Source organism: Cajanus cajan, chromosome 10 (assembly GCF_000230855.2).
Source record: "Cajanus cajan strain Asha chromosome 10, NIPB_CcT2T_4, whole genome shotgun sequence".
NCBI lineage: Eukaryota > Viridiplantae > Streptophyta > Magnoliopsida > Fabales > Fabaceae > Cajanus > Cajanus cajan.
In genome coordinates, this window is record NC_138526.1 from 25,393,502 (window position 1) to 25,465,590 (window position 72,089).

General features: G+C 37.7%; 2 protein-coding genes across 2 annotated transcripts; both read left to right on the top strand.

The window, feature by feature from the left end:
• The first annotated feature begins 31,477 nt into the window (after window positions 1–31,477).
• On the top strand, window positions 31,478–33,331 carry LOC145952393 (uncharacterized). The gene is made up of 4 exons (XM_083064751.1): window positions 31,478–31,941; window positions 32,025–32,283; window positions 32,591–32,788; window positions 32,846–33,331. Exons 1-4 carry the CDS (start codon window positions 31,478–31,480, stop codon window positions 33,329–33,331), a joined length of 1,407 nt encoding a protein of 468 aa, XP_082920877.1.
• A 12,055-nt stretch (window positions 33,332–45,386) lies between these two features.
• LOC109806633 (aspartic proteinase CDR1) lies at window positions 45,387–48,282 on the top strand. Its single transcript, XM_020369097.3, has 2 exons — window positions 45,387–46,089; window positions 47,232–48,282. The coding sequence occupies exons 1-2, from the start codon at window positions 45,483–45,485 to the stop codon at window positions 47,960–47,962; spliced, it is 1,338 nt and encodes a 445-aa protein (XP_020224686.2). The 5' UTR covers window positions 45,387–45,482; the 3' UTR covers window positions 47,963–48,282.
• Window positions 48,283–72,089: the final 23,807 nt, after the last annotated feature.

A 72,089-nucleotide genomic window follows, 5' to 3' on the forward strand; every position in this document is an offset into this window, starting at 1 on the left:
TTCTCAAATATTGGACATGGTCCATCTCATCTTTTGACTTTGCGATCATGTCATCCACATAAACTTCAATTTCTTTGTGGATCATATCATGGAATAACGTCACCATCGCTCGTTGATAGGTGGCACCCGCATTCTTGAGTCCAAAAGGCATTACCCTGTAGCAAAAAGTACCCCAGGGTGTAATGAAGGAAGTCTTCTCGCGGTCTTCCACATTCATCTTGATTTGGTTGTACCCAGAGTACCCATCCATGAAGGAATAGAGTGTGTTTGTGGCTGTATGATCCACCAATGTATCGATGTGTGGTAAGGGAAAATCGTCCTTTGGACTAGCACGATTAAGATCCCTGTAGTCAACACAAACTCTAACCTTTCCATTCTTCTTAATGACTGGCACAATGTTAGCTAGCCATTCGGGATACTGGGACACAACCAGGAACCCCGCGTCTAATTGTTTTTCTACCTCCTCCTTGATCTTTAAAGACCATTCGGGCTTGACTCGTTGGAGCTTTTGTTTGACGGGTCGAAACCCTTCTTTCAATGGTAATTTGTGCTCGACGATATTAGAGTCCAAATCGGGCATATCATGGTACGACCATGCAAATACATCTTTGTATTCCTTTAACAACTGGATCAATTGCTCCCTTATTTCATCACTGATATGGGTTCCAATATTGACCTCTTTTATTTCTTGGCCTTGCCCCAAATTTACGGTCTCCAATTTTTCTTGATGCGGTTGGAGTAGACGAGCCTCTTGATCTAGCAGTCTTTGCAAGTCCGGAGAAATGGTCTCCTCATCACTGTCCAACTCAACCCATTCATCCTCAACTTTCGGATCCCGGTCGGAGCGAACAATCACAGACATAATTGTTTTATTGGTTCTGTTTAGGTTTAGAATTTATTAATATTAATGAGAGAAAGAGAGAAAAGAACAAATGAGAGAATAATGTGTGAGAAATGCCTCTTTATTGATATGTATTAAAATTTGTACAAAGACCCTTATTTACATGAAAAGGTTCTCATGATCTCGGGTACTGATCATGAGTCCCAAAAAAGAAAAAGAAAATTAAGGAGGGGCCCTATCGTGGCTTGCCCTTCTTTCTACTCCTGCTTTGGCAGAGGGTTCTTGCTCACGTCGGGCGCTGTCGAATCGAAGGTGACCCACCCGGCATCAATAAGGTCTTGGACCTTGTATTTGAGAGCCTTACAGTTCTCCGTTGAGTGTCCTGGCGCCCCCGAGTGGTATAGGCATTTATCTTGTGGTTTGTACCACTCGGGATAAGGTGGATCCATCTTCCTTGGTGGAATGTAAGCTAGAAGATGAGCTTCCACTAACTTCGGCAGGAGGTCGCTATATGTGGTCGGAAGTTTATCAAACTTCTTCACAGAGTTATACTGCGGCTTTCCTGACTTCGAAGTGGAAGAAGATGAAGAAATGGTTATGGCATTGACTCCTCCCTCTTTCTTCTTCCCGAAGGCCTTCTTAGCTTCATATGATTGGGAAGGCTTAGCCAGCTTCCCACTTTTAAGTCCTTGTTCCACTCTCTCCCCAATGGTGATGATGTCCGAGAAGAGTGTCGTTGTGTTCCCTATCATTTTATCGTAATAGGGACCAGTCAACGAGTTGATGAATAAGGACACCGTCTCCTTATCCGACAGCGGGGGCTCTATCTGTGCCGCCAACTCCCTCCATCGTTGGGCGTATGCCTTGAAAGATTCATCATTCTTTTTACTCAAAGCTTGAAGATCTGACCTATCGGGTGTTAGGTCGATGTTGTATTTGTAGCGCTTGAGAAAGGCGTCGGCCAACTGCCTCCATGTGTGTACTAGATTTCCATCTAGCTGCATATACCAGTTGAGCGCGGTATCAGCCAAGCTCTCTTGGAAGCAGTGGATCAAGAGCTTTTCGTTTGTGGCATATGCAGCCATCTTTCGGCAGTACATGGTGAGATGACTCTTGGGGCAAGTCGATCCCACGTACTTTGGGAAATCCGGCACTTTAAATTTAGGAGGGAATTGGATGTCCCTCACTAAACACATGTCGGCGGCATCTTTAATGTCAAAATCATGCCCCTCCATAGCCCTCAACCGATCCTCTAGGGCGTGGAATTGGTCTTTTGAAATTTCAGGCTCTCTAATCGTAATCCCCGCCCCAAGGGGTACAGCTCGCGGAGGGTCTTCCTCGTGCTCTTCCTCCTCTCCATGATGGGAGTCATGGTCACTGTGGTGTGATCCATGGATATTGTGGTGATGCATGAGCTCCATCATTTGCGCCATCTGTTCTTTGAGCTGAGAGAGCTCGGTTATGAGCTTCTTATTTTGCTCTTCCAGCGCTTCCATTTTCTTGATTTTCTGCGCGCGTGTGAGGACAGAGAGATGACCAGCCACTTTCTAGAATGAATATTTTAATTAGTTTATTTATGGGATGAATACGCTCTTGACATGAGCTTGATAACCCTCCATTTTTAAGGCGCTGCCTTTTTAAAATGGAGTGTTACCACCCTCCTTGACTTATGATCCCTCCCCAACGGAGAATCTCGATAATTATGGGTCTCTTTTACTCATGTCAAGAGGTATTGGTGAACCTAGAATGCATGGTTTATGAGGATGCATGATATCTTATTGGTAATGATGCACATGCTCCTCACTTTTATTATATTTTCACACATTGGTTTTTCCTCTCATGTCATGACATTTTCATGCATGGGGATTATTCTTTAGACCTTATCGCGAGGTTATTTATTAATGCACAAACAATTTGCACATAAGCATTTACACAAACAATTCACTCATCCACGAACAGTCATGAGCGAATCACGAGGTAGGGGTTTCCTGCAGAAAGGTGCATATTCAAGGTGGTTCTAATTGTTCTCACCGGTCTGAGGCCCCCAAGGTGCCCCCATTATAGGGACCCAATTCCTCTCGTCGTAAGTCGATGGAAAGCTCCAACGCACTGTCGGACTCGAGTTCATGGTTATCACCTTGAGTGATGCTTTCCGACAACGGTCTACGGGCACCTATAGACCCATTCGACAACCGGCCATACTAACATCCACTCCCTATGGCTTACCACTCATGCCCCCGGGTATAGAGGGAACTGTTGTGTGCAAAGGTTTGTGTGCAGTTTTTATTTCAAACATTTGCGAAAATTTAAACATACAACAGTTATTAAAGCCATATAAATAAAGCATGTTATCATACAAACAAAGGGTAATAAAGTAATTTTATTTATTTGTTAAAAATAATCTGTCACTAAATGGGACTGACTCTCGAGGCTTCCCCAGCGGAGTCGCCATCTGTCGCCACCAGCCCGAAACGGGCTTTCGGCGTTCGCGAAGGATGGTTGGAATCTTTTATTTGTTTAAAAATATGGATTGCTAGAATGACTTATTCTCAAACTGAGACCTTGTCAAACGAGCAATTTTATTAAAAGGCTCACCAATCCATGTTAATCCCAAGCGAGACCCTCCATGGATTAGAGGTTTTCATAAAAAGGAAGGGTTCATGGAGTCGCCACCAATGTTTTACTCAAAACATTGGAAAAAGAGGTTTAAGGCAATCGATTCAAAAATCGACTTCGGCCATTACAACCAGAGTCGGGTAAGGGAGTCGGTTACGCGTGGGGAAGGTGTTAGCACCCCACAGCGCCCCTTTCAGGTTCCCTATGACAGATTATTTAAAAATAATAGTGCGAAATTACTAAATTACCCCTATTTATTCTAAGCAATTATAAATTAACTATCTACATGATGACAATTTAAATATGTACACACAGAAAGCGGTAAAAGAAGGGACTTTAAAGAGATAAACCTTTGAAGCGTGCTTTCTTATATATCTTGACAGAAATTGGGAAGCGTTTTGGCGTTCCCTCCCTCTACAAGACCGCTCGCTCCCTCCTATAAAATTTTAACTATGGAAATCCGGAGGATTTCTCTTCGACTAGGTTCGAGACTCAAGCAAATGGCTCGTGACTCAAGAACTTTGTCGGATCAACTCTCCGAGTGATTTCTAGGCAGAGCACTGCTCAAAAAACCCAGAATACTCAAGAAGAGGGTTAAAACTCAGTCCAAAAGTGTGGAATGACGTCCCATTGACGTCATATTTATAGGGATGAGGCTCAATACGGTCTCTGGGGGTCAATACGGTCCGTATTGAAGTTTTGAACTACAATACGGCCGTATTGAATTTAATACGGCCGTATTGAAGTTCAAAAACCTCAATACGGCCGTATTGAAGTTCAGTGCAGCCGTATTGAAGTTCAGTGCAACCGTATTGAATTCAATGCAGCCGTATTGAAGTTCAGTGCAGCCGTATTAAATTCAATGCAGCCGTATTGAAGTTCAGAAACTTCAATACGGCCGTATTGAGTTCAGTGCGGCCGTATTGTAGTTCAAAATGTGCAGTACGGCCGTACTGAACTCCAAGGAGGCCGTATTGAGCTCCAAACCTCCCACTTTCTTATTTTTGGCTATTCTAAGACCTCTAAACCTAAAGATAGTCATCCTATGGTCTTCTAGGAGTCCTTCTGGCTGACTTTCCTTCGATCTTTGAGAGTCTTCGAGTCTTATTTCCGACCCGGACAATTTTAGGGGTCTACAGCTACCGCTTCTGCTGCTACTAAAGATCGTGGCAAAGGGCCAAGCTCCGAGGTGCCGACACCCACCCCAATGACGTCGGCGCCGCCATCTGGCTCGTCAAGGGGGCCCCGTAAAAGTTAGTACCTTGCCCAGTGCTTCAAAATGGGGGATTCCGTGGTGAGGCTGGATCACCTGAGTGCTTCAGAAGACATTGAGTCGTGGTGGAGCGCAGGGGTGACCTCGGAGAAATTTTTTCCTAGAGGGTCGCTGAGCACGGCTGATCAGGCCATGATCGAGTCAGCCAGGCCCGTAGAGGGTCTAGATGCCGCTAAGGTCTTCCTGCAGAGAGTCATGGGCATTGTAGACTACTGGAAGCAGAAGTGGTCCAAGCAACAGGAGGAGCTGGCGAGGTTGAGGGGCCGAGTTCAGCCCTTGAGGGAGGAGGCCAAGGCTTTGAGGGACGAGAATAGGTCCTTGGCAGCTGCCCTTGAGGATGCCAAGCTGTAGAGTGAAGCTGAGCTCCAGGCCACCCGGAGGGAGCTAGACAGGGTCCAAAAGTCCTTGGAGATTGCTCTGAGGTCTAATGAGACCTATGCTGCCTAGGTGCGAGAGTTGTAGGATCTCGCCAAGTCTTCCCGGGCTCGGGTGCGCTCTTTGGAGGACGAGGTCACTGCGCAGAAGGCAGAGTTGGTGGCGGCGGCCGAGAAGCGTCTTTGCGACGAGGTGCTTCTCGGCAGCCAAGTAGAGGAGAATGCCGCTTTGAGGGTGGACCTCGCAAAGTTGAAGGAGGCAAAGGCGGGGGTGGAGAAGAAGCTCGAGGAGACCAAGCTGGCCCTTCTTTTCGAGCACAAGAGAGGCTTTCTCAAGGCAGCTCGCCAAGCCCGGCTCCTTGCGTCGGGGTTTGACTTCTCCGCCATGCACGTGGAAAAAGAGGTCCGCTTTGGGAAGCTGGTGAGGGAGGATGACCTCGAGGATAGCTCCAGTGAAAATGCCTCTACCTAGGTCGCCCTTGTAATAGTTCAGTTTATTTTTCTCTGCTTTATTTTTCTCTTTGAATTCAAGTATTGAACTCTGTAAACATTTGATGGAAGCACTTGGTGAAGATTGATGTTCATCCAAGCTTCCATGCAAGGACCGAAAATGCTCCATGAGGTTATCACGTTTTGACCTTGGAATTCTCCTTTGAAGAAGCTTCAATGGAGGAGAAGCACCTTTGAGGAGGTTCGGTTACCTCTTAGAGAGGTGAAGAAGCTTGAGAAACCAAGCTTCTAGGAGAAGGAACTTTGAGAGAGAACCTAGGAGAAGGTTCCTCACGAATTTGACTCTTGAAAATGAGAGAGAAATCTGATTTCTAATTCTCATAAATGTCCAAAAGTGATTACAAGAGAGGGTTTTACAAATATATAGGGGAGGTAGCTTCTAGGAGAAGCTAACCTTAACCATGGTTCACTAGGAACCATGGTAAGGTGTAGCTAACCATCCATGGTTTCTAAAACTTGTAGGAGAAGCTATCCTTGACCATGGTTCACTTAAGAACCATGGTAAGGTCAGCCTAACTTACAATGGTTTAGAAACTTGGAGTATAAGCTTCAAAAACTAGAAGGAAAACTAGTAATTTTTGGCCATGAACAAGAGAGAATGCTAGGCGGCCTTGGCTCCAAATTGCTCCAAGATTTATTTCAAAAATATTTGATTTGGTTTAGTTAGGTTCATCATATGATGATGAGACCTAGCTAAATCAAATCTATGAAAAATTAGGAGCAAAATGAGTCCAATATGCAAAATTTTGCCTAGGCCCAGTTCTGGCCCAATTACTAGTCACACCCTCAAGTATTGCTAAATGTCACCCCCTTTTCTCTACTGAAAAAATAAAAAATGAATGTATCAACTAGGGAGGTTAAATGGAGTTAAACTCTCCAAGTAGCCTACCTTAAAATCAATATACAAACACTAGAAAAAGCAAGTAAAGTGCCTCACAAATACAAAGGCAAAAATAACCTATACAAAAGAGCTACTATATGTACAAACATAAGAAAAAGGTCTTTAAGATCATCCCATTCCTCTTGGTTCTTTTAGTATATCACCTCTTGGATTCCTTGGCCTTGGCCATAGTCTATCATCATTGTTGTGTATATGTATTTTTTGGCTGTTTGCCTTTGTTCTTTTGATGGGTTTCTTTGGGTTTCCAATTTTTGCACTCGCGCTTGATTTTTTCCTTTTTGCGCATTTCGAGAAGCACGTTCAGTGTCTGTTGTGTATTTTTGTGCCTTGTGATGTTGAGACTTAGTTTTAGAGCAATAGTGAATTGTTCCAAGATTCAACCTTGGGCGAAGGCGAGATGTTTCGCCGCGAGGTTCACACTTGACCTCGAATGGATTAGATCGAGGTTCGAACTCGACCTTGAGAATGTCGTAAATTGTACCGAGGTTCGAACTCGACCTTAGCTTTTGGGAGAGATAGACCAAGTTAGGGTTCGAACTCGACCTCGATCTGTCGTAGGGTAACATTTATATTAAGGTTCGAACTCGACCTCGAGCTGATGATACCGAGGTTTGAACTCGACCTTTGGTTGCTCTTACCGAGGTTTGAATTTGACTTTGGGTTTTAGTGTGATATGAGTATCATTACTCATACCGAGGTTCGAATTCAACCTCGGGTTTTAGTGTGATATGAGTATCATTACTCGTACCGAGGTTCGAATTTGACCTCGGGTTTTAGTATAATATGAATAAAATCAAGGTTCGGACTCGACCTTGGGTTTTGGTGCAGCGTATTCAGGGTTCGTACTCGACCTTGATTAAAAATGAGATGAATTGTACTAAATTTCGAATTCGACCTTGGTGTGAAGTAAAATGAGTTGTGTCAAGGTTCGGACTCGACCTCTATTTAGCATAAAACATAAAATGATGCGAGACTAAGAAAATATGAATGGAACAGAATGAGTCATTTTATTGATTATTTGTATGTGCCTCGTTAAAAACCCTCTCAGCCAAAACCCATTTTTCTGTTTCTTGGGATAAAAGACTGAGGCGGGAAAAGAGTGCACAGCTCATTCGTACAAGACTAACTAAAGTAAAACTTTAGATGCGTGGCATTCCAAGTTCGCAGTATGGACTTTTCGCTGAGTTCCTCCAGTCGGTATGCTCCGTTTTCCAAGTCTTCTACAACTCGGAATAGGCCACCCCAGGTGGGTGCGAGCTTTCCATCTGATGTGTCTTTCCGGGCTTTACCTAGCAAACGCCACACCAGGTCGCCCACTCAGAAAGAGCGAGGTTGCACCCGCGTATTGTATCTTCTGGAAGCTTGGATTTTGCAAGCCTCTTCATGGATTTGAGCTTCGTCTCTGAGCTCGTCAATTAGGTCGAGGTCAGCTAGCTACTAACTCTTGAGCGTTCTGTTCGCTGTTGAAGGCTTGGCGTCGATGTGATGTCTCTCCGACTTCCACTGGGATCATTGCGTCAGCTTTGTAAGTTAGCCTGTAAGGCGTTTCTTGCATTGTTGACTGGGGGGTGCAATGATATGCCTAGAGGATGCTAGGAAGCTCGTCAGCCCACTGTCCTTTGGCGTTCCCTAGCCGCTTCTTAAGTTCCTGGAGGATGACCTTGTTGGCTGCTTCGGCTTGGCCATTGGTCTGTGGATGTTCCACCGAGGTTGGGAGATGCTTGATACCGAGCTCACGGAGGAAGTCCTCGAAGCCCTGTGCGATGAATTGCCGGCTGTTGTCAGTAACTAGGGTGTGAGGGATTCCGAATCTGTAGATAATATTCCTCCAGGTGAACCTTTGCACATTTTTGGTGGTGATTTTGGCAAGTGGGCATGCCTCGATCCACTTGGTGAAGTAGTCGATTGCCACTAGGAGGAACTTGAGTTTACCTTTCGTGGGGGGGAATGGCCTGAGGATGTCCATTCCCCACTAGGAGAAAGGCCATGCCGACATCATATGGTGAAGAGCTTCGGGCGGTGCTCGGTGTGTGTTGTCGAACTGCTGGCATTCTTTGCATTTTTGTGCGTAGTCTGGCAATTCGATTTTAGAGTGGGTTAGTAGTATCCTGCTCGGAGTACTCTGGTCGCCATTGAGCGTGCTCCAGAATGCATGCCACATATGCCCCGGTGAATCTCTTCGATGACATAGGTTGCTTGAGGTGCAGTTAAGCACTTGAGCAGTGGGGTGGAGATGCCACGTTTGAACAGCTCGTCGCGGATGATTACGAACTTGGCCGACCTCGCCCTTACTTTCCGAGCTTCGTCCTTGTCTTTGGGCAAAACTCCTTTTTTCAAATAGCTCCAGATGCCTGTCATCCATCCCTGGTCTTCGCTTTTGTTGGTATTGACGACTTTATCGTCTAGGCTAGGAGAGTGTAGAGTCTCCTGGATGATGGTCCAATGTTGTCCGGGTCGTTTGGTGTTGGCGAGCTTTTATAGGAGGTCAACTCGGGCATTTTGTTCTCGCGGCACATGCTATATGGTGAACTCGTCGAAGGACGAGATCTGGTGGGATGCGATGTGGAAGTACCGCTGTAGAAGAATATCCTTTACCTGGTACGTCCCACTGAGTTGTTCCACCATGAGCTTCTAGTCGCTGTTGTAACTCACTCTTCGGGCCCCGAGGTCGCGAGCCAGCCTCAGTCCTACGAGAAGTGCCTCATATTCTGCCTAGTTGTTGGTCACCTTGAAGCTGAATTTGAGGGATTGCTCCAAAGTGAATTGGTTTGGGCCTTCCAATATGATACTTGCACCACCACCCTTAGAGTTGGAGGACCCGTCAACGTGTAAAGTCCATACCTACGGTTCCTCGGCAGAAGGGGGCGTGAGCTCGGCTATGAAGTCGGCTAGGCATTGAGCTTTCAGGGCGCCACGACTTTCATACTGGATGCCGAACTCAGACAACTCGACCGACCATGTAATCATTCTTCTGGTGAGCTCTAGCTTTCTCAGGATTTGCTTTATGGGGTAGTCAATTTTGACTATCACCTGGTGGCTCTAGAAGTAAGGTCGAAGTCGCCGAGCTGCGGTGACGAGTGCTAATGCTAACTTTTCGATCATTTGGTACCGCTTCTCCGCATCTTGGAGGACTTGGCTGATGAAGTAGATTGGCGTCTGTACTTTCTGAAACGGGATAGTGAGACTAACCTTCCGGCTAGGCGTTGGACTTCTTTCACCGTTTGAGGACTCTGCATCTGGATGATGGCTTTGCACTTCTCAGGGTTGGCTTCGATTCCTCTGCTAGTGATCATAAAACCGAGGAACTTACCTCCCTGGATGCCGAAGACGCACTTCTCAGGGTTGAGACGCATGTTATGTCTCCTGATTTGGTTGAACACCTCGGCGAGGTTGGCAGCATGGTCTGCGGCTAAGGTGGTTTTGACCACCATATCATCAACGTAGACCTCCATATTCCGGCCAATTTGCTGGTGGAAAACCTTGTCCATCAGTCACTGGTAAGTGGCCCCCGCGTTCTTGAGACCGAAGGGCATCACTCGATAGCAGTAATTGGCGTGATCGGTGATGAATGACGTGTGCACCTCGTCTGGTGGGTACATCATTATTTGGTTGTACCCGGAGTAAGTGTCGAGGAAACTGAGGAGGGCGTGCCCGGATGCTCCATCGACCAGCCTGTCGATGCTTGGTAGGGGGTATGAGTCCTTGGGGCATGCCTTGTTCAAGTCGGTATAGTCGACGCACATTCGCCATTTCCCCGAGCTCTTTTTCACCAACACCACGTTTTCCAGCCATGTGGTGTACCTGACCTCTCGGATGAAGCCGGCGTTCAGCAACTTTTGTGTCTCGGTGATGATGGCCTCCCGCCTTTCACTGCCGACCTTCCTCTTCCTCTAGGCCACTGGCCTTGCCTCCTTGTGTATCGCTAACATGTGATAGATGAAGTCAGCGTCTATACCTGGCATGTCGGAACTGGACCATGCAAAGAGGTCGGTGTTCTTGAGGATTTCAGCTTCGAGCTGTTGCCGCAGCTCCAGGTTCAGTTGCTTGCTGATTTTCACGCACTGTCCAAGAACTTTTCCGATCTGGAGGTCATCGAGCTCGTCGATGGGAGTTGGTCGTTCATCATGGGAGTCAGACCTCAGATCGAGGTCGGTGATGTCCACGTGGGTGATGTGAGCCACTATGGGGGGATCACTCTGGCGACGCTCGTCGGGCGGGGAGACCTTCAACCTCTCGACGTAGCACTACCGAGCTGTCTTTTGGTTGGCCCTGACGGAGATGATCTTTCTGTCACTCCCTGGGAATTTCATGGTGAGATGCGGGGTAGACACCACTACTCCAAGTTGGTTCAACGTCGGCCTCCTGATGATTATGTTGTAGGAGGTGTTGGCTTCTACGAGGAGGTATCGGACCATAATCTGCCTCGTATCCAGGGAGGTTCCGAAGGTGGTCAGCAGATCCACGTACCCTCGAGTGTGAACTCGTTCTCTTGCGAATCCAACTAAAGGCTCTATGTGAGGATGGATGAGGGAATGAGTGATATCTAACCTGAGGAACGTTGGCCAATACAAGACGTCAGCCGAGCTCCCTTGGTCAATCAGCGTTTTGTGGACCTCCCAATTAGCTACTTCCACGGCGATGACCATGGGGTCATCTTGGTTGGGGGTGACGCCCGCATAGTCGTCGTTTGTGAAGGTGATGGGCGGCGAGCTTTGGTGCGAAGCCGAGGTAGTGGAGTGGACGCTGTTGATGTTGCGCAGGTGTCTCTTCCGGGCCGAGCTGCTAGCGCCTCCCCCTGCGAAACCACCTGCAATTGTGTTGATTACTCCCCGTAGGGGAGTTTCCCCCGTTTCCTGACTTACCTCGGCTTGCACTGCTCCACCGACATTTTGCTGAGAGCTAGAGGGTTGGTCCGTGCGAGCTCCCGAACCACGACCTTTACCTCGTCCTCGTCCACCATAGCCTCCTCAGTGACCCTGTTGTTGCTGGACATACTGGCCGAGGTGGTCTGCATGTATGAGTTCTTCAATACGGTCTTGGAGCGTGCGACACTCTTTAGTGGTGTGACTGTGGTTTCTGTGATACCGACAGTGTTTGGACTTGTCCGCACTGTTGGGAGTGGGACCTGGTGGTGGCAGGGTGAGCAGGTTACTGTTACTGGCCTCCTCTAGGATGTGAACTCGGGGCGTATTCAGGGGAGGGTAGAAGTCGTATCTCCCCCCCTTGCCTGTCTAAGCAGTTTTCTTGAACTGGCTGTCGTTGGTGACCTTCACCTTGTCTTTGTGGCCACTGTTAGGTTTCGCGTGTGATTTTCCGCGAACCTGGTCACGGAAGGCAGAATGTTCCTCCATCTGGATGTACCCAGCAGCACGGGCACGGAGCTCGTCCATATCGCGAGGAGCTTCACGACATAGACTGTCGACGAACGGTCCGGGCTTGAGTGCCATGAGCATGGCGTGTAGAGCGACCTTAGGGTTCAGATTTTGGATCTTTATCGAGATGGCGGTGAATCGTTCCATGAACGTCCGGAGTGGTTCATCGTCACCCTGTCGGAGACTGGCCAGGGCAGCTGATGTTATGTGATGAGGTCGGCAGGTAGCTGGGTGTATCAGTTGAGTGCGGCCCCTTTGAGCGAGGTCGGAAAAACCCTACACAGGATAGCATCGTTATTAGTGTAGAGGTTTACCTGCGTTGTATACAGGTCGATGTGCTCATCCGGGTCCGTCGTGCCATCGTAACGGTCGAGGTGGAGAGGTTTCCATCCGTGAGGGAGCAGCGTCTCCTTGATGCCATCCACGAAAGGGTGACGACGGAAGGTTGCCTGATCCCCCATGACATGAGTAGGGGCCTTGCTGAGTTCATGGGCCGACTTGTTCGTTGGTGCACGAGACCGATGCGTGGCAGGTCGTGGAGTCGATGCCCTAGTCGCAGTCCGGGGTTGAGAGACCGAATGCCCTTCTTCCTCGTGGAGGTTGCTCGCTTGAGGAGGATGATCAGAGGGGCGTCGAGGGAGCTGGGCGCGAATCCGCTCATTTTCAGCGCGTAGTGCCGCTAGATCAGCTTCATTAGCGATCTACATTGTGGCTAGGTCGGTTTCGTGCTTGGCACGCATGTTTTGCAGATCGGCATCGTGTTGTTGCCGCATCTGTTCGACCTGTTCGATCAGCCTTCTCAATGCTGCTTCGTTGTTCATGCTTGTCGTGCGATCTACGTCGTCTGTTGCGCGTCTACTATGGCTTCGGGTGAATACCATAAGCGTGGCCGATAAGAGCTGTCTTGATCGGCCCCACGGTGGGCGCCAAATGTTCTTACCGGGAATCCGAGGTAGGGATGATCCGCTGGGTAAGATCGGTGAGCCTCCTTCACGGGTACGTTGATGCTCCAAGATGGGGGTGATACCTGCAAAAGAGACTCCGATGCCAAAGTTAGGGTTTGTATGAGTATGAGTCTCGTATAAGTAATGCACGTACCTTGGTGTGAATTAGGGTTTCGTTGGGCCTTAGGCCTGAGATCAGTTATGATCTAATTAAGTGACGAGCTGACGTCACACGCGTATCCGAGATCGTCTTGCGCTGTGATGCCGAGCTGGGAGCTCGGCTTCGCAGTACGGATAGTACAATTATGGTTTGAGTTATATTTAACAATATTTCAATAAAGAAGTGGTGTTGTAGAATAGGTCCTTGATAATACTTTTAAAAATAAGTGTTCTCCACATTTTTTAAATAATAATAGACAGCACCTTCAATAAAAAATGGTGTTATATAATGATCTTTGATAACACTTTTTAAAATAAGTATTGTCTACTTTTTTAAAATAATAATAAACAACACCTTCAATAAAAAAAATGGTGTTATAGAATGAGTATTTGATAGTACTTTTAAAAACAAGTGATGTCCACTTTTTTAAAATAATAATAGGTAGCACCTTCAATAAAAAGTGATGTTATAAAACTGATATTTGATAACACTTTTAATAACAAGTTGTCCACCTTTTTTTAAAATAATAATAAACATCAATAAATAAATAAAAAAGTGGTGATATAGTAAGTCTTTTATATTATTTTTAATAATATGTAGTATCCAATTTTCAAAAAGGTTTAATTACATTTTTGTTACCTTAAATATTGCGATTATTCGATTTTAATAACAAAAGTTTTAATTGAGCAATTTTAGTTCTTCAAGTATTATAGTTGTATGATTTGGGTTCCCTAAATTTTAATTAATCAAATATTGTTATTGTAAGATTTAAGTCTCCAGGTCCGATTAAAATTTTAATAATTTAAAAATTATTACATATATAAATATATAATATTTTGAAATTATTCAATTGTTGACATATTTATATTACATATATTATAATTTTCATTCATGTCAAATTATATATAATTTTTATTACTAAATAAATAAAATTAATACATAATATTATTGTTATAGGCATATGTTATCCATAAATTAATATCAATATTATTATTAATATATTTATAGATAAATTAAATATTTCATAAATATAATTAGTTATATATTAATATATTTTTACAAATACAAAATATAATAAATAAGATAAATATATTAGAAAAAAGTTAATTAGAAATATTTATTTAGAGATTGTACAAGTATGAGATTTGTATAGTAGAGGATGACTTAAAAGAATTATTTTGTACTACGTATATCAACAAGATACATCTACCTTTTGGTAGCTTATTCCATAAGAACTCCACAGTTAAACATGCTTGATTTGGAGTAATTTAGGGATGAGTGACCTTCTGGAAAGTTTCCTAAAAGGTGTGCGAGTAAGGACAGCGCATGCTGAAAAATCTTGTGTTGAATTGTGGGGTCAATCGTTGATCTTAAAAGCGAATGGACATCTCAGAAAGGGCTAGTCACGGAGGGTTCTAGCCAGCAAGGGATTCTATGACAATATTTGTTTATTACAAGTGTTGTCTAAATGGGTCCGACGACAACATTTATTTAAAACAAGTGTTGTTTAAAAAGGGCTTATGATAACACTTTTGTAAAATAGGTTTTGTCTAAAAGGGTCGTACAATAGCACTTGTTTATTACAAACGTTATCTATTTGTGTCCTATAATAGCACTTTTATTGTGTTGTTAAAGGTTGAGCCCCTTTAATAGCACAAGTATTAACAACTCACAAAAGTGTTGTTAAAGACCTTATTTATTGTTGTGTGTGTTTGGGTTGATCTCTAATTTCAAGTTTAGATTAAGTACAAGAGAATGAGTTTGATAGAGGTGAAACTTGATACTTAATGGGTTATTTAGGAATCTTACTCCAATAGTGTGACATGCAGGTTAAAGAGTTTACGTTTCCTTAAGTTTAATAAAGTTAATCAATTTTTAGATTTTTGTATTATTGGAATTTCTTGTAATTGGGAAAGGAGGGGGTGTTGTAATATGGATAAAACCATTAGGCCTTGTTGGAATTCCATGGGAAGTGTGGTGGATGGTGCTATGTAGGAAATTAGATCTCGAGGTGTGCTGGGTAGATTGGAACGTATTAAACTTCTCAAGGAGACTGTTGAGGTTGCAAGTGATTGCTACAAAATGAGCATTCATGGTGGTTTGAAGCTAGTTATGGTGATTATCCTATTCTAGTTGAAGAGCAGAAAATTGATCTCCCATTGCCCACAAGTTTTGCTTTAATTCTTTATTGGATTTAAGAGGCATAATAAAAGCACCAATGATAGGAGTAGACCTATCTATGAATGCTAAAAGAAAGGCTCTAACGGTAACAAAAATACTATATATATCTATACTACTGAATAAACTTCATTTATCATATGGGGCAAGGAGAAACCTTAGCACCTTTTTAAAACAAGTTGGGCACTAAAGTGTCGTTACACCAGAGGTAAATAAAATAAAGAAACTCTTAAAATATTTAAATGAAATTATCAAACCATTTGGGCCTTTACTTGTTACGTTTGGACTTCTTTAATTTGCTTCCTTTGACTTTCCTTTTATCTAATAAGTAGGGTTATTAGACTTTCTGACTTATATACTATTCAATATATTTAACTTTAATTTATGTAAGACTCATTTTACACTTAAACTCTAATAATAATTTCGTGAAGAAGACTGTTCTTTAATCCCACTAGTTGCACCAAGATGTAATATTATAATGTATTGCTTGTACATTGAACAAAGTATTGTGTTGAATAATTGAATTTATATATATGCAAAATTAACTCTATTTATATTTGTATGCCAATGCATTAGTTTACTTTTATAATTTGGTGCCATTCCTAATTATTTGTCTCTAAGTCACGACATGACAAAAAATACTGATTTAAAAATAGGAGAATCAACATTATATAGTTTGTGGTAGAAATAAAAATAGAAGAAGTTAATATAATACAACACAATCAACAATAAAATAAAATAATAAAAACTAAATTAAAAAATAATAAGAAGAATGTCCTTAGGAAAAAACAACCACCTCGATACATTATTAAATTATTTTGTTCCTCTCTCAAAATATGCCATATCCACCATAATTGTTCACAAGGAGCCGAAGATCTCTTGACCAAATAACACCATTTCAAAATGACTTTTAATATTCACAAGAAAATTTAGTATGTTAATTTTTTTTTTATTTTCTCAACTGTCATATATATATATATATATATATAAAGAGGGTTTAAATGATATTGGTGTTACTTTTATTAATCATTATACTGTTAATTAACTTTCAATTAAATGTTAATTTTATCAATCCAATCATTAAATTATAATTTCATATCAACTTATATGTTTATATCAAATTTTGTTAAAATTGAATAACAATTTGAAGATAATCAAAGTATTCATATTTTATTATATTTTGAAATAAATATATTATGTCCATTTTGTTCTATAAAAATGAGAAATCAAATCATCTTAGATTAATATAAGATTATATATATAGATATGATCCAAGAATAAAAAACTTTTAATCTAATGATAAGTTTTAAAAAAAATTGAAATTTAATTAAAAGTTATTGAATAATATAATAGTTGGTAACAGTTATATATATTGATGTCCTTTATATGTATATATATATATATATATATATATATATTCATTTAATTAATTAAAATTTAAATATTTTTAATTCATTTAATAATTTTGTATCAACTTTTAAATTTTTTGACTATCTTTAACTTGGAACAGTTGCATACTTGGAAGTTAGCTTTTCTATAGGGATTTAGATTTTCTTTTATTGTTGTTATACTTTAGTTTCGTTGTTGCATGTTGCAAGTTTGTTTTCATTGAGAATCAATTGCATCAAATATTTCTCTCTATATATGGTTGTTTGTTGAGACATGCTATACAACACAAATAGATGTGATACAAATCGATAGTGAAAATTATCTCCCTCGCTTGGAGATTTGTTTTTATTATTATACTTTATTAAAAGTGCTTTGTGTTTGGAGCAGAGTTGGTTCGGAGGATGGATGGAACCACGTATATCCTAACATGGGCATTTGCCCCCTAAAATATTTCACTCACCTTTTATCTCCACTTAAAGAAACATACTAGCCCCTTATGCACAACCAATTAGCCACCCATGTAGGTCTATTAAATAAAAAGAAACATTAGTTAAAAAAGATGATTTTCTGACTCACTTTTTATGCCAGGTGTTGTTCACATGATATAGAAAGTGGCATGATGACATATTTGTAAATATATTAAAATATTTATGATGAATTTTGACTTACTTGTCATATATTATTTTTTCTATAACGGATTAGTCAACACTCGTCATAGAATATGTTGATCAATCCCAGACACCAACCATTCTATGATAGGTATTGACATACCCATCATAGAAAGTTTATATTTTATAACGGGTAAATGGTCACCTATCATATAATGTCTTGTTATTATACCATGTTCAAAGTGAGAACCTAGTTCGTGCTCCATTGTTTCATCTTTTTCTCTAGCAACAACGTCTGAGACGATTTTTGGCAAGCTCTTCGTGCACATTACCCATGCGATTCTAGCGACCAACATGAGCAAAACGCTCTGACAACCAAGGCGACCCATTCTCCTTCAGTTCAACGAACTTCGGGTTGAGTTGTCCTTCGTGCGCGTACTCCCATGTTCAAAGGTTGTCTTCTTCTTCTTCTTCTTCCATATATATGGATATTACGGATTGTAGTGGAATGTATTTTTGTTATGCAAGTTTCAAAAAATTCATAAAAAAATATGAATATTAAAAAATGAACCCATATTCTATGAAGGGAGTGACGTTACCTGTCAAAGAATGTGCACATTCTATGATAGGTGTGTTGCACATTTTTAAACAATAAGGTGTGACCATACCCATCAAAGAATGTGCACATTCTATGATGGGTAACGCATGTCTGTCATAGAATGCGGGAGTCAATATATCAAATCACCATATTTTGTGCTCCCAATCATGATGAGCATTGACCACTCGACATAGAAAGTGAGCTTATGTCTCCTGTATTGACTTGTCATAGAATGTGTGAACATTCTATATCGCTAGGATCTATGATGCATTCCTAGTTGACATAGAATGTCCAAAATAAGCACCATAAAATGTCCCTAACACATTGGTGAAAATTAAAAACCTGATTCATCGATGTACAACAAATTTCTCCACCCTTAATCCCATGCACAACTAAATTAATCCTCATTTCCCTTTTTCTTGCATAAATACTAGGAGTAATTGTAGTTACTTAATTTTTTTAACAATTTTTTTTAGTTTAAACATTGTGTGTTTTTTTAGTTTTAAAAGAATATTTATTTGTAAATTAATTTTTTTTTAATTTTTAAAACTCTGTAGAAAATTACTTTACAAATTACAAAAAGAAATATTTAAATCATCGATTTATTATTTGGTTAATAGCATAAATTTCATCTTGTATTGACTATATGTATTTTAACTATTTTCACATAGCGTGCCTTTTCAACAATAAAACTTGTAAAAATAAGACTTTGCAATACAATAGAAGATTTTTTCATATAAAATCTTTAACTATTTATATTGAAAAGGAGATTGCAAAGACAATCACTACAAAAGACATCATAGAAGAGTTTTTATTAAATTAAGAATAAAAAGTATCCTAATCATGATATTTAGTAGTTTTTTTAATATGTATTTACTTAGCATCATAAGTAGTTATATTTATATATAATATTTTATTTTTAAAATTAATATTTTATTTGTATTTGTTAGTATTATTTATTACGTGATGATTGTTTGTCCCACCTAATGCTTTTTTCAAGTTGTCCCTTATTCGAAGATTCTTTGTTGTACATGATTGATCTAATGAGTTTTCATATTTTGGGAGATGTGTACATTACAAATTAATCTACCAATGTAAGGAGAGATTTTCTCTCAAAGGATAGTGTTTGACATGCTTTAACCTAAACTTTTTAAAACTTATTTCTTATTTTAGTTTATTCTTTGTTATTTTAATTTTTCATTTAACAATATTCATCTTGATGTAATTTATTGATAAATATTATATCTTTAATTTCTTACTTCTATTTCCCAACACCTTTTAGTTGTAATAGTTATAATAATAAATTAATATTATCTTAGTGGGAGATGACGGTGATAGTAATTGTGTTGATGAAGACAAGTGATAATAGTGATGACAATAGCAACTATTGGTATTTCATGATAATATATAGTTTTGCCCTTATTCATATTGGAAATTAAAATCAGATTCTTTAGTCTTGTAATAAGTGTTGTGTTAAGTTTTTTGTTTTACAAGGAGAATAATAGTTTTGCAAAATTAATTTATTATCAATCTACTTTCCTAAACAATATGTAATCATGTTATTTGTATGAAATATTCATGAATTTTTCTAATGACTAATCTTCATCCCGACACTTGACCCTGGCTGGTCATCATTTAATAGGGTATCTCTTTCTAACAATATTTTGTTTTTCATTCACAAGTATTGTTTAAATCAATGATTTGTTGGTCTACTTTTCAAAAAATATGCAACACAATAATAATTTTCTAAAAAGATATTATTAGGATTATAAATAAAAAAGTAATTAATTAATGTACTATCCGTACCACTAAGTCGAGCTCAAGCTCGACATCACAGCGCGGATTGACATCGGAGACGTGTCGCGCGACATCGGCCAAAACAAGGCCCACTATCTAAACAGGTTATAACCGATCTCAGGCCTAAGGCCCAGAAAAATCCTAATTCACACTAAGGTACGTGCATTACTTATACGAGACCCATACATCCACAAACACTAACTTTAACATCGGAGTCTCTTTTGCAGGTACCACCCCCATCTTAGAACAACAAGCATACCCAGCGAAAGAGGCTCACCAATCTTGCCCAGCAGATCGTCCCTACGACCGATCTCCGATATGAACATTTGGCACCCACCGTGGGGCCGATCAAGACAGCTCTTATCGGCCACGCTTATGGTCTTCACCCGAAGCCATAACAGACAAGCAACGGACGACTCAGATCGCACAACGAGAATAGATAGCGAAGCCGCACTGAGAAGACTGGTCGAGCAGGTCGATAAAATGCGGCAACAACTCGTCGTCGACCTGCAAAGCATTCGTGCCAACCACGAAACTAACCTAGCAGCGCTGCGCGCTGCGAATGAAACTGACCTAGCGGCACTACGTGCCGAGAACGAGCGTATTCGCGCCCAACTTCCTCGACGCCCTTCTGATCAACCCCCTCAACCGAGCAATCAACACGAGGAAGAGGGGCACTCGATTTTCCAACCACCGACTGCACCTAAGGCACCGACCTACAGGTCCGCCACACATCGGTCACATGCACCAACGAACAGGTCGGCCCATGACATTAGCAACGCGCCTGCCCAAGATTCAGGACATAGGGCGAACATCCTTCGCCACCCCTTTATCGATGGCATTATGGAGACGCCCCTCCCTTTCGGATGGAAACCTCTCAACATCGACCGTTATGACGACACTGCTGACCCGGACGAGCACATTGACCTATACGTCACACAGGTAAACCTATACACTAATGAAGATGCTATTCTGTGTAGGGTTTTTCTGACCTCGCTCAAGGGGGAAGCACTCGGCTGGTATACCTAACTGACGGCGGGATCAATTGACAGCTTTGACACCCTGGTCAGACGGTTCACGACACAGTATGCAACGAGCCAACCTTATCACGTTACATCCGCCACTCTAGCCAGTCTCAGACAGAGTGACGACGAATTGTTGAGGACGTTCATGGAGTGCTTTGCCAGCATCTCGGTTAAGATTGAAAATTTGAATCCTGAGGTTGCCCTACATGCCATGCTCATGGCACTCAAGCCAGGACCGTTCATCGACAACCTATGTCGGCGACCTCCTGTTGACATGGACGAACTCCGTGCCCTAGCTGCAGGGTACGCCCAGATGGAAGAACACTCTGCCTTTCGTGACCAGGTTCGCGAAAAATCACAGGTCAAGTCGGATCACGGTCACAAAGACAAGATGAAGGTCACCAATGATAGTCAGTTTAAGAAGGCTGCTCGGACAAATAAAGGGGGGAGGTACGAATTCTACACCCCCCCTGAATGCTCCTCAAGTACACATCCTGGAGGAAGCCAACAACAGTAACCTGCTCACCCTGCTACCCCCTAGACACAGTCCCAACAACACGGACAAATCCAAGCATTGCCGGTACCATAGGAACCATGGTCACACAATCGAGGAATGTCGCACACTCAGAGATCATATAGAGGGACTTGTCCAGGCGGGACACCTTGGGCAATACGTCCAGCGGCAGCAAGGTCATCGAGGAGGCTACAACGGACGAGGACGAGGGCGAGGTTGCGGTTCAGGCACTCGCACAGACCAACCCTTCGGATCTCAACAAAACGCTGGTGGCACAGTGCAGGCTGAGGTAAGTCAAGAAACGAGGTCAGCTCCCCTGCGGGGAGTTATCAACACAATTGCAGGTGGTTTCACAGGGGGAGGCTCTAGTAGCTTGGTGCGGAAAAGACACCTGGGTGGCATCAACAATGTTCACTCCGCTACCTCGGCCTCGCACCAAAGCTCACCACCAATCACCTTCACCGACGATAACTACACTGGCGTCTGTCCAAATCAAGATGACCCAATGGTCATCGCTATGGAGGTCGCCAACTGGGAGGTCCACAAGATGCTGATCGACCAAGGCAGCTCGGTTGACGTCCTATATTGGCCGACGTTCCTTAGGTTAGACATCCCTCACTCCCTCATCCAACCTCACACAGAACCCCTAGTTGGCTTTGCAGGAGAGCGAGTTCACACTCGAGGATCATGGTCCGTTACCTCCTCTTTGAGGCCAACACATCCTACAATATAATCATCGGAAGGCCGACGTTGAACCAACTCAGAGCAATGGTATCTACCCCACACCTCACGATGAAATTCCCAGGAAGTGGTGGCAAGATCATTTCTGTCAGAGAAAACTAGAAGACAGCTTGGCAATGTTATGCCGAAAGTTTGAAGGTCTCGCCATCCGAGGAGTGCCGCAAAAGTGACCCTCCTACAGTGGCTCATATCACCCAGATTGATAGACCATGGGCCAAGGGCCCAGTCACCAGAGCTATGGCTAGAAGAATCCAAGAAGAGTTGGACCTTGTAAAGACTAGTGGACTTGCCAAGCCCAAGGTAGTCTTCACTTGGAATGCTCTATCATAAAGAGAAGGCATAGTTCTATTTGTATATATTGTATAGTTTTCAAATAGTCTCTTGTATAGGTTATTTTGGCCTTTGTATTTGTGAGGCACTTTACTTGCTTTTTCCTAGTGTTTGTATATTGATTTTGAGGTAGGTTACTTGGAGAGTTTAACTCCATATAACCTCCCTAGTTGATACATTCATTTTGTATTTTTTCAATAGGGAAAACGGGGTGACATTTAGCAATGCTTGAGGGTGTAACAAGTAATTGGGCCAGAACTGGGCCTAGGCAAAATTTTGCATATTGGACTCATTTTGCTCCTAATTTTTCATAGATTTGATTTAGCTAGGTCTCATCATCATATGATGAACCTAACTAAACCAAATCAAACATTTTTGAATTAATTCAAGGAGCAAACATGAACCAAGGCCGCCTAGCTCTTCTCCTTGTTCTTGGCCGAAATTAGCTTGTTTCCTCTTCAAGGTTTGAAGCTTGCCTTGCAAGCTTCTAAACCTTGGAAGGTTAAGACAACCTTACCATGGTTCTTAAGTGAACCATGGTCAAGGTTGGCTTCTCCTACAAGCTACCTAAACCGTGGGAGTTAAAGCTTACTCTACCATGGTTCCTAGTGAACCATGGTTAAAGATAGCTTCTCCTACAAGCTACCTTTCCCTATATATTTCTAATTACTTCATTTGTAATCACTTTTGACAAATTTGAGAAATAAACTTCAGAATTTCTCTCATCAAGAGTCTCTTAGAAACCGTGGAGAATTTCTTCACTAAGAATTCACCAAAGGTTTCAAACCTTACCTAGGTTCCTTAAGCTTCTACACTACACTAGAAGTGACCGAACCTTCTCCAAGGCTTCTCCTCCATGGAAGCTTATGCTCATGGAGTTTCAAGCTTCTCTTGAAGTCAACCTCAAGGCATATTCGGTCCTAAGCATGGAGTCATTGAAGAACATCAATCTTCTTCAACTTATCTCCATCATTTTTGGTATCTAGAGCCTAGTGCTCTTGAGGTTTTGTTTCCAAACTTTTTCTATTTGAATCCGTGTTGTATCTTCCTTGTCTATGTCTAAATTTGTGTTTGCTGCAAGGATCTAGTTCTAATATGATTTTTGATGGATCCTATATGTCTAATATGAAGTGATTGATTCATGTTTGCTTGTTCTTATTCTTCTTGAATCAATTGTTGTTTGGTGCTTTAGGTACTCTTCAACTTGTGCGTTTTTATTTTTTTTGCTTGAGTATCTCCATTCATTCACATGTGTCCGTGATTGGACAACATGCATTGAGTATAGATTTTGTTTCTTAATCAATTGTTTTGTCTTAGAAAGTCATGTGTAGTTCTTGTATGTTGAAACTTCCTAGATTAGCTTGTTTGACCTAATTTTTGTTTAGCATTTTTGTGTTCGAATTTGTTGTGTCTTTTCTTATTAAATCTGTACCTTACTATATGTGCTTTTGTTTTACATGATTGAGTTGCTAATTTGCTATTAGTTCTAGCAAATTTCCTAGAGTTAGGTTTCTATTATGTCTTATTAAAAGTTTTGTCAAAGAAAAGTTCATAAACACTTTCCTATTAGGTCTTCTTGTGTCTTGTGTTGTGGCTGAAAATTTGTGCAATTTTTTTAGCCTTAAAACAGAGCCAAAACATAGGTGTGAGTGTCTTAAATGCATGAGAAAAAACAAAAAAATGAGTGCTTAAAAATTTGACCTAAAAACAATACAAAATAGTGAAGCACTAGTTATAACATGCATGAAAACACCTCTTGTTTTGTGTGAAAATTTGCTGCAGTATTTTTACATTAAATCCGAGACTTCTAAGTGTTTAAAAGGCATTGAAACTCCTGAACATCAAAAGAAAAATAAGAGAAAAATATTTTGCAAAAGAAAAAGAAAAGAAATAGTCAAAGAAAAAGCCAAAAAGGAGTGAAAATTGGTGAAGTGTTGCTCTCGGATTTGGTGTATTTTTGTTACATCTTTGCATTGGTCCAGCCACATCTTTGTGTCTTGTTTGGTTTATAATCTTAGTTTTTTATTTTTGTAATCCAATTCTAGTGCCATTCATAGGTTATTCTTGTGAGTGCTAGCTTTCAAAATTAACCTTAATTGTTGCTTGTCATTTGTGAAACTCTTTCTAGTCTTGTCTCATTCTTTTCTACCATTTGGTGTAGCTATTCTAAATTGTTCCTTTTCAGTTTTAGCACTAATATTCTAGTCTTGAAGGTGGTTGAGTGCTTCTTAAAAGGTGTAGGAGGCCAAGGCAAAGGACATCCACTTGAAGGCTTTGGTGGTTGCTTAGGGAGTTTGTTCTCTCTTGGTGGCTAGGCTCTTGAAAACACCTAGAAGTGACTAAAATCAAAGTTGCTTCTAAAAAGAGGAGTGAAACACCTTGTGAGGCAGCAACTTGGTGGCTGGAGTGGAGCAAGAAGGAACTATACCATTTGTAAAATTTTTGTGAAAATTAGAGACTAATTTAGTGACGGAATTTTTGGTTCCAAAACTAGTTTTCCTCACAAATCCGTTACTAAATTTGTTTCTAAATTAGTGGCAATTTGTTTTCTTTGAAATTAAAGTGCAGCCACTAATTTCATTTGAATGTGAATTTACATTTCATTTGGAGTGTGAATTTACATTTCATTTGAAGAAAATTTGAATTTCATTTTCTTGTAATTTTTAATTTCCAAATTTTTGTACAAGGCCTTTATTAAGGAGTTTCTTGGAGTGCCTTTGGTGTATCTCCATCTCTCCTTAAGAGTTATCATAGTAAATTTCGTTTAGCACTTGTGAGAGGGCCCTTGAAGGTCTTTGGTACCTCTCAAGCTCTCACTTAGGTTTAAATTGCTTACCACACCTAGTTTATGTTTTCAGTCATTTAAGTTTTCAAGCAATTTATGTTTTAAGCAATTTATGTTTTCAGTCATTTAAGTTTTCAAGCAATTTATGTTTTCTTGCTCTTTATGTTTTCAAGCATCATATAAATTGAACACTTAGGCACTTGTTTGTTATTTTTCTTTAAGAAAAGATCTTTGTGAAAATTGATTTGTGCAAGGCAAAAGTACAAGGGGGTTTAGAGATTTTTACTTGAAGAGGCTTGGTTATTAAGTGGCTCTTTAGTAGCTCACCTCCCTCCAAAGTTCAATTTGTACTCTTAGACCTCCAAGTGCCAAGTCTAAAGCACTCCATAAAAATCTTATTTTCATAAAAACTATTTTTGTTTGGAAAAATCTTCTTGATTTAAAATGTCTCAAAATTCCTCCCATAGTGAAAGTGATGGCTCTCCAAAAAGTCTTTCTTATATTACTAAAGAGCATAAATCACTTAAGCTATGGAAAAAGCAAGAGTCCATTCAAAGAGAGAAGGAAAGAATTGAAAGAGAAGAACAACTTGCTTATCTTATCTTGAGGAAGAGTTGAGAATTTTAAGGCAAGAGGAAGAAAAATTGAAAGAAGATATGAAGAAACATAGGAAAAAGAGTAGGAGCTCACATTCCCACTATACATCCCCTAGTGAAAGCATGAATCAAGGGGATCACTACCAACCTCCACCTAGAAGGACCACAAAGCCTAGGGAAGTCAAAGTTGACCTCCCACAGTTTTATGGAAAGGATGATGTGGAGTCATATTTAGATTGGGAAATGAAGGTTAAGCAACTCTTTGCTTGCCACAGGGTAAGTGAAGAAAGAAAAGTCCCTTTGGCTGCCCTTAGCTTCCAAGGGCATGCCATGTATTGGTGGACAGCCCTAGAAAGAGAGAGACGCCTCCACAATGATCCTCCAATTCAATATTGGAATGATCTTAAAAGTGCAATGAGAAGGAGGCACATTCCCACCTACTATGGGAAGGAGCTTATGAACAAGCTCCAAAGGCTCCAACAAAGAGATATGTCTGTAGAACAGTACAGGTAACAAATGGAGCTTTTAATGATGAGGGCTTGTATTAGGGAAGAAGAAGCTACAACTGTAGCTAGATTCTTAAGTGGTCTTAATTTAGAAATAAGAGACCAAGTGGAGCTACTACCCTACAAGGACCTAAATGATTTGGTCCAACTTTGTGTAAGGGTAGAACAACAAAAGATGAGAAAATCTTACAAAAAGATAGCTCCCACTCTTCATTTCTAAAGAAAGATTCCAAGAAGGAAGGAAAAACCTTTGAGAAAAAGAAAACTTTTGAACCCTCCAAGAATCTAGCAACAGAAAAAGGAAAGGGAAAGGACACTACACACACTAGTTCTAGGACTAGTGATATTAAATGCTTTAAATGTTTAGGGAGGGTCACATTGCCTCCCAATGCCCCACAAAGAAGGTCATGATCATGAGAGGGCATGACATTTATAGTAGCCAAGATGAGGCTACTACTTCCTCTAGTAATAGTGAGGAAGAAGCAAGTGAGCAAGAGGAAGGTGTAGAGTCTACTTTTCCTTATGAAGGGGAGCCCTTAATGATTAGGAGACTCCTCAACAATCAACCTAGTGATACTCCATCACAAAGGGAGAACATCTTTCACACTAGATGCAAAGTTTCAAACAATGCATGTTCTCTCATTGTTGATAGTGGTTCATGGTGCAACTGTTGTAGCACTAGGCTGATTGAGAAGTTGGGATTAACTACTAGTCCACATCCTAAACCTTATCAACTCCATTGGATTAATGAGGATGGTGACCTAGCAGTTGACCAACAAGTAAAGGTCAAGCTTTCTATTGGGAACTATGAAGATGAGGTGCTATGTGATGTAGTACCAATGGAAGCTTGTCATATCTTATTAGGAAGGCCATGGCAATTTGATAAGAAAACCATGCACAATGGCCTTACTAACGAGATTACCTTTACTCATAGGGAAAAGAAATTTGTGCTTCATACTCTTTCTCCTCAACAGGTGGCTGAGGATCAAGCACAAATGAAACTCAAAAGAGATAGAGAAAAAAGATTTAAAAAAAAAGGAAAATAGAGAAAAAAAAAGTCCGTGAAAACTAAGGATAGAGAGGAATCTAGGGAGAAAGGAGTTCCCTCCCTAGAGGTTGTTACTCAAGAGAATGCAATTTCCAAACAAACCCTCTTGATTCAACAACCCTTTTATATCCTTCTCTATAAAGGAACTCTTTCTTGCACTACCACATCTAGTGGACATGAGACTTTACCTAAGGGGGTAAAAATACTTTTAAAAGAATTTGAAGATCTATTTCCTCCCGAGGGTCCAATGGGCCTTCCTCCTTCTAGAGGAATAGAACATCAAATTGATTTGGTGCCTGGGGCTAGCCTACCTAATAGGCCTGCCTATAGGACCAACCCCCAAGAAACAAAAGAAATTGAGTCTCAGGTCCAAGAGTTGTTGGAGAAGGCCTGGGTTCGAAAGAGCTTAAGTCCTTGTGTTGTTCCAGTGTTGTTGGTTCCAAAGAAAGATGGCAAGTGGAGAATGTGTTGTGATAGTAGAGCCATCAACAACATCACTGTGAAGTATAGACACCCCATCCCTAGGCTTGATGACATGTTAGATGAGATTCATGGAGCCATCATATTTTCTAAAGTTGATCTTAAAAGCGGATATAATCAAATTAGAAGCAAAGAAGGAGATGAATGGAAAACCGCTTTCAAGACCAAGTTTGGATTGTATGAATGGTTAGTGATGCCCTTTGGGCTCACCAATGCTCCTAGTACATTCATGCGTCTCATGAATCATGTCCTTAGGGATTGTATAGGTAAGTTTGTTGTAGTTTATTTTGATGACATTCTCATTTATAGTAGGTGCCTAAGCGATCACATAGGACACTTAAGGCAAGTTTTTGATATTCTTAGGAAAAACCAACTTTTTGGGAATTTAGAAAAATGTACTTTTTGTGTAGATAGTGTTGTTTTCTTAGGTTTTATCATTAGTAAAAATGGGGTTCATGTGGACCCTGAGAAAATCAAGGCCATCCAAGAATGGCCCACTCCTAAAAGTGTTGGAGATATTAGGAGCTTCCATGGTTTGGCAAGCTTCTATAGGAGGTTTGTTCCTAATTTCTCCACACTTGCCTCCCCATTAAATGATTTAGCCAAGAAAAATGTGGAATTTATATGGGGAGAGAAACAAGAAAATGCCTTCACAACCTTAAAGCATAAGCTTACCCATGCACCACTTCTAGCTCTACCAGATTTTTCAAAAACTTTTGAGTTAGAATGTGATGCCTCTGGAGTTGGCATAGGGACGGTTTTGTTACAGGGTGGGCACCCTATTGCATATTTCAGTGAAAAACTCAAAGGTGCCTCCCTTAACTATCCTATCTATGACAAAGAGCTTTATGCTTTGGTTAGGGCCCTTCAAACTTGGGAACACTACCTTATTCCCAAAGAGTTTGTCATTCATAGTGACCATGAGTCACTTAAATATTTGAGTGGCCAAGGCAAGTTAAATAAAAGGCATGCTAAGTGGGTAGAGTTCTTAGAACAATTCTCATATGTGATTAAATACAAGAAAGGGAAAAATAATGTGGTGGCTGATGCCCTTTCTAGGAGACATACTTTGTTAGTCTCCCTTGGATCTCAAATCTTGGGATTTAATCACATTAAGGAATTGTACACTAATGATCTCGAATTTAAAGAAAATTATACCCAATGCTTAGCAAAGCCTCAAGGAGGTTTCTATATTTATGAGGGGTATTTGTATAAAGAAGGAAGAATTTGTATTCCCCAAGGATCTATAAGAAAACTCCTTGTTAGAGAAAGTCATGGGGGTGGTCTCATGGGGCACTTTGGAGTTGAAAAGACTCTAAGCTTTTTAAAAGAAAAATTCTTTTGGCCCCATATGAGAAGGGATGTTGAGAGGTTTTGCTCTAGATGTATAGTTTGTTTACAAGCAAAGTCTAAAGTAATGCCTCATGGCATCTATACACCCTTGCCTGTTGCTAACTCTCCATGGGTTGATATCAGTATGGACTTTATTTTGGGCTTGCCCAAGACCCAGAGAGGCATGGATTCGATTTTTGTGGTAGTGGACAGATTTAGTAAAATGGCCCACTTTATACCCTGCCACAAAATAGATGATGCAAGCAACATAGCAAGACTCTTCTTCAAGGAGATGGTTAGACTTCATGGTCTTCCCAAAACCATTGTCTCAGATAGGGATACTAAGTTCCTTAGCCATTTCTGGAAAACTCTTTGGAGTAGGCTAGAAACTAAATTACTTTTCTCTACTACTTGTCACCCACAAACTGATGGGCAAACAGAAGTAGTTAATAGATCCCTATCTACAATGTTAAGGGCAGTCCTTAAGGGTAACCATAAATCTTGGGATGAGTACTTGCCCCACATTGAATTTGCTTACAATAGGGTAGTCCATAAGAGTACCAAAATCTCACCTTTTGAGGTTGTGTATGGTTTTAACCCTCTTACTCCTTTAGACCTAATACCCCTACCAGATTCTTCTCATTATTTTCATAAAGAAGGGGTATCTAGGGCTGAATTTGTTAAGAAACTGCATGAGAAGGTTAAAACTCATATACAACTACAAAATGAGAGAACTGCTTTAGAAAGAAGCAAAGGTAAGAAAACCCTCATTTTTGAGGAAGGGGATTGGGTTTGGCTTCATTTGAGAAAGGAAAGGTTTCCTTCTCAAAGGAAGTCTAAACTCAACCCAAGAGGAGATGGTCCCTTTCAAATCCTCCAAAGAATCAATGATAATGCCTACAGGTTAGATCTTCCTAGCGATTATGGAGTAAGCAACACTTTTAATGTGAGTGATCTTATTCCCTTTGCAGGATATGATGAGGAAGATGAACCTACAGATTTGAGGACAAATCCTTCTCAAGAAGGAGGGGATGATAGACCATGGGCCAAGGCCCCAGTCACCAGAGCTATGGCTAGAAGAATCCAAGAAGAGTTGGACCTTGTAAAGACTAGTGGACTTGCCAAGCCCAAGGTAGTCTTCACTTGGAATGCTCTATCATAAAGAGAAGGCATAGTTCTATTTGTATATATTGTATAGTTTTCAAATAGTCTCTTGTATAGGTTATTTTGGCCTTTGTATTTGTGAGGCACTTTACTTGCTTTTTCCTAGTGTTTGTATATTGATTTTGAGGTAAGTTACTTGGAGAGTTTAACTCCATTTAACCTTCCTAGTTGATACATTCATTTTGTATTTTTTCAGTAGGGAAAAGGGGGTGACATTTAGCAATACTTGAGGGTGTAACAAGTAATTGGGCCAGAACTGGGCCTAGGCAAAATTTTGCATATTGGACTCATTTTGCTCCTAATTTTTTATAGATTTGATTTAGCTAGGTCTCATCATCATTTGATGAACCTAACTAAACCAAATCAAACATTTTTGAATTAATTCAAGGAGCAAACATGAACCAAGGCTGCCTAGCTCTTCTCCTTGTTCTTGGCCGAAATTAGCTTGTTTCCTCTTCAAGGTTTGAAGCTTGCCTTGCAAGCTTCTAAACCTTGGAAGGTTAAGACAACCTTACCATGGTTCTTAAGTGAACCATGGTCAAGGTTGGCTTCTCCTACAAGCTACCTAAACCGTGGGAGTTAAAGCTTATTCTACCATGGTTCCTAGTGAACCATGGTTATAAGGATAGCTTCTCCTACAAGCTACCTTTCCCTATATATTTCTAATTACTTCATTTGTAATCACTTTTGACAAATTTGAGAAATAAACTTCAGAATTTCTCTCATCAAGAGTCTCTTAGAAACCGTGGAGAATTTCTTCACTAAGAATTCACCAAAGGTTTCAAACCTTACCTAGGTTCCTTAAGCTTCTACACTACACTAGAAGTGACCGAACCTTCTCCAAGGCTTCTCCTCCATGGAAGCTTATGCTCATGGAGTTTCAAGCTTCTCTTGAAGTCAACCTCAAGGCATATTCGGTCCTAAGCTTGGAGTCATTGAAGAACATCAATCTTCTTCAACTTATCTCCATCACAGATCGACATCACTGACCTGGATCCGAGGTTGGAATCTCATGATGAAAGGCCGAATCCCATTGACGAGCTTGATAATCTTTAGGTCGGCAAATTCCCTGGACAGTGCACAAAAATCAGCAGGCAGCTAAACCCGGAATTAAGACAACAACTTGAAGTCGAAATCTCCAAGAACGCCAACCTCTTTGCATGGTCAAGCGCCGATATGCCAGGTATAGAAGCTAACTTCATCTGTCACAGGTTGGCAATCCACAAGGAGGCAAAACAATTGGCCCAGAGGAAACGGAAGGTCGGCGGTGAGAGACGAGAAGCCATCATCACCGAGACATAAAAGCTACTGAGCGCAGGCTTCATTCGTGAGGTCAGATACACCACGTGGCTGGCAAACGTGGTACTGGTGAAGAAAAACTCGGGGAAGTGGCGTATGTGCATCGACTACACCGACCTGAACAAAGCATGCCCCAAGGACTCGTACCCCTTACCGAGCATCGATAAGCTGGTCGATGGGGCATCCGGGCACACCCTCCTCAACTTTCTAGATGCTTACTCCGGGTACAACCAGATCATGATGTACCCACCAGACGAAGTACACACGTCATTCATCACTGACCACGCCAATTTTTGCTACAAAATGATGGATAAGGTTTTCCACAAACAGATTGGGCGGAATATGGAGGTCTACGTTGACGACATGGTGGTCAAAACCACTTCCGCCGAAGGTCATGCTGCCGACCTAGCCGAGGTGTTCAGTCAGATCAGAAAACACAACATGCGCCTCAACCCAGAGAAGTGTGTCTTCGGTGTCCAGGGAGGTAAATTCCTTGGCTTCATGATCACCAGCAGGGGCATTGAGGCCAACCCAGAGAAATGCAAAGCCATCATCCAGATGTAGAGCCCCCAGACTGTGAAAGACGTCCAACGCCTATCAGGAAGGTTGGTTTCTCTTTCACTTTTTATCCCCAGGTTGGCAGAGAAGGCAGGGCCCATCTTCACCCTGCTGCGAAATTCGAAGAACTTCGAGTGGACGGACCAGTGCGAAGAGGCTTTCAAGAACTTCAAAGTCTTCCTCACGACTCTGCCAGTCCTCTAGAGGCCGGATCACCACGCCGACCTCCTCCTCTAACTGGTCGTGGCAGAAGGCGCAATCAGCGCAGTCATAGTACAAGAGCACCAGAAAGTGCAGACGCCGATCTACTTCATCAGCCGAGTTCTCTAAGACACGAAAAAATGGTATCAGATGATTGAGAAGCTCGCACTAGCCCTCGTCACCGTAGCTCGGCACCTCCGACCTTATTTTCAAAGCCACCAGGTGGTCGTCAAAACTGACTACCCAATCAAGCAAATCCTGAGAAAGCTAGAGCTCTCCGGACAGATGATAGCATCATCGGTAGAACTGTCCGAGTTGGACATCAAATATGAAAGTTGCGGCCCCCTGAAAGCTCAGTGCCTAGCAGACTTCGTGGTTGAACTGACGCCAACCTCGGCCGACGAACAACAGGTATGGACTTTACATGTTGATGGGTCCTCCAACTTTAAGGGTGGTGGTGCAGGCATTATCTTGGAAGGGCCGAATAAGGTCACCTTAGAGCAGTCTCTGAAGTTTGGCTTCAAAGTGACCAACAACCAAGCAGAGTATGAGGCGCTTCTAGCAGGGCTAAGGTTGGCTCACGACCTTGGAGCACGGAGAGTGAGTTGCAACAACGACTCAAAGCTCATGGTGGAGCAGCTCAACGAGGTATATCAGACCAAGGACACCTTATTGTAGAGGTATTTCCATGTAGCCTCCCAACAGATCTCCTCCTTCGAAGAGTTCACAATCCACCATGTACCCCGCGAGCAAAACGCAAGAGCCGACCTCCTGTCCAAACTCGCCAGCATGAAGTGCCCCTGGCAACATCAGACTATCATACAAGAAACACTAAACTCGCCTAGTCTGGATGACAAGGTCATCAACACTAGTGACAGCGCAGAACGAGGATGGATGATAGATATTTGGAACTACCTGAAGCAGGGAATTCTACTCGAAGATAAAGGTGAAGCTCGGATGATCAGGGTAAGGTCAGCCAAGTTCGTCATTGTCGGAGAAGAACTATTCAAACGCGGCATCTCTACCCCGTTGCTCAAATGCTTAACAGAGCCTCAAGCTACTTATGTCATCGAGGAGATCCATCGAGGGATATGTGGTATGCACTCCAGAGCACGCTCGATGGCGACCAGGGTACTCCGAGCTGGGTATTACTGGCCCACACTGAAGTCGGACTGCCAAGCCTACGTATAAAGATGCACGAAATTCCAACAGTTTGGTAATTCACATCGGCAACCGCCCGAAGCCCTCCACTAGATGATGTCATCATGCCCTTTCGCCCAGTGGGGAATGGACATCCTCGGACCATTTCCCCCGCGAAGGGTCAGCTCAAATTCCTCATAGTGACAATCGACTACTTTACCAACTGGATCGAGGCATGCCCACTCGCCAAGATCACCACCGAGAACGTACGGAAGTTCACCTAGAAGAGCATCGTATGCAGGTTTGGAATCCCACATTCCCTTGTTACCGATAATGGCCGACAGTTCATCGCGCAGAGTTTCGAGGACTTCCTCCGTCAACTCGGAATCAAGCACCTCCCGACCTCGGTGAAACATCCACAGACCAATGGCCAAGCCGAAGCTGCAAACAAGGTGATACTCTGAGAGCTCAAGAAGTGGCTAGGAAGTGCCAAAGGACAATGGGCCGACGAGCTTCCCAGCATCCTCTAGGCGTACCATTGTACCCCCCAATCGACAACGCAGGAAACACCATACAGGCTAACCTATGGAGCCGATGCCATGATCCCGGTGCAGGTTGGCGAGACGTCTCATCGACTTCATATCTTTGACAGCGAGCACAATGCCTAGGAGACAACGGTCAACCTCGACCTTATTGACGAACTTAGGGAAGAAGCCCGGATTCGTGAAGAGGCCTGCAAGCTTCAAGCCTCCAGAAGATACAACACGCGAGTTTGACCTCGATCTTTCTGGGTCAGAGACTTGGTGTGGCGACTACTAGGCGAAGCACGAAGAGACCCATCAGAGGGGAAACTTGCACCTAACTGGGATGGCCCGTTTCGAGTTATAGAAGACTTAGAAAATGGGGCATACCGGCTAGAAGAACTCAGTGGCAAAGCCATCCCGCGAACTTGGAATGCCACGCATCTCAAGTTCTATTTTAGTTAAATTTGTATGAATGAGTTGTGCACTCTTTTCTCGACTCAGTCTTTTGTCCCAAAAATCAGAAAAATGGGTTTTGGCTGAGAGGGTTTTTAACGAGGCACATGCACGACATTAATAAAATGACTCATTCTGTTCATAGCTTCTTAATTTTACATTGTTTTGTCAGAAAATGTTTTACGATAAACCGAGGTCGAGTTCGAACCTCGTACGATTTATTTTTACTTTAGGCCGAGGACGAGTTCGAACCTCGGTACAGATTATTTTATCTGACGCTGAGGTCGAGTTCGAACCTTAGCACAAATCATAAGCCAAGGTCGAGTCCGAACCACGATATCAAATCATACACTAGGGTCGAGTTTGAACCTTAATCCAAAATTATCTCGTCACACGAGGTTGAGTTCGAACCTTAGTACACATTATCCTATCTTAAACCGAGGTCGAGTTCGAACCTCGTACGATTTATTTTTACCTCAGGCCGAGGACGAGTTTGAACCTCGACGCGAATTCTTTTATCTGACGTTGAGGACGAGTTCGAACCTTAGCACAAATCATAAGCCAAGGTCGCGTCCAAACCTTTATACGAAATCTCAACCCGAGGTCGAATTCGAACCTTATTACGAATCATTTTACTTCACACTAAGGGCGAATTCGAACCTTAAGAACAAAAACTTAACTGGAGGTCGAGTTCGAACCTCGGTACATATTATTTTATTTTACTCTGAGGTCGAGTTCGAACCTTAGTACAAATTGTTCTATCTTACCCGAGGTCGAGTTCGAACCTTATTATGAATTGTTTCATCTTACGCCGAGGTCAAGTTCAAACCTTAGTGCAAATTATCCTATCCTATACTGAGGTTGAATTCGAATCCTGGTATAAATCACTTTAAACTAAGCCAAAGTTTAAACGTGTTTTCAAACCACAAAAAGCGGGCAAAAGCTAAGCCTAAAACACGAGCGTAAAACAAAAGATCACAATAACACCATTGAAAGCGCAAAATGAAAACTGCAAATGAACAAAGCAAATTATATACACAAGTTTGGAAAATACAAAATGTTAAAAAAAATGAGCAAAATAAGCTAAGTTATTACAAAATCAGCCTAGCTGGAGGCATTGTCGCTCAAGCTGTCCTGGATGTCGTCTTCCTTCACCAGCCGATCGGAAGCGCACCTCCTTCTCCACATGCATAGTCGAGATGTCGACTCTGGGTGCAAGCAACCTCGCCTGACGCGCTGCCTTAACGAATCCCTTTTTGTGCTCCAGCAGGACAGCTCGCTCGGTCTCAACAAGCTTCCTCTCCAGCTCTGCCTTGGCATCAACCATCCGATTAAGGTTTGCCTTCAGAGCCGCGACCTCCTCTTCCTTGCTGCTAAGAAGCACCTCGTCACAAAGACGCTTCTCAACAGCCTGCCCCAGCTCGGCCTTCAGCACCGACACCTCGTCTTCAAGGGAACGAGCTCTGCCCCGAGAAAAGGTGGAGAGCTCCTGAAGCTCGCCAACTTGGGCGGCGTAGACTTCATTAGCCCTCAAGGCGATCTCTAGGGACTTCTGGACCCTTGCAAGATCTCTCCTCGTGGCTTGAAGCTTGGCCTCGTTCTGCCTCTTAGCCTCACCCAGAGCGGCCCCCAACACCCAATTCTCCTCCTCTAGAGGCTGGACTCGGCCCTTCATCTTCTCAAAGTCCCCCTGCTGCTTGGACCACCTGTGCTTCCAGTGGTCCACAATAGCCATCGCCCTCTGCATAAAGACCTCAGCAGAGTCAAGGCCCTCCACTAGCCTGACCTTCTCGATCATAGCCTGATCAGCTGAGCACAGCGAACCCTTGGGGTAGAAGGTCTCAGCGGTCATCCCTGAACTCCACAATGAGTCTGTATCCGCCGATGCGCTCACATGATCCAACCGTATCAAAGGCCGATCCTTGTCAAAGCGTTGAGCAATGTATTTACCCTTAGGGGCCTCCTTCGACGGACGAGACGGCGGTGCCGAGGCTACAGGGGTAGGCATTGGGACCTCGGAGCTCGGCCCTTCTCTACGGACCTTGGTGGGAGTCGGGGCAGAGGCCACCTGTGCAGTAGCAGGGGTGTTCAGCCCTGGCGCCTCCGAGCTCGGCACCACCCAGACCTCGGCAGCATTTGGCTCAGGCCCTACCTACAAAAGACAAAAATTTTCTCCTAAGTCACAAAACAAGAAGACAGGAAGTATAAAAGTAAAATCTAAGGAATGGCACAAACCTCAGCGGCATGAGCAACCTCCTCCGTAGTAGCTCAGGACGATCCCTCTGGATGAGGGCTTCCTGTCAGGTCGACAGGGTCAGCATCGGCGGCCTTGGAGGTCACCTCTTCAGCATCACGAGGGGCGGAGGTCCCCCCGACCTCCTCCTATCCCCTCTTTCTTTTTCGGCGGGTCTCCAGGGGGGCAATCACCTCCTCTTGAGGCTCGGGAACTTCAATCTCGGCCACATTGTACCGAGACTTCAGCTCGCGCCACTTGCTTCTTCCCATTATGCCTGCAAACACAAGAGTCAGATATGTCAAAAAGAGAAAATTTTACAAACCCTGACAGCTAAAACTGACGAGGTAATCACTCTTTAGAGCCCTCTCCTTGTACGCCGAGTTAGTAAGCGACAAGACAAGCTTGCAATCCAGGGGACGAGGAAGCGCTTCTAGGTCTTTAATGGCAGCAGCATCCGAGGTCGTCAATTGAAGGTTGGCCGACCCGTTGAACCTGACCAGATTCTGCTGCCAGTAGAGTGGGAACCTCGATAACCCGTCGAAGTGGAACACCTCATCCTCCAGCGGGTTGACCTCCTTGGGCAGAACCTGAAAGAAATCTTGTTTGAAATTCTTGTAAGACTGGGAGTAAAGAGAAAATAGTCCCCCAGCCTTACTCCCATTCAAAGACAACCAACCATAGGGAGGCACACCCAATTTCAGTTGATAAAAGTGAAGAAAAATAACAAGAGACAACTCTATCCCTAGGGTCGACCACAGGACCTGAAAAGCCCTAAAAAAAACCCAACTATTGGGGTGCAACTGGCAAGGCGCCGAGTTGACGAAATTCAAAAAGTCACATTCAAATTGCGAAAAGGAAAGGCAAACGCCTAAATCCATAAAAAAGCACTGGTACATATAGAAGAAGGGGGGATTAGAAGTACCCCCATATATACGCGCTCGCCGGGCTGACAAGGCTCAAGCTGGATGAGCTTGGAAATAGACGCTTGGCAGATCTTGTGCGATCTCCACATCGCATTGATCTCCATAATCAACTTGAAAACGGTGTGGAACTCTCCGACGTCACCCCTGACCCATTCGTAGCCAGTGATGACGGGGAAAGGCTCCCTAGGGTGATTCCCACCTTTTTTCTTTTCGGCGATGGCCGTCTCGACGGCCACCGCCTTGCCATGCGCCTTGCCTTTACCCTTGGCCGGTGCGGACGGAGCAGCACCACTACCACTAGCCATCGAGAACAGGAAAGATTGGAGAAGAGGAGAAAGACGAAGAAAATTGGTAAGGGGGAAGAGCGGAAAGAGAAGACAGAGAAAACGAAGTACCTGATACTCCTTTGGAACTGACCCTAACCACAATGGAATTTATGGAAACGGCGGCAACAAAGGCAAACAGAGACGAGGAAAGGAGAAGTGCTAAGATCGACGTACGCAAGAAGCCACAAAAGAAAGAGAACAAAAGAGTAAAGTGAAAAGGGGAAGGGGCGTGAGAGAGAGAAAAGGGGTTCCCAAAATTCAAATGGTCGGGACAGGTGTCAGCAAGGAAGCGCAACTGACGACACATTTAATGAGACCCATCATGGCAAAGTGCACCATCATTGCATAACTGTCACCTCCCATTAACACGCCGCCCACACGTTATGGGAACGAGGTGACGGCTATGACACATGGCGTCATGACAGACAGGCGTACGCGAAAAGTCACGACCCCTGGACGAGCTCGACATCAGCTCCTCGACCCTCGGTCTTCGGAGCTCGGGGGGCTAGTATACTATCCGTACCACTAAGCCGAGCTCAAGCTCGGCATCACAGCGCGGATTGACATCAAAGACGTGCCGCGCGACATCGGCCAAAACAAGGCCCACTATCTAAACAGGTTATAACCGATCTCAGGCCCAAGGCCCAGAAAAACCCTAATTCATACTAAGGTACGTGCATTACTTATACGAGACCCATACATCCACAAACACTAACTTTAGCATCGGAGTCTCTTTTGCAGGTACCACCCCCATCTTGGAACAGCAAGCATACCCAGCGAAGGAGGCTCACCAATCTTGCCCAGCAGATCGTCCCTACGATCGATCTCTGGTAAGAAAAATTAATATTATATTAAGAAGATGAAATAATAATTATTTATAGACTTAGCTTTTCTTCCTTACACTACACTTATTATTAAATGAAGAGAGTAATAAATAAATAAAAATGACATATATAAATTCAAAATTTTAATAAAATATTTAATTATATTAATGTATTGTATTAAAAGAAACATAAGTAAACAAGTTTTTTCCTCATTAAATGTTAAGCATTAAATTTATTAAATATAATTAATAGTAATCTTTAATTATTATTATATATTATATTTTTTTTTGTAAAGATAGAAAATATTATAAAGATGGTTGCAATGAGGATTGAACCTAGATCCCCATGCTTCTAATAATAGTTTTTCCCTTATTCATATTGGAAATTGAAATCATATTCCTTTAGTCTTGTAATAAGTGTTGTCTTAAGTTTTTTGTCTTACAAGGAGAATAATAGTTTTGTAAAATTAATTTATTGTCAATCTACTTTCCTAAACAATATTTAATCATGTTATTTATATGAAATATTCATGAACTTTTCTAATGACTAATCTTCATCTAGGCACTTTACCATGGCTGGTCATCATTTAATAGGGTATCTCTTTCTAGCCATATTTGTTTTCCATTCACAAGAATTACTTAAATCAATGATTTGTTGATCTACTTTTCACAAAATGATGCAACACTAATAATTTTCTAAAAAGATATTATTAGGGTTATAAATAAAAAAGTAATTAATATTATATTAAAAAGATGAAATAATAATTATTTATAGACTTAGTTATTCTTCCTTACACTACACTTATTATTAAATGAAGAGAGTAATAAATAAATAAAAATGGCATATATAAATTTAAAATTTTAATAAAATATTTAATTATATTAATGTATTGTATTAAAAGAAACATAAGTAAACAAGTTTTTTCCTCATTAAATGTTAAGCATTAAATTTATTAAATATAATTAATAATAATATTTAATTATTATTAAATATTATATTTTTTTGTAAAAATAGAAAAGATTATAAAGATGGTCGCAACGAGGATTGAACATAAATCCACATACTTCTAACTACTCTAACCCTTCCCTACCTAATCATTAGGCTAACCTTAGTGGTTAAATATTATATTTATTTAATATAGTATATGATCGAAGTCGTATCCGATCAAATAAATACAAGTAAATGTAGTACTAGGAAGTGACTCCTAGGTCGTCTCCCAAGGACCGTCTTTTACTATTAAAGGCTTAAACACACAAAATGGGGGGTTTGGTTCAGAAATTCAGTTTGTAACACAATAAATGCAGATAACACAGTAAGTAAAATGGATTGGCTCCTTGTTCGGATTATAACTCTCTTATCCCTGGTTTCTCAAAAGATTACTCTATTAACCACTTAATCCTTGTTACATCCGAGTTAACCAACTAAGCGAAGATTAACTCAAGATTTCCCTACACGAATTAAGCAAACATATACAACATCAACCTCCTCTTCACAAATTAAGCAACTATGGCATTTATACAGAGGTTGACTGGAGAAGAACAAGCAGAACAGAGATGAACACACATACCCAACCTCAAACAGAGATTACAATCCACAACAAGAAGCCAACCCAGTGGTTTTTAGCCTTCCATTAAATCAAAACGCAGCACAGAAACGAAAATGCAAGGAGAAGAAGGAAAACGAAATTACAAGGCAGAGAAGAGAAACGAAAATGCAATGTATTCTTCAAATGTAAATATTCAAGTTCCACAACTAGAGAAGACAAAAGCAAAACGAAAAATGGCAGCTGAGCAAAACGTAAATTATCAAAGAAGGAAGCCAAAACGTGAAGAAACAACTCCAGAAAAAAAAAACGTAAAACCAAACACAAATGGAGGCTACTGTTCACATAGTCACCTCAGCCCCTTCATTTAATGGCTGTCAAGTCAGCCCTACCCCAGACCTATGACCTAAAAAATGAAATTGGGCCCAAATAAAAATACAAGTCTGACCCAATAAACTACAATAAAATAAAATATAAAATGAAAATAAATGTTGAGGTGGAAAATGGTGCTGAGGTGGAAAATGACGTGGCAGCTCCACTTGAAGTCCTAAATTAATTCCAAGCTCAAATAATTATTAAACTGCCCTGAAAATAAAATTTGGAATAATTATTCAGAAAATTCAAATTAGCTAAAATATGAATTACCGGTCCAATTACAGCCCAAATAGAAAACAATGCAGAATATAAGCAATTAGGCACAAATCAAAGATTAAAATAAGTACATAAAGGTAAGAAAATAGGGGAAAATATTGACTTAAAATATGAAATAATTCTTAAAATATGTTCAGAATAAAATTAAGATAAAACTTGCGACTCAAAATGTGTAATTTCTAAATACGCTATCTTAAAAAAAACAAAAAAAACTTGTATTGAATAATACTAAATTCTAATAATGTACTATTTTAGATTTATATGTAGGTGCATGTATATTTATTTGTTTACTTGTTTTTCGTTATTGTCAATAGCTTAGAATCTTCCATTTTCTTTTAGATCATCACCTACAATTTTGTTGAAACGAATATAATCTTACGGTTGACAAAAACCCCCGTTTTAAAATAAATCAAATTAAATTTTTATATTTCAGTTTTATAAAATAAATTATTAAAAATTAAAATTATTTTTTTTAACACAATATAAATTATTTTTAGTAAATTTAAAATATAATTTATTTATTAAAATATTATTATAAACAACATAAACAACATGAATTAACTTAACCACCTAAAACAACTTTCAACTTAATCAAATCACTTATTGTAAAATGACAATCTTCACTTAAAACAACACATATGAAGTTATATTACTCCTATCAAGCTTATCCTTATCTCATATGAAAGATAAGAATATTTCCTACAACTCTCATGAAGAGATCAAGTCTTAATTCCATCATCTATCTTGTTAAAAATTTTAAATAATCGCAACATTTAGCATAAATCCTGACAGTTTGACCTTTGCTCACTAAAAATGTACGTCATACCTTTCATGAAGACCTTAAGACCAAATTTGGTCATCTACTCTCACCGCAGCAGCGCTCAAATTAGCGCTTTAGTGCTGGATTTCTACCAGCTTCCCCATGGTTGCGGCCATGAACATGCAACCAACAACACTCTCCACATTTAGCAAATCTACTCAAGATTTAAACTATCCAGCTTCCCTTACCTCGAGTGGGATTTGAAAACCCGAGCTTCGACCTTCGAGCCTACGCGGAAGAAGAAGAATAGAAAAGAAGAATTCGTGCGACTCTAGTGCTCTAAGCTTTCAACTTCTCCTATTGCTCAACACCTTGGTGAATCAAAATGAGAGGAATGGGTTCAGCAACAAAGGAAACACCAAGAATGCAATGGTTTTCAGCACAATGAGTGAAGGCAAATGAATGAAGGAAAAGAGTGTGAAGAGAAAGAAAGAGTAGAAGAAATAAGGAGAAAAAAAGATTTCGGGTCTCACATACAATATAAATTAAAATGCGCAAAATTTCGGTATCGGAATTCTCATTCTTTTCTCTCTCAAATAGATATTAATAATTCATATCTTGTATCCTATGCAAGTACATTCCATATTCTACTCTAACAACTAGTCAATTTTTTTCTCAAGCATTTCGAACTACTTTCTTTAAATTTGATCTTATTTTATCTCTTTAAAGTTGATTGCATTTTTTTGTCTCTCTCTAAATTCATTTTTAATATTATTTGAGTAAATATACATATATAATAACTCACACAAGATATTGTTTATTATGTTTAATATTTTTTTTAACGTATCTCTTTATCATTAATAAATATAATAAATAATATAATAAAAAAATATACACACACAGATAAATGATGTCATAAAAATAGTTGTATAACTATCATTTTCTTGTACAACCATCATTTTTCTCAATAAAATCACACATTATCAATTTCATTATTAAAAGAAGGACAAATTGTTAGATAGTCCTAGATCTCATTTTCAAAAGGGGGTGAATTCTATATGACATATAATCAAATGGGTTAACACATTTTTTTTCCTATAGTTTTACTTTATGCTTTAGTCTCTATAATTTAAAATAAATTCTTTTAGTCTCTATACTTATCTTTTTCATTTTTTTTAATCCTTATAATTTAAGATAGATTTTTAAGTTTTTACACTTCTAATTTTTTTAATTATTTTAGTCATTGATGTTAATTTTTTTTTTTGTAACATTGTCTCTTTTGTGTTGATGTGATATGGGAGTATTAATTCAATTTTGTGTGTTTGATGTCAAATTTATTTTGTTGAGATTATTCTAAATTAGATCTCTTGACGTTTCATAATCTTTTGTACTGTCACCTAGCTACGATGTCCATTGTTGAGTTACCATTTTTTTTACTTTCACAAAATTAAAGACCTCTACTGTGACACCCTCTACCCCAACATACATATATAGTAATTGTATAAAATAAATAAAATAAAATACAATTCTTCAACATAAGACGATCAAATCTCCAACAACATAAGGGTAAAGAGTTCACATTTATAAACTTAATCCAAATAACATGTAGAGAAATTACAAGGAAATGAAACTGAGTTTTTTTCATAATGATTTAATAAAAATAACATTCCAATCTAATCCTATTTAAGCCCCGATGTCACATGTCCTATCAGAGCAAATCCCAACATAGAAGCCTAAGCTTCATCACCAACATCCTCAGCCTCATGCTGATAATAACTTGTATGACAGTTAGAGAAAACAACACAAGAGAAAAGGGAGTGAGAAACATCTCACTTTGACTCACAGTGTAGAAATATATGCCAAATAGCCAAACACAAACAAAAACAAGTATAACATAGATAAATTAATAATAACATCACACTCATCCAAGACATAAACCATCACTTTATCATATAACATTAAGAATGCATATGCATGGACACGGACTACATAGTATCATGCATGTGGCGCCAGTAAAACATCACATGGCATATTGCCGCTAGCAATACACGAAGAGTAGTCTAGGAGTACATGCCGGGTCACACCCTCTGCGCACTCTCACTAGAAGGATATACTACCATAGTCTCGTCGGGATAGCTAAGCCGCGCAAGATACATCCCATGCCCACAATGGGCGAGACTGGGACTTCCAAACCGAGCTATCCCCAAGGACTAATCCCCAAAGCTTTTACACTAGGGGGCCTTCTCTGGCGGTGTATTCCATATCGTACCCTTAAAACACTTATGCAAATGATGCATGTCAATCACGACTTTATGCATTCTCATATCACATTATCATTTTCCATGGTCATTTCACATCATCACATTTCGTCATCACATTTCATTATCACATTTCATATTATCTCATCAATTCACAAAGCCTCCACAAAGCACTTTAATTTATATCAAAACTCGTTTATTTATAAAATTAAATACATATTTACATTATACATCACACAAGGAACGTAACAGAACATTCAAAAAGCAAAACAGAAAACATTTATATTTTGCCTGTTTTCTATAGGGTTTCCCGTAGAAACCCACAGAGCACTCTAAATCATATCAAAACATATTTATTCTCAAAATTAATCACATACTTACACATTACATTCAACAAGGAATACAATAGAGCAGTCAGATAGCAAAACAGAAAATATTCATATTTTGCCTGTTTCTCATAGGGTTTCCCATAAGAACCCATAGAGATCTCAAATCATACAATTAATTGCATATAATTAAGAAAAATAATAAGCAAAACAGATACAATTGGGAGAAATCCCTCATATATGAGCATACAAAAATACAACAAACACAGGATTGGGGGTCAATCCCACTACCCAGCATACAATCCCACACCCAGAACGAGGTTTCTCACTCCCCCTTACCTGGATGAGAAGAAGACGGATGGTCTTGGTGTGATCTAAGATCGTTCCTGAGTACTCTTCCTTAGAGCTCTTTGTTTCTCCTCTCTTTTTTTTCCCTAACCCCTCAGAATGCAAATGAGGCAGATAGGGTTAACACTACCTGATTCCTTTCTTAAAATTAATCTATTGGGCTGGGTCAACCCAACCCATTTTCCTTCTCTTCTAACCCACTTCTCTTTCTCCTCAAAATAATTAAATAAAATAAATACATGTATATTATAAAATATTTTTCCTCTATAATAATAATATATTTCTGACCCAAAATATAATAATAAATTTCAATAACAAAATATCATATAAAATCAACCTTCTCTTAAAACATATAAATATTTATTTAAAAATACTAATAAAAATACTTATTTAATACGTACAAAATAATTGTCCAAAATAATAATTATTTAAAACGTACAAAATAATATTTCTATATAATTATTAAAATAATTATGATCAAATACCATATAATAATAATAATAACAATAACCTTTTTGAAAACTGAGATGTTACATCTACTATGTCAACACAAAATAAAAAAAAATATTAAAAAAAATAACGATGTGAACCAAAAAGATTTAAAATAACATAGAAACTAAAAATATTTATCTTAAAATATAGAGACTAAAATAGATTTGAAAAGATAAGTTTACAAAGTAAAAAATTTCATTTTAAACAATACAAACTAAAAGGTAAAATTAGTGAAATTATAGAAATTAAAAAATTATATTAACCAATCAAATATTATAACCTTTTCTCAAAAATTTAAAAAAAAAAAAAAAATATATATATATATATATATATATATATATATATGTCACATTAATTATTGATTAGGATCATACACACTTAATTATATAATATAAAGCAGATTTAACATTGAATGAAAAATAATTAATCACTCTTTAATTTTAATTACCAAAATTAACTCACTAGGTCCATCGCCTCTATATATAGTCCCATATGCACAACCCTCTTTCCATCCAATCCCTTTCATTCAACCCAAAACATGACTACTTATGTTAATGTTATCTTTGTTTTCTTAACACTCACATTATCAATCCTTTGTTTTTGTGGTTTAGTCCTCACAGATGAGGGACTCAAAGGTGGCTTCAGTGTGGAACTCATTCACAGAAACTCTCCACAGTCACCATTCTACGACCCCACCGAAACCCCTTTTCAGCAACTTCACAATGCTTTTCACCGCTCCATTAACCGTGTGAACAATTTCTACCCCAAATCCAAAGCTTCCCAAATGACACCACTGTCTGAGATAATCGCCAACAGTGGTGCTTACCTTATGAGGTACTCGATCGGAACGCCACCGTTTGAAGTGATGGGGTTTGTTGACACGGGTAGTGACCTTGTTTGGTTACAATGCAACCCTTGCAAAGGGTGTTCCAACCAAACCACCCCATTTTTCGACCCTTCCAAATCCTCAACATACAAACCCATCTCTTGCGATTCTAAGGAGTGTAAATCATTGTTAACATTGGAGGAAAACTCGTGCCACTCCAGGAATGATACCAATTGCAGGTACGGTATCTTATACGATGATGGCTCATCTTCAAAAGGAAATCTAGCATTTGAAACACTCACGTTCAGCTCTACTACAGGTTGGGAATCCATTTCATAGAAGATTCATTTTTTTTTTTAATTTCATGTCTTAAACTAATTTGACTCAATTGAAAAGTAGATAAAATTTAATAAAAAAATTGTTTTTATTAAACTATCAAATTTGAACATTAATCAAATAATTCATTCTCAAAATTAATACATTAGTCATTTATGTTTAACTCCTAAATTATGATACATCAATTTACATATATTTTTCAAGTTAACTATTTCTGAATTTAAATTTAAGAGGAAGCAACAAATATTTTAAGGCCTGGTTAAAGAAATATAAGTAGTTATTGTAAGACATATGTAATATATACAAGTATTTATTTCTATTTATTTAATTTATTAACTTTATATAAAAAATAATTATCAATTTATCTTTATTGTTTATTATCATTAAATCATCATGGGATCAAGAAAGATATAACTCTAATTTTATGTATAGTTACCAATAAAATGAAACTTCCTCCAACGCTGAATACAAGTTAAAAAAACACTTCATTTTTTTTTGTCTTAAATATAAACAAATCTCACTCTATTCAATATTGTTATTTCTAAAATATACCTTCATTTAATTAAGGCTGTATTTTCAATATTCCTGATACCAAATTTCAAGAAATGATAGTTTAAGAAACTAAGTTATTTTTTTATGAGAATAACAAAATTAAATAATATAAACAAACTAGTAAGAATTGATTTTTTTCCTTATATGCAAGACCAGAGGGAGTAAGTAAAAATAGGTGTTCAAAAGGTGAGAGATAGAACATTTAATTCTCTTATTATTCAATTACAAGTTCAAATTGTCAAAATCTTTAATACAAAAAAATAAAAATAAAATAAAATTAATATTTTAAAAAAGATTGTAAAATACTTTATAAAAAAGACTATGGTTTTCTTCTAAATTTTATAATAATGACACAAAAGATATATTTATATAATTTTCTACTTTTACTTTGCTAATTAATGTCTTTAAGCGATTAAAAATTTTAATTATTTTTATACGACTTCGTTTATTTAATAATACCTATAAATGTTATTCTTTATTAAGGTCTATGAATTTATTTCTTTTCATTATTTTTCATTCATACCAATTAATGTATTGGTTAATAAAAATGATTTATTTTATATTTCTTTTCAGGTTCCTCTGTTGCATTTCCCAAGCTTCCCATTGGTTGTGACCAAGCTCGTAAATTTCACTCTAATATGTTTGGTGTAGTTGGGCTAGGAAAGGGTGGTAATTCCCTTATCACACAAATGGGTCCTTCAATTGATTTCAAATTCTCCTATTGCTTACCATATTTTAAATCAAAAGGCACAAGTAAATTAAATTTTGGAATAAATGCTGTGGTGGCTGGTCCTGGAACAGTTTCTACTCCATTGAAACCAGGTCCATCAGATGTTCTTTATTTCCTTCAATTGGAGGGAATGAGTGTTGGGTCCAAACGAATAGAGTTTGTAGATAATTCAACCTCATATGATGCATACGGTAACACGTTAATCGACTCAGGAACAACATTGACCTTTATGGAAGAAAATTTTTACGCCAAATTGGAGCCAGAAGTGATGGCACAAATCAAACTAGAACGTGTTCAAAGCCCAGAAAAAACTTTCAGCCTTTGTTACAAGTCTCCAACAAATAATGAAACTGGGGTTCCATTTATCACAGTACATTTTGCTGGTGCGGACGTTGTGTTGAATCCTTCTAGCACTTTTATTGAAGCTAAAGATAATGTAATATGCTTTACTATTGTGCCTGTGCCACCACCCGGTAGCATCTTTGGAAACTTAGCGCAGATGAACTATTTGATTGGATATGATTTGGTGAAGAAGACTGTGTCCTTTAAGCCCACTGATTGCACCAAGATGTAATATCGTTATGTATTGCTTGTTTTTGAATTATGAGCTAAATTAACTATATTTATTGTTATGAATTGCATTGAGTGTACTTTTATAATTTTGTGTTATTTGTTATTAAGTGTCACAATTGGGCTCACAACTAGATGATGAAAAATACTAATCTTAAAATAGAGAGTCACCATTATAGTTTATGTTAAAAATAAAAATAGAAAAAGTTAATATATTATTTATCAATACAACAAAATCAACAATAAATTAAAATAAAAAGAATAAATCAAAATAATAAGAAGAATTTAGAAAAGTCTTGAATGAAATACGCATAGCACTAACTTTAAAAACAAATACTCCACTGCATTATTAAACTAACTTGACGTATTTGCCTTTTAAGGACATATCATCTTTAATAAGACTTTAGAACATAATGCATAATAAAAGTGTTTATTTGAGTTCTAATTAGTAATGTGTATTATGGTCTTATACATGTATTTTTCTTCGTTAGTGTTACTTAGAGACTTGTCAATATCTCACACTAACAATCTAATCACTACACCCTAAGTGAGCTTTTCAAAGGGTGGTTTTTGATCATCTATTGGGATAACAATTCAAATTTTCATTTTCAATTTATATATAAAATCAATATTTTATTTATGATATAGTCTAGAACTAAAAGTATTGTACTTATTTTAGGGATTTATTTTCTCTTTTAAAATTGGAATGTCAAGTCAATAGATAGAAATTCTTGAGAAAAGAATAACTATCCAACTTATAAAGGGGTTACCATCTTGATTGAGAGATGGGTTCATATGAAGAGAAGGTTTTACCAAGTTTCAATCCATAAAACATATAAGAAGGGTTTTTCCAAGTTTTGCACAAAACATGTAACAAGGTTTCTCAAGTTCCTCTAACAACTTGAAGGGAAGATTTCTCAGAAAACTTGAAGTATATTTTTTAGATAATGAACATGTTTTGGAAATAGGCATGAGGAACTGAACCATGTTAAATAAATTTTATGCGATCTTTCTTTGTTCGTTTATAATGTTTTTATTTGTTTGTTCTATCATTGTTGCATATAAAAGAGAGGGACTTTTTTGTCCTAACAGTAGTATTAGAGCTCTTTTATAGTATTGAAGTTTGATATACAATGGTTCAAAATACTAGTGGAGTGGAGGAAAAAAACACCCAAAACTTCGCAAAGAATGAGCATGATTGAAGAAGATTTTGATGAGAATTCATGAAAACAAAAGTTGAAGACAAAGTCTCGAACTTTTAATTAAGAGAGGAAATGTTAGAATAACAATACATATTTTTAAATTTCAAATATAAGATATTGTTTATATATAGAATGATATTATTTGTTATGGATGTTTTTTAGTCCATTAGTGGCTTAGTTTTTCAGATTGGATGTTGTTTTCTAAGTTGTGAAGTTGGAGTTTTCAAGTGCAAGCAAACTCATGACCTAAGGAAGTTGTTTTCGTGATGTTTTGATGTTCCATGATGAAATAGATATTGAATTCATGTTATATATGTTGTTTAAACTAGTTTTGATGATTTGCATGTGAAGGATTTAAGATGTGGTGGCTAGATTTGATGAGAAAAGATGAATCTCCATAAAGGAGATTCATTCATAAAGATTCATCTTCTTGCCCAACACAGATGGATGCTCACCTAATGTGCATCAATAACTGATGATCCCCTGCCAAAAATTTCTTTCTCACTCAATGACATGATTGTTGCATAGAAAGAAGGTGGCTTCAAGGTAGCTCTTATGAAAGCTTGCCCGACGACCATGGTATGCCCAATGAGAGAACCCACAAAAAGGGTTATACTCCCTTAGCGAGTTATAGTCACCCTGAGAGACAACCCACAAAATGTATTTTTTGCTTAGGAAGCTTTTGGCCTATAGGCAACTCATTCTACATGAGTTTGGTCATCTGATGAGCTAGAGCCCAGTCAGTGAGGAAAGCTAAAGAAGATTTTTCTTCTTGAACGAAAGTAGCTTTCTCAACAATGAACTCTAGATAGTTTTGGTCTTGCTTAGCAAGAATCCTATTTTCGTAAAACTTTTGTATTGTGCTTCTTTACATCTTTTTTGATATAGAATGTTGATGATTAAATCTTAATCTTGGAATATTGATATATGAAAATGATTTATGATAAGATTTCATAAGTTGAATATTATGTTGTTTAAGTTTAAAGTGGTTTGTTTTATGAATTTGAAGATGTAAGATGTATGATGTATGTTGTTAAGATGTGATAAAGCATGTGATGCATGTTTTTAGAGTTAAAAGTTGCATAAAAATTAGAGGAGAGAAAAATTATTTTAGAAATTAAATCCTATTATAAGGATATAAGTTATGGTACTCTAAGAGTCCAAAGTTGAGATGCTTCAGTGAGTGTAGACACCAGTTTCTGTACGGGATGAGAATCTGAAGATAGGAAGATTCTAAAGCGAGAGAAGTGACCCTCAAGGGACCTTGAAGACTTCGAAACACATCGAGATGGAGCAGGAGGCCTCTATAAGACATTCCAAGGGTCAAACAACCAAGAACCAAGCATGGAGGCATGGGAAAGACCATTTTGGTCATGAAAATGGTTGTTCCTATGATTAACCAAAATAGTTGTTCTCATGGTGAGTATGGTCGTTCCAAATTAGATTTTCCCATGTAAAATGAGGTTGAAAATGGCTGTTCCAAAGGGAGAACGGTCATTTTGCACCTTTGGCCTCTATTTAAGCATTTAATCACCCTAATTTAGGAACACACTGGATTCTCTCTTCTCCCTTGATTCTTTTCAGAAGCACTCTAAGTAAATAAACTCATTGAGAGCCTAATTAAGAGATCTCTGATCCCTTTGACAGAGATTTCAGAGTTTCTATAATGTCAGAACTCAAAAAATTCCAATCTTGCCCATAAATGGTTTTGACTTCCATTTTGAAAATCTCATTGGTTAGGGAATGCTCGGAAACTAGACTGATCCCTAATCAATAATTTTAGAAAGAGTTTGAAGAAGTTGCCACCGATGTTTTACTCAAAACATTGAAAAAAGAAAAGATTTTTGAAATTATCAAAATGGCCCCCGAAGCCAAAATTGGGTTTAGGGGTCGATTACGTGTAGGAAAGGTATTAGGCACCCTACAACGCCCTATATTGATATCCTATGATGAAATTAGCGCGATAAAGAGTAAAAGTTCAAATATTTGATCCCTTTTATTAATGGTTATTTAAATGCTTAATCTTAAACTTACACGATTTAACCTAAGATGTCTACATAGTTACTTTTATTTATGGCAATGTTTATGATAAAAAATAGGAGATGATAGAGAAGGAAATTAATGAGAATACCTCCTGAACGAGATTTTATAAAGTATGCTTCCAATATGATTGGTTTGAGGCATTTTTTGGCTGCCTTACACAATATAATTTACCTCACAAATCTCAAGAAATGCAAATGGAGGAGAAATAGAAGAAATTGAGCTATATGGGACTCGAGTAGGCAATTTTTTTCATCTTGAGCACTATACATGAAACTTATATATATAGGCATTAGACTTTACCAAAATGGGGCGTTTCGGACTAGTTTGTTATGAGCAAATTTTGAATTTGCAATGGCCTTTTCTGAAATTGAAGTTAACTCATAACAACTTAGGTCAAAATGGCTCGTTCTAGATTGGGAACGACTTGTTTTGACCCAGGGTTTCTAGGCCATTTTTGAAGTTTGGAACAACCCGTTCCAAATTGGGATTGTCCGTTCTGGGCTCCTAATTCAACCTTTTTGGGCTTTCGGGCGTTTTGATGTCATTCTGGTCCATTATGATGTCAATGGGCCCTTCTAAGGTTACGTTGGTCCGTTTGACATCAAATTTGGGCCTTTGGGAACTCTTTTATCTCTTACTAAAGGCCCATTTCCTTGTTTGCATGTCTCAGATGAAATTAGTGTCTATAGATGCCCCTCTTTACTTGTCCTTTGGATAGTTATGTGTTGCTTTTCCAAAGGTAAGTAAAGACGTAGACATTTTGTCTAGGTCTTCTCTTTTGCTTCACAGTGTAGGTGCTTCCACATTGCTTCCCTCAAATAGATGGGTTTGTTCGTATCCTTGTTCCTTGGAGTAGTTCAGTATTGGGTTGCATTCTCCATTAGAGAATAAGGATGGCAAAATGTACCCTATAAAACTTTGTACTGCTTCTGCTTGCCTTGTGATAGTGAGGTGAAAAACTTATTAGGTTTGCTATAGAGTGAGTATGTTTTGAGCTTAGCCTCTCTAATCTAGACTGATATTTAAGGCTTTAGCCATCCTTTAAGGGTTTATTGATCCAGTCTCTCTAAGTTGGACTGGTATTGAGGCTCTAGTCAACCTATGCTAAGTGTTCCTTGATCCAACCTCTCTAATCTAGACTAGTATTGAGGCTCCAAGTTGGATTGGTATTGAGGTTCCAACCAACCTATGAGTGTTTCTTGATCTAGTCTCTCCAAGCTAAACTGATATTGAGGCTCCAACTAACCTATGGTGAGTGTTCCTTGATTCAACCTCTCCAAGCTTGATTGGTATTGAGGCTCCAACGACCTATGGTGATTGTTCCTTGGTCTAGCCTCTCTAAGCTAGACAAGTATTGAGGCTCCAATCAACCTAAGTCATGATTTGAGTATTATCTCTCCAGACTTTCCCTTGTGACTTTGTCGTGTATTGGTGTTGGAAAGGAGTATTTCTTGATCTAGCCTCTCCAAGTTGGACTAGTATTGAAGCTCTAGCTTACCTTTTCCAAGTCGTGTTTGAGGAACCTGACAGTGTCCTTAACTTGTTGTTTGAAGGATGCCCTTAGGGATGACGGGAAAGAGATGCTTGATGTGCCCCTGGTTTGGGCTATCTATGCCTTATTGAGTAGTCGTAGATCAGTAAGAACTTTGTGTTGTTTCTATTTTATGAGTTTGTGATGCCTTTTATGCATCTTTACTGGGAATGGATGGCAGGGATTCTGGTATTGTTGCCACCATGTGAGTATTGCGATGCCTCTCCAGGCGTTTGTTGTGGTGTTGAGTATTATAGTGTCGACGTTTCCAAACTGCTTGTTTTGGTGATGGTGAATATTGCTGTGTCAACATCTCTAGACTGCCTTTTGTGAGTATGTAGTTTGATTGCCTCTTCTTATAGGTAGGGATGCTGATAACACTACAAGAAAAATGTAAATTTCCGACGGAAAATTTTTGACAGATATGAATCCGTCAGAAATTTCTGACGGATTTATATTTCCGTCAGAAATTTTCAACAGAAATATAAATCTGTCAAAAATTTCCGACAGAAACTTTTCGACGGAAAATTCTGTCAGAAATTTCTGATGGAAAAATAAATCCGTCGAAAATTTCTGCCGGAAAATTTCTGACAGAATTTTCCGTCGGAAATCTTATTTTTAATTTTTATTTTTAATTTCTTTTTTTAATTTCTTATTTTTAATTTATTATTTTTAATTTCTTATATATATTTTAGTATTAAAAATTTTATATATCTTTTAAAGGTATAAATATATATTATAATTATTTATTACAAGTTTTTTATATCTACGATTAGTATTAAAGATGAAAATAAATTAGGTTATACTATATTTTATTATAATTTACTTGGTTTGAACCTAACTTTTTTTAAAAATATATATTTTAAGTGTGACTTATTTATCTATCATAGATAATTTTTAAATATTTGGGTAGAAGTACAATCATATAGACTTATTTTATAATAATTTAACACTATTAAAAATATAAAAATCTATATGTTAAATTTATAAAAATAAAGTTTAATTTATTTATGATATAAATATGTTTTTAATATATAATATATATTTTTAGATGATAATTTATTTTAAAATATATCTTATAATAACAATTCTAAATGGAATATAAATCTTATGATTTTTCTTATTTTGATTTTTTTAATGAATGTATACAATTTTACTATTTTGATTTTTTCAATCAACGTATACAATAAATAAAAAATACAAAAGAAAAACATACATGCTACAAATTTTATTTTATCAAAAAATTATTTGTTTTAATATATTACATTATATATGTGAATATTAAGACATATATATATATACATATATACATTATAATTAAACTTTTTTTAAAAATTAATTCATTATTAAGAAATTTTTTTTATCACATGAGAATTAATTTCCTTCAAAAATTTGACAGATATCAAATAAATAAACATTTTTTCTGAATCTATATATTTATTTTATTAGAATATAATTTTTATTTTTTAAAATATATTATTTTTTTAGATAAAAAATGATGTATATGTCAAATAGTAGTGAGGGCAAGTGCCTCACTATTCCAAACGTGCAACTGTATATATATGTATGTGTATATATATATATATATATATATATATATATAAATATATATAATATAGGGGGTTATAATTATACCGGTGTAACTTTTACTAAGTATTATGTCGCTCTATAACTTTATATTAAATGTGAATTTTGTAAATCCAACCGTTAAATTGAAAGTTCATATCACTTTATACGTGTATATCAAATTTTGTTAAAATTGAACAACAACTGGAAGATAATCCAAGTGTTCATATTTTAGTGTATTTTGAAATGAATATATTACATCAATTTTGTTTTATAAAAATGAAGTATCAAATCATCTTGGATTAATATAAAGTTTTGTATATATAATCTATAAGAGATATGAACTTTCAATCTAACAGTTGGATTTACCAAATTCACATTTAATATAAAGTTATTGAGCGGTGTAATACATTGTAAAAGTCGCATTTAATATATATATATATATATATATATATATATATATATATATATATATGAGGGGAGTTATAATTACAATGGTATAAATTTTACTAAGTGTTACACCGCTCAATAACTTTATATTAAATGTGAATTTTGTAAATTCAACCGTTAAATTAAAAAAAATTTACTCTTAAATCATATATATATATAGACACACACACATACACACACACATATATATATATGAGGGGGGTTATAATTACAATGGTATAAATTTTACTAAGTGTTACACCGCTCAATAACTTTATATTAAATGTGAATTTTGTAAATTCAACCATTAAATTAAAAATCTTTTACTCTTAAATCATATATACAAAATGTTATATTAATCGAAGATGATTTCTTATAAAACAAAATTAAATCTGTCGAAAAATTTATATTTTTGATGAGAAAATTTTTGTAGGAAAAGCTATATTATTGATAGAATATTTCAGACAAATTTATATTTGTCGAAAATGTAAGAACTGGTTTTAAATTTGATATGAAAATGGATATAATTAGATAAGATTTTAAGTTAGTATTTTATTAATGGTTGATAATTAAAAAATAAAACATGGATAAATACATTTTTTGAATTTTATATGTTTGATTTAAGATAACTTACAAAATAACTCTTAGTAAAGTTATTCCGCTCAATAACTCATGGTGTGTTGAATTTCATCGATCCAATTAATTGTTAAATTAAAAGTTATTAAATTTTACTAATAATTAATATAAAAAATTAATTAGTTTTGGAATAAATTATTTTCTAATTAACAATATAATTAAAATATTAATTATTTTAAATTATTTAACTAAAATCTTATTGACAATTTACTATATGATCTTAATATTTTTGTATAACTAATATCTGGTTTTAAATTTGATATGAAAATATTATATATAATTAGATAAGATTTTAAGTTAGTATTTTATTAATAGTTGATAATTAGAAAAAAAAAATAAGGATAAATACATTTTTTTAAATTTTATATGTTTGATTTAAGGTAAATAAATATATTAAATTAATTAATTATTTATTTAAAATATTAAAATTTAATTTATAAGTATGTAATAAATAAATATTTATAATTTTATAAATTATATTATCATTATAAATTATAAAATTAAATAATTTAAATTATAATTTTAAATAAAAATAAGTAGATGTTAATTATAAAAGTAAGTACATATAAATAAAGAATAATTAAATATATTATTATTATTATTATTATTATTCATAATATAAAATTATTATATATTATTATTATAGTACAAATATGAGATTGTATATTTGAGGATGACTTAAATGAATTAATTTGTACAAGTTATACTGACAACATACATAGACATTTCGGTAGCTTACTCATCAAAACTTCACAGTTAAGCGTGCTTGACCTGGAGTAGTACTAGGATGAGTGACCTTCAGGGAAGTTTCCCAGAAATTGCACAAGTAAGGATAAAACACGCTAAACAGTGAAATATTGTGAAATAGAACCCTTGAGAGGCCAAATATGAGAGTTGTTACATTAATAAATTTATTAAAATTAAAAAAAAATTACAATTTCTGACGAATTTTTCCGTCAGAAATTTTGACAGCAATTTCTGACGGATTTTTCCGTCAAAAATTTTCGGCGGAATTTTTCGACAGAATTTTCTGTCGAAAAATTCTGTCAGAAAAATTATTTTCGACGGATTTTTTTCCGACGCCACTTTTTCCGACGGATTGAAATCCGTCGAAAATCCGTCGGAAAAAGCAAAATCCGTCAAAAATTTACCTATTTCCGTAGGAAATCAGCATTTTTCTTGTAGTGTAATTTGTTGGTAGTGCCCCTATGCTGGTGGGTAGAAGATCATCCTCTTGGTAGGGTGATCGCAACTTTTTTTTTTGTTTTTCTCCATTGGGGGATTGGGAGAAAATGTTGAGGATGCTTGATGTGATGAGGGGACGTTGCTAATTCCCCTAGCTTTGACTATTTTCCCATTATTTAGGCAGTTATTTGATGGGGATTTCATGCAAAGAATGCCCGGTTCCTTGTAAATGAATAAAGAAGGGACCAAACCTGATTTCTTCTTCCTTTTTTATTTGTTTTTCTCCGTTGGGGGATTGGGACAAAATGTTGAGGATGCCTGATGTGATGAGGGGACGTTGTTGATGCCCCTAGCTTTGACTATTTTGCCTCTATCTAGGCAGTTAACCGATGGGGATTTCATGCAAAGGATGCAAGTCCCTTATAAATGAATAAGGAAGGGACCAAGCCTAATTTCTTCTTCCCTTTTTTTTTGTTTTTGCTTTTGGCTATGTTGACATGCAGAAATGTTGAATGCTTATTTCATTTATGCAGGATGCTAGTTTTTGCATATTTTGAATAATTCCCCTAACATAAAGAAAATCTTCTAAGTGTGTGAAATGCTTTTGGATGCATGCAATGCATATTTTGATTTGGTTTTCAAAAGGTGGATTTCCTTTTCTCCTTTTTACGAGTGAAATGCTTCGGTTAATTGATGCACATCATTAGTTATATTGACCAATTAATGTGTTAGATATTCTTGGGGGCTCTCTTTTACCTTTTAGAAAATCCTAATTTTTGCATAGGCCTCCCTTTACGAGTTTTCAACCTAGCGGATCATATTTTATTTGTTTTTTATTTTTATTATTTTTTTGGATACGTCATTATAATTGGACAAGAGAAAAGAAAGAAAAGGATATTTTATGGATTCAAAAGCTTTATACAAAAAGGAATACAAGAGGTATTTAGAAAGAATGGGTGGCCGGGGTAAGTTAATGTTTAAGTTTTAAACAAACAACTCTTTAGATAATAAGCATAATCATTCTCCTAATTATCCTAGACTACATGTCTGAGTCTCAGGCAGAATCTTCATAGAACCTTGGCCTATTTAAGAAGTATTCAAACCACCTCTTTTTTTGTTTACAACTTGGATAATCGTCGCTTATATTTTTTTTAATCGCTAATTTTAGTTAGGACGTATCCTAGTGGGAACTTTTGCTCTATTTCTTTTACCCTATATTTTGCCTAGGACACCCTTTGTGGGTTTTCATCATAGTGGGCTTTTGCAAGCGATGTTTTTCGGGCCTAATAGTTCTTCATGCATCAGAATTCATTGAGAGAGAAGGCTTTTTGCCATTTACATCAAGGGAGGATCAGTGCCCTTCTAAGAAAGCTCGTATGTGGAACTTCCTGATTGGGTCCTCCTTCATAAATAAGACTACCTCTATCCCATGTACCAAGGAGAGAGGCATTGCTTGGTGTATGGGTATCAAAAATCCCTTCATGGACCAAGATTTGTGCTTTCTTGATGAGTCATTATTTTTCCTTATTTTTTTACCTTTCTGTACTTATTTTAATCTCTGATTTGTGCTTAATTGTTGATATTCTGCACTGTTTTCTATTTGGGCTTTAATTGGACCGGTAATTCATATTTTAACTAATTTGAATTTTCTTAATCTAATTATTCTAAATTTTATTTTCAGGGCAGTTTAATAATTATTTGGGCTTGGAATTAATTTTTGGACTTCAAGTGGAGCTGCCACGTCATCTTCCACGTCATCTGCCATGTCACCGCTGCACCATTTTCCATCTCAGCATTTAATTTCAATTTGTATTCTATTTTATTGTATTTTTTGGGTCAAACCTGACTTGGGGGCCCATTTTAACTCTTTTAGGTTTTATTTAGGGTTTTAGGGCAGCCACTAGGAGGATAATCTGATGTGACTACGTAGCTGGCTACCTTCTCTTTGGTTTTTCACGTTTTTCTCTAATGTAGCTACAGTTTTACGTTTTGCTTCCTCTTTATTTTTTTTACTCTCTAATATTCACGTTTTGTTTTCTGGTTGTAATGTGAGACTCCATTTTCATTTAAATACAGATTATTCATTTCTTCTTCTTCTTCTTCCTTGCATTTTCATTTTCGTTTCTATTTTAATGGAAGGCTAAAACCCCTGGGGTTGGCTTCTTGTTATGGATTGTAATCTCTGTTTGAGGTTGGGTATGTTTGTATATCTCTGTTCTGCTTTGTTCTTCTTCTTTTAACCTCTATATCAATCTGTCCATGCTTAATGGGCTGTGCTCAATGCCACAATTGCTTAATCTGTGAAGAGGTTGATGTTGTATACGTTTGCTTAATTTGTGTAGGGAAATCTTGAGTTAATCTTCGCTTATTTGGTTAACTCTGATGGAACAAGGATTAAGTGGTTAATAGAGTAATCTCATTGTGAACCAAGGATAAGAGAGTTACAATCCGAACAAGGAGCCAATCTATTTTACTTGTTGTGTTATCTGCGTTTTATTGTGTTATAAACTAAAAATCTGAACAACCAAACCCCCCCACTTCGTGTGTTTAAGCCTTTAACAGAGAAAAATGGTCCTTGGGAGACGACCTAGGACAACTTCCTAGTACTGCATTTAATTATTTTTATTTGACCAGATACGACTTCAATCATTTCTTTATCGGCCAGATTGAGTTGGAGTTTCCTTTTGTACAAGACCCCTTGTGTAATGAGAATCCTATGGTTTTGCGTCTGATTCTTATCATTTTTTTTATCTAAGATTAACTTTCTCAATTTTCTTTAGTAATCTTTGTGTGTTTCAGATAAATGACTTCCTCATCTACCTTAGACTTAGATAATGCATCATAGTTGTTTGAAGTTTCATTAATTTTATTATCTTTAGTCATGTTTATTTTTGGGGTACTGTGATTGGTTTTAGAATTTAATGCATGAGAAGAGGAAGAAAGGAATAAACACAAAGAGTTTGTATAAATGACGAATGTTATTGATGAATTTAAAAAAACTTATACAAGTCCTTATTCTATATGAACTCATAGTCATGGGCGAAGGTCATGAGTTGGACAAGAAAGCAACATTTATATATCCCCCCAAGAGAGCCCTCCTAGCAGCTTTTCAATAGGTCATTCCGAGATTGCTACTCATCATGGTTGTTTATCAGTGTCTGGTGCGTTGGCCTCAAACTTAAGCCACCCGACATTGATAAGCCCTTGTACTTGTATCTTTAGGTCCTTGCAGTTCTCAATGGAATGTCCTACAGACCTAGGTGATAATCATAAGTTTTCTCAAGCCTATAATTCAAAATTCTTCTGTGGTGAAATTCGTACCAAAATTGATGCTTTCAGTAGTTGAGGAAATAACTATGCGTAGCTTGTAGGAATTTTTTCAAACTCCCTTTATACCCTTGGTGCTGTTTTGTCATTTGAGAAGTAGTGGAGAAGGTTACAACATTGATTTCATTTCTCCCAAAAATCTTCTTAGACTTTTGGCTCTAGGAATATTTTCCTATCTTCCCACTTTTTAAGCCTTGTTCGACTTTTTCCTCGATAGTGACTATGTCGGTGAAGAGGGTTGATGTGTTCCCTATCATCTTATTGTAGTAAGGTTCAGTTAGGGAATTGATGAAGATGGTCACAATCTCTTTGTCCGACAGCAAGGGCTCTACTTGAACAGTTAGTTATCTCCACCTTTGTGCATAAGCTTTGAAGGGTTCGTCACCTTTCTTGATCAGGCTTTAAAGGTCTAACTTGTCAGCTATCAGGTCGATATTGTACTTGTAGCACTCGAGGAATGCATCAATGAGCTGCTTCCAGGTTTGAATTCTACCCCCCTCCAACTGCATGTACCAGTTCAATGTTGCATCCGATAGACTTTGTTGAAAGCAGTGTATTAGGAGCTTCTCGTTACCAATATAAGTGACCATCTTCTGACAATACATTATTAGATGGCCCCTTGGGCAACTAACCCCACTGTACTTGGAAAAGTCAGGGATTTTGAATTTGGCGGGGAACTTGATATCTTGTACCAAGCATATCTCTATGGCCTCTTTGATGTCAAAGCTATGACCTTCTACAACTCTCAACCTTTCCTCCAAGGCGTTAAGGTGTCCCATGGAAGTTTCTCTGACTTTGTTGGCACTATTGTCCCCAATTGTTCCAAAACCTAACTCACAAGCACTTTTCTACAATTTCGTTCTCCCTCTCAGATCATCATTCTTACAAATTATTAGCATATCTATAATCCTCAACACATACAGAATCTAATGGGATCCTCAATTTCTCAAACAGAAATCATCCAATTTTTCACAACCTAACTTACAGGCACTTTTCTATAATTTTGTTCTCTCTCCCAGAGCATCATTTTTTACAAGTTAAACATATATTCGTAATCCTAAATATATATAGAATCACATAAGATAATTAATCCTCCAAACAGAAATAATTATAAAATTATTCATAACTCTAAGGGCTCTTCCTCTACCCAATTCCCTCATGTAACTCTACATATAAATAATCTCCTTTTCTCCCGTACCTGGATAAATAGGAACTCGGGCAGAACCTCCTCCTCTTTTTCCTTAAATAAGGATCGGAACTAAAACTGGAGCAGAACCTCATCCTCTGAGTTCCCCTTGGTCTTTAGAGAGAAGAAGAGGAACGAAAGAGAGAACCGAAGAGAAGAGAGAGTGAGAATGAGAGGTGTGTAGAAATGAGAGGATTTGAGGCCTATTTATAGGATTTTTCGCCCACCTACCACTACGGCGCGTTCCAAAATCGGAATGGCCCATTCTGGGCCCTTCAAACCTACGTAAATTTTTCAACTGGAACGGCCCGTTCCCAAACCAGAACGGCCCGTTCTCAAACCCAGCAGAACAGCCTGTTCTAATTCCAGAACGGCCCGTTCTCCAAACCAGAACGGCCCGTTCTCCCATCAGAACGGCCCGTTCTGCTTCTACAATTTTGGACATACTCACTATTCCAGAGCGGCCCGTTTCAAAATTGAAACGGCCCGTTCTGGGCCACGAATTGGGCCTTTGGCCCACGAAAAATGGGCTGTTACAATACTCCCCTCCTTTAAGAAATTTCGTCCCCGAAATTTTTGTAATGGTAGACTTCTCTCTTCTTACTTTCTATTCCTTATGCAACCTCACTACCTTACTGATATACAACTCTATCAATTTTATCAAAGGATTTCTAAGGGTAAGACATATAAACTTGGCGAGTCTATCCACTGAAACACAAATAAAATCAATCTCTTAAGCGTCTTAGACAAACCTACCACTAAGGTCTATCCACTCACCATCTCACTTCCAAAATGGAGCGTCTAAGTGCTACAAAATTCTTAAAGATTTCTAGTATGCTAACCACAAGTATACAATTGCTTTACTCCTCTCTTCATCTTAAGTCACTACACTTCCGCTGCGCTACTCTGATACATCGTAGTAGCTCTTAAATGAATCCTAAGAGTACTCTTACGTTCTTTTTCTAAGATCATCCATTAATTCACTAGTCACTTCCAACATAATCAATTCAATGCTCCTAAGGATAATCTCACACACCAAGCATAAGTCTTTAAATTCTTCAATCAAATCTAATCCTTAAATCATCAAGAATGATATATCAGAGGTTATCATAATCAAGGCATCTGCCACAATATTAGTTTTACTTCTATGATCATTTCTAAAGATCAAGCACCTAAGCGTAAGTTCACTAGGTATACATATCAGATCTCTAATTTCACCACTCCATCTACACCCAAGTCAAATTCTTATCCATCACTTTATCCTATAGCGTCATATCTTGTCCACAAAATTATGCCTCTCCAATTTCCTTCAACAATCCATTCATTACTCAAGTCATACTTAGTCTCACACTACTAAGGGTAACCTTATAATCCAAACTTAAATCTCTAATTTGAGCCAAAAGGATTCATCTCTCTAATCATAAGGAAAGATAAATATAAAGGTTTCCTACACAAAACATCGGTCACCACAATGACTTTACTCAAATAACAACTAAGTTTGAAATATTAGTCCTCCAGAAAGTTAAACTATCTCTTTTGTCTAATAATTAACTCCTTCAGTCAACCAATAATTAAGGCTCTAATTATCAATAAATACCTCAAGCTTAGATTCATATAAGCAGTATCTCTAAATATTACAACTGCTAACTTAAAAAATCATAGGTAAGGTAATTCCTCTAATGAGTTTTCAATTGCCTAGAATCACAAGCTACTACCTTTCCTTCTTGCATCAACACTCCACCCAAACCTATCTTAGAAACATCAACCCATACCACAAAAGGCTTACTAAGATTGGCCAATGCTCACACTAGTGCACTAGTCAATATTTCCTTAAGAATTTGGAAACTACTCTCACACTTACTATCTCACACAAAAATAACACTCTTCTTACTCAATTTGCTCAAAGGTAGTGCTATCTTAGAAAGTTACTCAATCAATATCCAACAACAATGAGCTAATCCAAGACACTCATAACCTCGCTAATAGACTCAAGTATCTCTCACTTAAGCACAACTTCTATCTTAGATAGATCTATGTTTTACCTCCACAAGAAATTACATGGCTTAGAAAACTCTTCTTATACAACCAAAATTCATACTTAGATAACTTAGCCTAAAGCTATCTTGGATAAATCCTCACTCTTAATTCCAATTTGATGATAGCACACCTTAAGGTCAACCTTACTGAACACCCGCTAATTGATCCATAAGGTCATCTATCCTCATATCAACATACATGCATATCAAATCATATTAGAATACCTATTTAAACCTTCATATATATCATTCCCAATCATATATATGAATCTATCACTATTTTACACCATATAACATGTGCATGAACTTAACTTTACCACATAGCATCATACAACCTTTAACAACCTTACAATCCACATGACAACACCTAAGAACATCATAACAAAATCATTTTTATCCTTGCATTGCCTAGTAACTCAAAAACATCATGATAACATATACCTCCCTAAGCATGTATGAATTGATCATCGTTTACACCATGAACCAATCATATCATTTTAATCAACCTTTCAATGACCAAACCTCAAAACATCACCAAATCCATTTTTAACCTTGTTATGCCTAAAATCTCAAAACATTCATAACAGCATATATCTACCTGACACATAGAGTTATATTCATCCAAATGATTTCAAACCTATCTCAAAAGAAAGCTAAAAAAAAAAAAAAAAATAAGCTACAACTTTTATGAAAACATAAGATTCCCAAAAGATCATTTTCTTAGCTAAAAGTTCAAAAAAAATCACCACAAATGTATTCCGCTCTTACAACTAAACTTCTGATCACCAAAGCAATTATAACTAAAGTTCTAGACCTCTGTTTTATGTTATTCCAGTTTCATTGGAAAGATAATATCCAAAGCCACAACTTTCATGAAGACCACAACATTTAATTCTGTCAATACGATACTCATACTGGCACAACAAAACTGTAGTGAAAATATCTTCTACACCAAAAAACAATAGTGTATGCCACAAACTACCTTGACTCTTTCCAAACTCACACCTCAATTTCTCATTCAAGTCTCTCACTACTATCCTCAATGAAAACAACTCACATGCTACCTAAACCATAAATAGTTAACATGCCAGTACTAACACTCAAGGGAATTACCGTCATTTCAATCTCTCACCAAGGAGACAATCACCTTAGATTCAACCGATACAACTATAGATGTCAGAAACTCCACCAATCGCAAATTCTTAGTACACTGGACAAATCAATGTATCACTTACATCTAAAGTTCTAGTTGGCTAGCACAAGGCTTCGTTCACTATTAATGGCACATGTGTTCGCAACACGAGCGATACTATTTAACCACTACTTCTTACATAAGTAAGAAGTATCAAAACTAATGAGTAATCATCAACTAAGCTATATCATGTCTTCCAAATAAATCCTAAGAACACAATGCACACAAATAAACAAACAAAATCAATCATCACATTAGCACATCAATAAGTTACAATCAAATCATCACATTACTCATCTACCAAACAAGCATAGTAGACTCATAACTCACGGCCGATTGGATCGACTTGCTCTGATACCACTAAATGTGACACCCTTACTACCCCAACACATATATTGTAATATTGAAAACTTAACAAAAATAATTTTAAATTTCGGTAAAAGGGTTCACATGAGAATCTTCAAAATTATTCTTCAATAACCACAATGATAAAAATGAAACGTGAGAGTTTACAAATGATTTTCAAAAATAATATTTACAATTCTAATTCCATATAACAATCTATGTCCTAAAGAAAATCCTCTGCCTCGATGTCACAATATCAGAGCATAACCACAACTCAACCGTTAGCATTCTAGATGTCACTCGTAGCCGGATCTTCCTCACCTAAAATATCCACAAATCGCACGGTGAGAAAAGAAAATATCTATATATATAGCACATAAGAAAACACAACATATTATCTCATTATAACTTAATATTCATAAATATTTCAACATATCGTATTTCAATCAATCATACATCGTCATCACGTCATAATTCTCAATCACACCAATCATCACAAATCTTGCACTTCACACTATGCCAAGGTCACGCTACCCATTTAACAATCTCAGGCCGTGCTCACCCCTGATATAACACTGTGCCAAGGTCACGTTATCCCTATCCCAGGGTCGTGCTCACCCTTGACATGTTAACCAAGGTCACGATACCCACGTAACAATCCAGAGCCGTGCTCACCCCTGATATAACACTGTGCCAAGGTCACGTTATCCCTATTCCAGGGCCGTGCTCACCCTTGACATGTTAACCAAGGTCACGATACCCACGTAACAATCCAGAGCCGTGCTCACCCCTGATATAACACTGTGCCAAGGTCACGTTATCCCTATTCTAGGGTCGTGCTCACCCCTGACATGTTAACCAAGGTCACGATACTCATGTAACAATCTCGGGCCGTGCTCACCCCTGGTCATAGGTGTGAAGAACCACAATCACATCTCATTCACATCCATATTCACATTCACATTCACATCCACATCCACATCCACATCCACATCCACATCCACATCCACATCCACATCCACATCTCAATTCCACAATACATACACAATCCACACAAAATGGTGATTCACATACCCCTCAAGTAATTCATCATCTAGATCATCAAATAATATAACAATAACATTCATAAACTAATATAACAAACAACAGAATTATCAATTTAATATAATTTTAACGTAAACAGTAAAATCCCCAATTGTTCCAAAACCTAACTCACAGGCACTTTTCTACAATTTCGTTCTCCCTCTCAGATCATCATTCTTACAAATTATTAGCATATCTATAATCCTCAACACATACAGAATCTAATGGGATCCTCAATTTCTCAAATAGAAATCATCCAATTTTTCACAACCTAACATACAAGCACTTTTCTATAATTTTGTTCTCTCTCCCAGAGCATCATTTTTTACAAGTTAAACATATATTCGTAATCCTAAATATATATAGAATCACATAAGATAATTAATCCTCCAAACATAAATAATTATAAAATTTTTCATAACTCTAAGGGCTCTTCCTCTACCCAATTCCCTCATGTAACTCTACATATAAATAATCTCTTTTTCCCCCGTACCTGGATAAATAAGAACTCGGGCAGAACCTCCTCCTCTTTTTCCTTAAATAAGGATCGGAACTAAAACTGGAGCAGAACCTCATCCTCTGAGTTCCCCTTGGTCTTTAGAGAGAAGAAGAGGAACGAAAGAGAGAACAGAAGAGAAGAGAGAGTGAGAATTAGAGGTGTGTAGAAATGAGAGGATTTGAGGCCTATTTATAAGATTTTTCGCCCACCTACCACTACGGCCCGTTCCAAAATCGGAACGGCCCGTTCTGGGCCCTTCAAACCTACGTAAATTTTTCAACTGGAACGGCCCGTTCCCAAACCAGAACAGCCCGTTCTCAAACCCAGCAGAACAGCCCGTTTTAATTCCAGAACGGCCTGTTCTCCAAACCAGAACGGCCCGTTCTCCCATCAGAACGGCCCGTTCTGCTTCTACAATTTTGGCCATACTCACTATTCTAGAACAGCCCGTTTCAAAATTGAAACGGCCCGTTCTGGGCCACGAATTGGGCCTTTGGCCCACGAAAAATGGGCTGTTACAATATCCCTATGACCAAATATGGTGATGGAAAGAAAGAAAAACATTGGAGTGAGTGGAGTGATGATGAGAAAAAGAGAGCTCAATATGACTATAGAGCAAAGAACATAATAACATCTGCATTGTTTATTGATGAGTTTTTTTAGAATTTCTCAATGCAAATCTGCTAAAGAAATGTGGGACACTTTACAAGTTACTCATGAAGGAACAAGTGATGTAAAAAGATCTAGAAAGCATACTCTTATAAGAGAATATGAATTGTTGAGAATGAATCATGGTGAATCAATTTCTGATTTGCAAAAAAGGTTTACACACTTGATAAATCACCTTGTTGATCTTGGCAGGAAATTTGAAGAAGAAGAACTAAATTTGAAAGTGATACAATGCTTGGATAGATCTTGGCAAGCAAAGGTTACTGTAATAGAAGAATCAAAGGACTTAACTTCATTGACCCTTGCAACTCTCTTTGGAAAGCTAAGAGAGCATGAGAAAAAGCTACACATTTTTGAGGAAAATGAACAGCAAGACAAAAAGGGAAAAGGAGTGTCTTTAAGAGCCTTGAAATCAGTCGAAGGAAAAGAAATATGTGAAGACTCAAGCTCCGAAGATTCTGAGTCAGAGAACTTCAACTTGTTGGTGAAGAAGTTCAGAAAATTCCTAAGAAAGAAGAGGAGTTCCCCCTACAAGTTCAACAAGAAGGCCAACAAGAAAGAGGAAGGAAGCACATCCTCTTACAATTGTTTTGAATGTGGAAAACCAGGCCACATAAAAGTTGAATGTCCCAACCTTCTAAAGAAGCAACAAGAGGAAAAGAAAGGGAAGAAAATTTATAAAGGAAAAAGAGCCTACATTGCTTGGGAAGACAATGACTCAAGCACAACAAGTGATGAATCTGAATTTGAGGAAAATAAATTATGTTTGATGGCTAAAGCTGATCAAGACACAATAGTAAGTGATTCTGATCTTGAATCTAATCCGAACTATGATCAGCTTCAAGAAGCTTTCATTCAAATTCACAAAGAGGCTGTGAAATTAGATGCTTTAAATTCAAAGCTTAAAAACAAGCTATCATGGTATGATAATGCTTTAATTAGAGCTAAACAAGAGCTTGAAAATTTGAAAAATGAACATGAAAATCTTCAAACAATTTTTAACTTCAATGAAGCTCATTGTTAAACCTCTCCTTCTTCAAAAGTTGATTGTGAAAATTGCAAGGTTTTGGAAAAAGAAAATGTTGATTTGAAAAACTCTCTTGCAAAGTTCACAAATGGAAATGCAAATTTGAATATCATTTTGGGAAAGCAAAGACATGCTTTTGATAGAAGTGGACTTAGTTTTAATCAAAGCATGAACATGCCATTAAAATCAAAGGAAAAAGTTTTTGATAGAAAACAATCTTTTAGAAATTTCAAAGGCAATTTCATAAAACAAACTACTTGCTTTTATTGTTGTAATAAAGGACATACAATGAGGAATTGCTATTTTAGGAAATATGGTGTTCCAAATGGAGAAATGATTTGGATTAAAAAGAGCCAAAGGCTGAGAACTAACCATCAAGGACCCTTCACATGGGTACCTAAATCAATTTTCTGATTTTGTTGTAGGAATGCTTGAGAGCCAAAGGCTTATTATGGTATCTTGATAAAGGCTGCTCAAGGCATATGACTGGAGATCCTTCAAAATTCTCAAGTCTGAAATTAAAGAATAAAGGATTTGTTACATATGGTGAAGACAGCAAAAGGAAGATTCTTGGTCATGGAAACATTGGTAACTCTTCCTCCTCAACATTGATTGAAAATGTATTGCTTGTTGAAGGGCTGAAACATAACTTTCTTAGTATAAGCCAACTTAGTGACAAAGGATTTAAAATTGAATTTGATAACACTTGTTGTTTGATTTGTGATAGATTGACAAATGAAATTAGATTCATTGGAAAAAGAATTGACAACATATACATGCTAGACTTAGAACATTCAATTACAATTTCAAACACCAAGTGTTTAATAACCAAAGAAGACAATATTTAGCTTTGGCATAGAAGAGCTACACATATTCACATGGATCACTTGAACAAACTTAGTAGAAAGGAGTTAGTAATTGGATTACCTAAACTCAAGTTCAGCAAGGACAAACTATGTGATGCTTGTCAAAAAGGCAAGCAAGTGAAGGCTAACTTTAAGAGCAAAAATCAGATTTCAACTTCTAGACCTTTACAATTAATTCACATGGATTTGTTTGGTCCTTCAAGAACCATGAGTCTAGGAGGGAATTACTATGGGCTGGTTATAGTAGATGACTATTCAAGATTCACATGGGTTATGTTTCTTGCAAATAAAAGTGAAGCTTTCAATGCTTTTAACAAATTTGCTAAGCTTGTTCAAAATGAGAAAAATACAAATATCACCTCAATTAGAAGTGATCATGGAGGTGAATTCCAAAATGTCATGTTCCAAAGATTCTATGGGGAGCATGGAATTAATAACAATTTTTCATCACCTAGGACACCTCAACAAGATGGAGTTGTGGAAAGGAAAAATAGGTCTCTTGAGGAACTAGCTAGGACTATGTTGAATGAGACTAAACTACCTAAATACTTTTGGGCTGATGCAATTAACACAGCATGTCATGTGTTAAATAAGATTCTAATTAGGCCTATTCTAAAAAGAACGCCTTATGAGATTTATAATGGACGGAAGCCTAATATCTCATACTTTAGAGTATTTGTGTGTAAATGTTTTGTGCTGAACAATGGTAAAGAACAACTTGGAAAATTTGATGCTAAAGCTGATGAAGCAATTTTCTTGGGTTATTCTACAAATAACAAAGCCTATAGAGTATATAATAAGAGAACTCTAGTATTTGAAGAATCAGTACATGTTGTGTTTGATGAGACTAACAAGCAAGAAACAAAGAAAACTGAAATAGAGGACATAACTGATTTGCTTGATCAACCACCATTAGAAAGTGAACCTAGTGAAATGCCTAAAGAGAGTGAATCAATTGAAACCACTAAAAAGACAAGTGAACAATTGCCTAAGGAATGGAAAACTTCTAAGGACTTGTCAATTGAAAACATAATTGAAAACATTGGTAAAGGAGTGATAACTAGAAGATCCATCAAGAATATTTGTAACACTATGGCTTTTGTTTCACAAGTTGAACCCAAAACAATAGATGAAACACTACATGATGAACATTGGTTAATGGCTATGCAAGAGGAACTAAACCAATTTGAAAGGAATGAGGTTTGGGATTTAGTGCCATTACCAAATGATTATCCAATTATTGGGACTAAATGGGTTTTTAGGAATAAGCTTGATGAATCTGGAATCATTATAAGAAATAAGGCAAGGTTAGTGGCCAAGGGGTATAATCACGAAGAGGGAATTGATTATGATGAGACTTTTTCCCCTGTAGCAAGGATAGAAGCCATTAGATTACTTCTTGCTTATGCTTCAATAATGAATTTCAAGCTTTACCAAATGGATGTGAAAAGTGCTTTTCTAAATGGTTTAATACAAGAAGAATTGTATGTGGAACAACCACCTGGTTTTGTTGATTTCAAGTATACTAATCATGTGTACAAACTTAAAAAGGCACTCTATGACTTGAAACAAGCTCCAAGATCATGGTATGATAGGCTGAGCAAATTTTTGATTGAGAATGACTATGTTAGAGGTAAAGTAGATAATACATTGTTTGTGAAGAAATTTAAGAATGATACAATGTATGTTCAAATCTATGTGGATGACATTGTTTTTGGATCTATTAATCTCTCGCTATGCAAAGAATTTGCTAAGACCATGCAAGGTGAATTTGAAATGTCAATGATGGGAGAGCTTACATTTTTCTTGGGGTTGCAAATCAAACAAATGAGTAATGGAATCTTTATAAGTCAAAGCAAGTATTCCAATGAACTATTGAAAAAGTTTGATATGGAAGGGTGTAAGGAGGCTGCAACACCAATATCAAACTCATGCAATCTTGACTTGGATAAGAAAGGAATAGTTGTTGACAACTCAAAATATAGAGGTATCATTGGATCACTTTTATATTTGACAGCTAGTATACTTGATATAATGTTTGTTGTATGCTTGTGTGCAAGATTTCAGGAAAATCCAAAAGAGTCTCACATGAAATCTATTAAAAGAATTCTTAAATATCTAAGAGGAACAACAAATGTAGGTTTATGGTATCCAAAAGGAGTCTCACTAAGTCTGATAGGTTATTCGGATTCAGACTATGTTGGGTGTAGACTTGATAGGAAGAGAACAAGCGGTACTTGTTACCTACTTGGAAGTGCACTTGTCTCATGGCATAGCAAAAAGCAAGCATGTGTTGCTTTAAGTACAGCTGAGGCTGAATATATAGCTGTTGGCAGCTGTTGTGCACAAATCCTCTGGATGAAACAACAACTAAAAGACTATGGAACTGAGTTGAACAAAAATCCTTTAAGATGTGATAACACAAGTGCAATCAATCTAACCAAAAATCCAATCTTACACTCTAGAACAAAACATATAGAAATAAGACATCATTTTTTAAGAGATCATGTTCAAAAAAATGATTGTGTAGTAGAGTTTGTTGAAACAAATAAACAATTAACTTATATATTTACAAAACCTCTACCAAAAGAAAGATTTAATCAATTAAGAATTGAACTTGGAATTATCAATGAGTCTTGTTTGAATTGATTGTGAATGTGCACTTAAGTGTGATTGATTGAATAAAACTTGACTGATGTGTGTATAGAACATTGAAATGTGGTGTATAAAAGAAGTGTTTTAAGAGTTGAAATGGATGAGGAATGGATTAAAAGGCTTAAAGTGAGAAAAACAAAACTTCTCTGTAATAATCGATTATTTTAAGTAAACTAGGCAAATAATCAATTATTTGGAAAATAATCGATTATCTGGGAAGAAGTGGAATTCCAGAAGTCTCTGGAATAATCGATTATTTGGGAAATAATCAATTATCTGGATAACAAGAAAACTTGGAGCCCTTGTAATAATCGATTATTTGGGCAATAATCGATTATCTGGGCAACTTAGAGCAAATGACCCTCTGGAATAATCGATTATTCCAAAAATAATCGATTATTTAGTGCAGACAGGATTTTTCAAGAGATTTTACTGATACAAATAATCGATTATTTAGTGCAGACAGGATTTTTCAAGAGATTTTACTGATACAAATAATCGATTATTTGTATAGATAATCGATTATTTGCGCGACCCTTGGTTTTCCAGACGGTTTTTGAACGGTTTTGTTCGTGCCAACTCCCAACCTCCCACTTTCCTTCATAAGTGGCACCTCTCTTGTACCCAATCCGATGTCTAGTGCTTTAATAATAC

Excerpts from the sequence above, each read along its gene's own strand:
- LOC145952393 (XM_083064751.1), top strand. The coding sequence starts at position 31,478 with ATGTGCATCGACTACACCGACCTGAACAAAGCATGCCCCAAGGACTCG. Across the intron at positions 31,942-32,024 it reads TGCAAAGCCATCATCCAGAT|AGAAGGCAGGGCCCATCTTC; the intron begins GTAGAGCCCCCA and ends CCAGGTTGGCAG. Across the intron at positions 32,284-32,590 it reads CTCTAAGACACGAAAAAATG|GGTGGTGGTGCAGGCATTAT; the intron begins GTATCAGATGAT and ends TCCAACTTTAAG.
- LOC109806633 (XM_020369097.3), top strand. The coding sequence starts at position 45,483 with ATGACTACTTATGTTAATGTTATCTTTGTTTTCTTAACACTCACATTA. Across the intron at positions 46,090-47,231 it reads CACGTTCAGCTCTACTACAG|GTTCCTCTGTTGCATTTCCC; the intron begins GTTGGGAATCCA and ends ATTTCTTTTCAG.